This window comes from Thalassophryne amazonica, chromosome 19 (assembly GCF_902500255.1).
Source record: "Thalassophryne amazonica chromosome 19, fThaAma1.1, whole genome shotgun sequence".
NCBI classification, from domain to species: domain Eukaryota; kingdom Metazoa; phylum Chordata; class Actinopteri; order Batrachoidiformes; family Batrachoididae; genus Thalassophryne; species Thalassophryne amazonica.
The window spans coordinates 41938531-42004653 of NC_047121.1; the positions used below are offsets into that span (position 1 = coordinate 41938531).

A 66123-nucleotide genomic window follows, 5' to 3' on the forward strand; every position below is an offset into this window, starting at 1 on the left:
ACTGCCATAATGGGGACCAGTGCCAAATCTAAGTCACCATAGACTATAACATTCTGTGCACTACCTGTTGCATTAAAATGATCAAATTTAACTTGCCTTCTGAGTCCTTCTGGTGGAAATAATGGACAGATCTTTATGGAAAAATGAGGCATATGTTGACTGCTAATATCGACATTCTTGCTTGAGAAATTTGTGAAAATTATGAAATATTCCTTATCTGACAATGTTATTGAAAGTGAAAAAACCCATTCCTGGTTCTACCCCCTCAGTTGGATCCCCTCCAAAATTTAATGCCTTTTTTCTTTGGCTTGTACTTCAAGAAAATTCGTTTTGTAGGCTTTGCTTAATCCTGCTAAAATTGATGTTTAATGGTTAAAGAGACATATGCGATGTGTTGGCAGAGGTATGTGCTCTCACAGCAGACTCTACTTTGTTTTTGTTGAATGTGGGTGATGCAATTAGTTGCAGCCACGCATAACGGTGGTGCGTAATGATGAGTGCACTGGCGTTGTTGGAGATCGTTTTTTATTTTCTTCCTTAAATCGAGTTGGCTCATTTGCTGCATTATGCTTCCAAGGTCTCTTTGAAGAAACGGGTCCATCTTTGGAGCTCCAGACCCACAGAGTTTATATATGCAAATGATTATCTGAAGGTGCGCCTACAGCTATTCATGGCTGAAGATGGGAGCAGAAAGCCGGCCCTGCATGTGCACACAATTTTACAATGAGTGAGATTCATAAAATAAGATTGTGCACATGCAAAGATTTATAACTCTGGCACAAAGATTGCACGTACATGGAGGCAGATTGTCTCATGGTTGTTTTGTCTGCCGCCCCCATAATTCATCAAAAAAGAGGGGCAAGGCATCAAATATCAAATACTACAATATTCAGATTTTGTATATTCTTAATTGTATGAGTTAGCTATGACTTATATTGTAGAGAAGGTGGTGGGGGAGGAGGCATGGCTGCATATGCAAATTCTTCCTTTTTTCACAGTCTTAGACGTGATTCATAGAGATTTAAAAGTGAAGCCTTAGATGTCTTAAATCTTAGGTCTTTGTCCTCCTGCAACAGTAGCAAGAAAACACAGAGACACTGACGGATGGAGGGCAGAGAGGTTATTAGCTCAGTGGGGTCAGTTTCTAGGTCAGGTCATATCTGGGAGCGTGCACAGGGGCGGTGCATTGACACTCACATTCCCACCTCAACTATTTTGGTAGAGTCATTTTGAGTCTTTCATTAATGTCCAAATTCTGTGATTTCAGCTTCTTAAATGTGAATATTATCTGGTTTCTTTCCTCTGCTCTGACAGTAAACTGAAAATCTTTGGGTTGTGGACAAAACAAGACATTTAAGGATGTCATCTTGGACTTTGACAAACACTTATTGATATCTTTCACCATTTTCTGACATTTTAATCTATAGTTTTCACTGCTGTATGATATTTTTTGGACAAAATAATGAATGGATTAATCCAGAAAATAATTAACAGATTAACTGAAATATCACTATGAAATAGTTAGAGTTTTATTTTCTGTTTTTTTTCCCCCTTTTCTTACTTTTTTCTCCTTTTTTGTAAAATAAATACTGTCTATGATAAAACATTTGAATGCAAGATTGAAAGTTATTAGTTGAATTTATGGTTATGATTTACTGGTAAATGGATCAAAGAATAATTTACACATCAGAAAATAATTAACAGACTAACAAAAAAGTAAGACGAATTGATTAGAAGAATAATAATCATTAGTTGCAGCCCTACCTTGGAAATTTAATCCCAACCAACGTTGTGTATTTAATTACATCCTTCCTGTTCGAGTTCCTGCAGAAGTTGCCAGATACTGACTGACGTTTGACACCCTGTTATTCTCTGTAATCCAGCGATTAAGTATTAAGAGAATTCTCCAACAAATGCAGAAGAAAGCAACTTTTCCACAGATTCCTCCGGCCTGTAATTATATTCAGAAGAGCACAACTGTCACCCGTTAAATTACTCTCATCAACATTCCTCCTGTTGATCACAATTTTACATTTCAGTTTGTTTATATTTTACACCCCTAAAACCCGCTGTAGAGACAATGTTGAAGATAAATGTTGCTTTTCAGGTCCTGCTTTTCATTATTAGCTCAGATTTTGCAGCTGCGTGCCAAATGACGGTCACGTAGAGGAGGACCGAGAAGTTGAACATGGACAAAAAAGAACACAACAGATGTTTACCCGACGAAGCAGACAGCATGAAAACATTTAAGTAAGATGAATTGTATAAAGTGAGCGAGCGAGCGGGAGCGTCAACACTTTGTTAGACCACTGCAAATCTGCGCCCGGGGCCACATCCGTTCACTATCTGCTGACAGATATTGTACGGTCCTTTTCAGCAAGATCCGCCTTTGAAGAAGTTCATTTTACGCCAACGCCTGCACACAAACACACGCACAGAGGCCGCTTACCTTTGTCACCAGATAGGGCCAACGAAAGACGGCGTAATTAGCCAATAATACGCCGCTCCAGCTGAATAACAATCAGTGTTTACCTATTCCAGGCATGACGACGGGGTATTCACCCCGAACACTTCTGTGCGCGGCTCAAACCCAAGAATGATCAGAGAAAATTACTGCAGTTTATTGTTTCTACTCGTCCCGCTCACAGGACAAAATGGATTATAAAGTGTTATTTATTTGGAGAGGTGAAGGCTGCTTAAGCACGGATCGGTGAGATCAGTTTAATCTGGATGTTAAAGCTCGGAACATCCGCTGTGCAAACTTTGTAAACTAATAAATAAAGTAAGCTCGTGACGAGTGATGAATTTTTGGGTCAGGGAACAAAAGTGCAGAACTCGATCTTCAAAAGTACATGAAATCCCTTTTTGGTATTAAAAAGAAAAGTCCTGTGTTTGTTGTATTAAAGGCACGCATGTGGACGATTTTAATGAGACCGTGTGCACGGTCGAAGAGGAAGGAGTCACGCGACGTTTAGCAACTGTGAGCCGCGCAAAGCATCTGAGAAAAGATTGAGAAGACAACAAGGATTTCATTTTGTCACTGATTTCAGCACAACTGTTGCTCTTATCAACACAGTGCAGATATGTCATGTACAATCAGGTGCATAAGTATTTGGACGGTGGCACTGTTTTTGTCATTTGACCTCTGGACTCCACTACAGTGAAGCTGAACTGAAACAATCAAGAAGTGCTTGTAGTGTAAATGTTCAGCTTTAATTCAAGGGGATTTAACAAAAATATATTAACCATTAAGGAATTACAGCCATTTTTATGCACACTCCTTGTATTTTTTTCAGTACATAATAAATTGAACAAACTGACGTAATTAGTTTTTGGGTTTTTTTTTAGACTAATTAGGGGATGGATACATCAACATTTCCAAGTCAGTGAACATGTCTTGAACTTCATTTATGTCAATTATTAAGACAAACAAACAGTCTGTTACTGTGTGGTTAATCTACCTGAAGTAGGCAAAAAGGAACCGCAGTCTCATTTGAACCCCTGTGTGATATCGCGGGATTTGACCACTTCCAGGGACAGCCTGCACAAACACAGCATCACTTCTAACAGAAAGATGGTGTTCTCTTTTATTTTCGGCTGCAATCACCAAAGCAGCCACGAAAAGTGCGTTTTTTTTTCAGTTCCCAGTGGTAAGTTTTAGCCTACACACTTTGACTCTCACGCCTGCACAACCGCCTGAACATGTCTGAGCTCTGGGTCATAAACAAACCACAACACACATCCCCTTTCCATTGCATCTTCACTTTTTGTTTGCATTTTCACTTTGTTTGCCGTGTAATTTGCCCAAAACCTCAGAGAAAGTGCCATGTTTCTAATGGGAACAGACGAGGGATGTCCCTGGATGTACAATTATGCTCTTTCATTTAACCCCTTTAGCGCCCACCCTCAAACAAGACTACAGTACCCAGTGATTGTGCAAGAAGGAGACCAGTGAGGGAAGCCACCAAGACACCCATTACAACTCTAAAGGCGTTACAGGCTTCTGTGGATGCGATTGGAGAAACTGGGAACAGTGCAATATTTACCTGTTGCATCGTAAATCACAGCTTGATGGTAGAGCGAGAACAAAAGAGGACTTTAAAACAGGAAAACAGATCAAACCTAGGCTCAATTCTCCCACATGACTTCTGGCAAAGTGTAGCTGAAATTTCACATCTTGTTCGTTCTCAGTGAAACAGTCACAGGAGCCTGTAACTCCTTCTGAGGTGTCTTGATGGCTTCCCTCACCAGGTCTTGCGTAATTCTTATATTTAGATTTATGTTAATTTGTCCAGTTACTTTATGTATGTATTGTGTATTATAACCCCACCTCACTTCAAGCTGAAACTGTGCACTGCAGCACAATATGACCCATTTGGTCTTTATTGCAAAAGAACGTGTCACTGTCCAAATACTTATGGACCAGGCGGTACGGTAGTTATGGCATGCACAGGTGGGAGAAATAGAAAATTTGGCCAGATTAAAATCCCTTTCCTGAAATTTATATATTTTGGAATCATGTTGTTTTGGATGTATACCAGGTCTTAAATGATAATGTCCCACATAAATATTTGTTTTCAAGATGAGAAGACATACAAACTAAAAAAAATCTTTGAAGGATTATGTGTTGCACTAAAAACTAATTATGGCCAGTCAGAAAGTTCCACATGTAAAACTTTTGATTCTGAAGGCATGCAAAAACCGCACTCTTCTAAATGGGGAAGCACCCTTCATTATTACAGTGAATAAAACAGTAACAACCAATTATACCCTATAAAAAACAGCAGGGCAGCTTATGATCAAGGCCCGTTGTCTTCTTTAAGCCCCCAAACTATACTTGCTTTTATGATCGTCTTTCAAACAGGATGAATAGCAGCAGAGCCACACTATAAGCTGCTACTCTTTGCCAGTGAGCTCTCCATAAAATCTAATCCAGCCACTTACAGGGAGCGGACATAACTTTGATTTATTTACTTTAGTGTGCATTAAGCTGCCGGTTAACATTCTCCAAAACCCGACCAAATGATGTCACTGTTTGGTTGCGGTTCGCAAAGGCCCGTGCTCCATGTGTTAAACGAATTATGGCCTGACTTGTTGAAATTCAACCTCCTGGAGGGTTTCCTCTGCAGGGACACTGGGCCGTACAGCCAATGGGCTTATACCTCACCGCCAGCACATCAGCCATCGCACCTGTCAAATTTATCCTTTAAACATGTCAAAATCACACCCAGAATGGAGCCGTGCTTCCTGTGTAAAATGAATCTGTGTTGTATCTCTGAATTTGGGAAACTGTTGAATCAAGTATTTCATTATATACGAGAGCCAACTGGTGCCTCAAGGGCCACATATAGCCTTGACATTGAATCCATCTGGCCCAGTGGTGTCCAGACTATTCCAGAAAGGGCTGAGAGCGTGCAGGTTTTCTTTGCAGCCACTGACTCCAGCAGGTGATTTCACTAATTAACAACACTTTGAGCAGGTGGGATGAGTTCATCAATGAAATCACCTGCTGGACTCAGTGGCTGCAAAGAAAACCTGCACCCTCTCGGCCCTTTCTGGAATAGTTTGGGACACCACTGAATTCTGGCCCTTAGATACGTTTCTAATGAATAAATATAATGCAATGCTAAAATACCTTCGGCTGTATTAGGATTGTTTAATTGGTATCCCACTGCAAAGTGTGTGTGTGTTGTGTGTGTGGTGTGTGTGTGTGTGTGTGTGTGTATGTATGTGTGTATGTATGTGTGTATATATATATATATATATATATATATATATATATATATATAGTCATTTACATTAACTATAAGATCCAATTGTCTTATGTACAATTTCTACATGTTCGATAAAGCCCCTCTACCAATCAATCAATCATAAACAATATTTACAATTTAATGGCGTCTGCAGGAGGGCATGTGTGTGTGCAAACATGACTTTCTGACAAGAGCTGAAGTTAGCTTTGAGTTAGCAGAAGTTAGTGTGCATGTTGACGTCCGTGAAATGTCTTGTAAATCACTCCAGAGGTGTTATCAGGTTACAAAAACAGCATTTTCAGTTTTAGAAGTGTTTATTTCTCGCTAGCTTTTACATAATATATGAAAAAGAGGTTTACCCAAAAATTAAATGGAGTTTGCCGCTAGCTAGACCAGCCACTGTCGTCACATGCCACTCTACTTAATTGGCTGTCACCCCTGCCCTTCAAAAAAAAAAAAAAAAAAAAAAACAGACAAACAAACTGAATGAAACAGAATGTGACTTTTTAACCTCTTAAAATAGGTCAAGGTTAGCCATCTTTGAACTTGTCCAAAGTCTGTGTCCCAAGAATGTTCCCTGTGAATTTGAAGACTCTGGCAGTAACAGGACTGGATTTATGCTGAGCACAGACAGACGGACAGACGGATGGATGGATGGACGCAAAGTCTCCGCAATACCCGATGACCGTATTTGATGGCCTCGGGTAAAAATTTAAGTTGTACAGCTGCTTTATTTAATTTGAAATTTAGTGAATTGGTAACTAATATCCATCAGCAAAGAATGGTCACTGATTACTAGAGTTGGGAAAACTAGTTGGGTACCATAGTCATCAACTAGTCTGTAAGTGAATTTGACTTTGAATGAATTAAGCCAATTTCGAATCTTCATGGTGAAATTCAAATGTGACATTTTATTTTAACAAATATAAGCACAAAATCACAAATACAAAAAACGGCATTCGCATGAAAACAATACCTGCATTCATTTACTAGGTATAGACGACCTGTTTGAGCAACTAATCCACCTGCCGAGGTTCACACACTGTCTTCACTGAGTGAAGGGAGTGCAAGCAGCTCCAGCAGGTCTGTTCATTTAAGGGTTAAATGAACTTAATAAATGGTTTTTGACTAGTCGACTAATAAAAAATAGTCGACTAGTCGGATATTAGCTTGTCGTAGTCGACTATTCCAACTAGTTGTCCTATTCCTACTGATTAATTACTGATGCTCTCTTTGGGTGCATGTTGTCTCCTGTGCTTGTCATTTAAACATGTTAAGTAGATTACTTTTTCACATTTACTAACTTAAAGAAGTGTACTAAGTAGTTTAAAATACATTTATTATTAGAAATATCATTTACTTTCAAGGGCCACATTATACACCTTTTCAAAAATCTAATATTTGGAATATGCTAAAGTGCACGATTTGCAGAGATATTAAAGTTTGTAGCCAAAAATACTTGATAAACAACACAATGGAAGCCAGTTTCCAAAAATGACACATATCTGCATGTGTTGCTTTAAATGCAAAGGAGCTGCTGCTTGACAGCAGCTCCACTGCTGGGGGGCATGTCAAGCAGCAGATCCTTGGTATGACCATATACGTGTCAAATAGAATCAGAGGGCTCCGTGGGCGTGTCTCAGAGAAATTACGAGTCTGGTTATGGAAATCCTTGCAATCGCCACAGGAGCCTAAAACAAGATGTTCAGGGTCTAAATGTTGCTTTTCGCTGAAGAGTCTGAACTTCTTGACGTTTTTTTTCCAATAATCAAAAAACACCTGAAGGCCCTTTTCAACTGTTGCCATTTTGCATGCTTAGGGGGTGGGTTAGGTTTAAACTTTACTCCTATTAAGCTCCTTGACACAACTGATGCTGTGATTTGGTGGTTTAAATTAAATGAATCAGTGAATATATTTTATAGATATTTTGTGGGATTTCGGGTTTTTTTTAATATAAAAACCCAGTCACATTAAAAGGCAGATAAAGAGTAATCTTATAAATAATGACCCCTTTAAAACATTTTATGGCATGTTGAGGTGTGTAATAGGTCTGAAAACAACATCAACTCAGCTAATGCAATGAAATAGTGGAAGCTTAATTAGCCAATTAATTGGGCTGATTAAATGCATTTTAAGATAAAGGCGCCTTAATGAATGCACTCTGACCTACAGTCACAGCTGACAAGTGGGCTTGTCCATGTGCTTCTTTGGAACAATGTTCAGACTCCCTTTTGTGTCAGTTTATAATATATATGCAATTGTGCTTTAAAACAATCCAGACAGTAGCAGTGTTAAAAAATGCTAATTTAAATACAGCTATTTTGTCTCTCATTTGTTATCATATTGTATCCTTAAAAACAATTAACAAAAAATTTCAGTTATTTGTTATCCATTTGACCACTAATCAGAAAGCAAATTTAAAAAGTGATTTTTTTGCAACAATGTTTTTTGATTGTTTAATTAAAAAAATAATTTTGACAAAATTATTCCTATTCTTTTTCATTCCCATCACTGCAGTGTACAGTTATGGTCACAGCTTTGTAAAAATGTGTTCTACTATTATGACGATCAACTTTTCCCACAGTTTAATGTTTTAAAAAAATCATACTAGCGAAGTAGGGTGTCACAAATCTGAGTGGACCAAAAAGGCAGTGTGCCCAAACCAAAGCCTTGGCCAATAAAGAGTCCGTCCGTGCGTAACGATGGTCAACTTACGTGTGGAGAAGGACAGCGCGCCAGGAACGTGCAGAGTGAGGAAAATCAAGCAGATATCCCAAACGGCTTTCATTTTCCCCCTCAGTGCCTTTTTGGATTTGGAGCTCGAAGTCCTCGTCCCCGTGTTGTTGTGATCTCGCTTCTGCCGATCCTGGAGAGAAATTACGCACGGTGGGGGGGAAAGGAAAAACAAACCAACTGCCAGGACCGAAGGAGCGCACTAGAAAAAGTGTGACCCGCCGGAAAAAGTCACTCTGTGACTACCCATAAGGCCACTTGTCTTCGGCAAAAGCTTCAGCATGGGCTATATGGCGTCCTGATTGCAGTCTTTTCTCCGGGTTAATGCTTCCTGCAGCTAAATCATACACAAGTTCATACTATTTAAGCCCCTCCTCTCTTTCTCTCTCTCTCTCTTCTCGCTCTCTCTCTCTTCCCACACAGTCGCCAGTCATTCCCCCTCTTTCCGTCCTTTCCTTGCTCTCTTTCTTCCGTCACTCCTCCTTCACTCATTCACTTTCACTGAATCACTGTGATACTTTCCATGCCTCAGGTTTTGGCTTCAGTCTTTCACTCATTGTTGAGTCACAGCAGGAAAGTTGAACATGGACTCACATGAGTGATGCTGATAGTTTGTCTTTAAAGAGGTCATATTATACATGATTTTTAGGAAGGATGTCTTGATCCAATTAAAGTGATCTGAATTGCCAGATCAAGGAATTTTTTATTGCTGGGTATTGGATAAGTTATATCCAAGTCACTAAATAAGTGCACATTTCCTCTGGATTTGTTTTAAATGTGCAGGCAGTCAGCTGCTACACATCAGAACAGCACATTAATGCCCTCCTTCACTTTCAATGTACAGCATAAGCATGGTGCCAACGGCGGCGCTTCAACTGCAGCGGAATGCGTTTTAAAAATATATTTCACTCTCTTTCACTTCAAATACAGAGCAAGACTGTTTTTGACCAATGGTGCATGTGATACAACCTGCTAACAGAGACAGTGCAGGTGCGTAGCCAGATGGACTAGGGGTTGGAAGCTCCCCCCCCCCCCAGTACAGGTTCACATTTCAAGAGTTTTTATTTTTTGTATATAATAATAATAATAATAATAATAATGATAATAATGAGGATTTTAACAACTAAGAAGGGTTTTCAATTGTTGTTACTCTGAAATGCCCTTGTTTTACTACTTGAATTCTGCACTAAGTGAAATTGAAATTGATTAGTCAAAAATCTGTTTGCTTAATTTTAGAATGAAAGAAAGAATGAAAGAAAGAAAGGAACATCTTGGATTGAAGAGATGTGTGTGTGTGTGTGTGTGTGTGTGTGTGTGTGTGTGTGTGTGTGTGTGTGTGTGTGTGTGTGTGTGTGTGTGTGTGTGTGTGTGTGTGTGTGTGTGTGTGTGTGTGTTAGTTCATGGCAGAGCTGTTAAAAGCATATACACTGGATTGTCTTTACTGTGCTTGCAATGTATCTGTGAAAATGTACATAATATCTCAAAAAATACACATATCAGGTCAGGATTCTATACTGGCAGATACAAGACCACAAAACACTGGACTGATTCTGCACTGTGGACACAGTGTCGTTAGTTGACACATTGTTTCTGATGGTATTGATTACCATAAAGTTTTGTTTTCTTCCCTTGCTTCTGTAAAAAAAAAAAAAAAAAAACTTAAATTGTTGTGGATTTTAAGAATTTTAATCAAACCAGTTGCAGCTCCAGAGGATTTTTCAAGGTGGGGCCTTGTAGGGGATGATTGTTTAATGGTGCAGCAACAGGATTTGTAATAAAAATGCAATTATGTATTTTAAAAGGAACATTTGATCAAAGAGTTGATTAAATTGCAAATATGTAGATTGTAAAGTACATTAATTGTGCTTACTATATTTTGCTATTACACACATAGACAACAACGACACAGTCAGGATAGATCATACTCTCGTTGATGTGCCGCTATTCTCCTTCACTCTCTCTGGACATTGACTTGTCTTCCTCCTGTTTCTCAGTTTTATCTTCCTGTTTTTAAAAATGTATATAATTTAATAAATTCTAAAATGTATAAAATTTTAAATAAACTGTTGAATATTTCTTTATTTTAAATACATTTAAAGTAAATCTATTAATAAATGTGCCAAAACATCTGCACAGCACTTTAAATGAAAAAAGCATTTAAAATGTTATAAAGAATGAAACAGTTATTAGTAAACATTTGGCAAATTCATATTGACAAATACAAACATGAAACAGCTGGGAATCATAGTTCAAATTCAAACTGTTCAAAAAAAAGTAAATGATTCTGAACTGAATGTCATTATTTATTGAATTAATTAATAAACTGTGTTATAACTGAATACATCACACTAACAATTCATGCCTCTATGACAGACTGCTGGAAAGCATTTGAGAAAAATGTTCACTCAGAATATAATCTTGGATAAAAATTGGTTACTTTTTTTTTTTTAGCACCGGCCTTGTCAGCACATACAAATATCTGACATGATTAAACTTTACATTGAACTTCCTATTTATTTCTTTAGCAAATAGTTCTAACATTTTAATATCTTTTCAAAACTTCTTTGTCAAAATATATGCACAATAAACACCATAATAGACAAAATAACAATGATCACACTAAAGACAAAGTGAAATCAATAGCACATGGTAGCAGACAAAAACATCTAGATAGGTGATCAAAAGAGGGAAACCCTTAAAATAATTACTTTAACTATAATAAGAGTAATAATATTTATTTATATAACACTGTCAATTATATACACAAAGTGCTGCACAAATTTAAAAAGATTTTTTAAAAAATCAATAAATACCACCATACTCTTTTATACTCACAAAATGTTTTATAAAATTACACAGAAATACATAAAATACACATCTAAAACCTCAAAAATCCATCAACCATTTCTGATTATAGGCTGTCAAGAACAAAAATGCCAGGTGGTAAAAGAATTACATCTGATTTGAACAGTCAGTGGAACTTGACTGTTGAACTTGATTTGATAAATCACTCCACAACGCAACATATACAATATCACATATGACAAAACTATGAATAGACCCAAAATTTTCAAATGTGAACAACAGATTTACCTTTCACAGTGTATATTTATATTGTAAAAAATTGTAATTCTTTGCATTTTCAGCAAAATGCCTGATATCACACAGTCTCACTCACTTACAACCTACTTTGGTAATTGACATCTTATTGTTTGAATGAAAAAGGGAAAACACATAGTCTTCCAAAACATGAAGGAAAGAAAGAAATATCATGAAATATTTAAAAAAAAAAATCTCTTTTGCTCTAAAAAAAATCTGTACAATAGAGGGAATTTAACCATGTTTAATAACATGGTTTTAGAGGATCATTTAGACTTTTATGAACTTTTTGGGCACTTATCTGTTTTTGCAAATGAAATGAACACATATCAGAGCAGGAAAATTGTTGAATAAAATACTGATTTAAAATTGTACAAGTTTAAAAGGATGTATAAAAAATATCTTACACATTAAAACAAAAATAGTAACTGTAACAAAATCTTAAAATTCATGGTGCTTTGAAAAAAAATTGGTGATGACATAAGTATTAGCAACCACTGATTCTTTAAGATATCTCTTTTTTCACAAAAATGTTATTAATCCATGGTCTGCTGAGTTTGTGCTTGTCAATTTATTAACTGTCATTTTAATTTTTTTTAAAGTTTTATTTATTGTGTTTTTATTGTATGTTTTTATTTATGTATTTTATTTTGTGATTGCATGGATGTTTATTTTTCCCCAATTTGGGGGGTTTTAATAAAGAAATATAAAATATATATATATAAAAATTATAGCAAACACAAATTGGAGTTTTAAACTGAGGTTAGTGTTTTCTGCAGTAACCTTGGAGACCCGTTGCGGCTCAGCAGGTGTCTGAAAGACTGTTTTCCACAGAACAAGAGGAGCCCTCAGGCACGCATTAGTACCAGCTGAGTGGAAGTCAGGATCTCTGTGGGAGTCCTCTGACGCAGGAATCCACCAAATCTGTCATCGCTGGCTTCAACAGGCCTGCCAGACATGCAACGAGCAGAGGAAATTACATCACACTAACAATTAAAAAAATCACATTTGGGCTGTGGGATCTGTGAACAGAAGAGCCGTTAATGTTTCTCACTTGAACGAGCGCTTGTGACTAACGTTTGACTAATGGTGGTTGGAGACATACACAAGTTAGTCCAGGACGTGTTGGGGGCCAGTGTTGAGTCAGCAAGAGTCCAGGCAGAGCCCAACACTCGCCATGACCTTGGGTGCCATCAATGGGGCCCTTTCTCTTCATTCAGACAAGACTCTTGTTCGAGGGCCAGTTCCCGCTTGTACCCTGTAGTTACTGTCCAGGAAATCTGAAAAGAATTTCATGAGTCGGTGTGGCCATTGAGTCACTTTCCGGTCACTTTTTGCTCCATCACCCTTGTCATGGTGTCAGGAATGATTTACAGTACATCTGGAAAGTATTCACAGCGCTTCACTTTTTCCACATTTTGTTATGGTACAACCTTATTCCAAAATGGATGAAATATTTTTCTTTCCTCAAAAATTCTACACACAACACCCAATAATGACAATGTGAAAAAGGTTTTTTTTTTTTTTTTTTGGCAAATTTATTTAAAAAATTATATATAAATAACCCTAAGAAATCACAGGTACATAACTATTCAAAGCCTTTGACATGAACATTAAAATTAAACTCAGGTGCATCCTGTTTCCACTGATCATTCTTGAAATGTTTCTACAGCTTAATTGGAGTGTGTGTATATATATATATATATATATATATATATATATATGTCTATGTACATAAGGTCCCACAGTTGAGAGTACATGTCAGAGTACAAACCAAGCATGAAGTCAAAGGAATTGTCAACAGACCTCCGAGCCAAGATATCAAAGGAGTGGCTTCAGGACAACTCTGTGAATGTCTTTGAGTGGCCCAGACAGAGCCCAGACCTGAATCCGACTGAACATCTCTGAAGAGATCTGAAAGTGACTGTGCACCAATGCTCCCTATCCAACCCAATGGAGCTTGAGAGGTGCTGCAAAGAGGAATGGGCAAAACTGCCCAAAGATAGATGCACCAAGCTTGTGACATCATATTCATGAAGACTGCCAAAAGGTGCATCAACAAAGTATTAAGCAAAGGGTGTGAATACTTATGTACATGTAATTTCTTCTTTTTTTTTAATAAATTTTCAAAAAAACAAACAAACAAAAAAAACAAAACTTTTTTCGTGTTATCATTTACTCCATTCTGGAATAAGGCTGTAACATAACAAAATGTGGATAAAGTGAAGCACTGTAAATACTTTCTGGATGCTCCGTACATGAAATTGGTCACCATCTTTGCCCTGTCAAAAATAAAATAAAATAGATGTAGGTCAGTCTTTGTTTCTGTTAGTTCTTGTTTATGTTGTGTTCCAACACATGCAGCATTGTGCAAAAGTCTTAAGACACCTTAAGAATTTTATAAAAATAGACTGTTTTATTCACAGTTTTAAGGTTAGACTTGATGGGGCTGGAGCCTTAACAGAACATCAACAGAAATTAATATTTGTCATTCAACATCCTGTTTTAAGTATCATTCTCCTTCATACTCCCAGTTTCAACAGTTTCTACAAATTCCAATATGTTTTTGTGCTGTCAGGCCACTCGCTTAATGCAAAATGTTTTTATGCTTTTCATTGTTCTGTTTGCGTTAGTAACCTTAGCCTGGTTAAACATTGTCTGTTTCCTGCCTTGGGTCCTGGATTACAACTATTCAGTTCAATTTGTTTGCACAGTGCCAAACACTACCCAGACCAACAACTGGTGCACTCCCAAAATCTATCTGTCACAGCCAGGTGGCATCGCTTTGGCCTTTTCCAGTTGCCGGAGTCGTCAACACTGAGGCACCTGCAATGCTGGACTATACCCAAAGAAGCTTGCCACATGTCCAAAATGTAGCTGGCATTCCCTTACATTGCAGACATCATCTGTGTCTCTGTAATTAACTTTTTGTTTGATACAAGTCATTTCAGTGATACTCAAGGTTCCTCTGGAGAGACCTTGTACAAAAGGCATCCAGTCATCGTATTAGGTCACTGATTACGACCAACCATCTCTCTATAAGTTGGACACTGTCATTCCATACAGATACACGTTTATTGTCTGAGTTCAGGAAGCCACTGGCAACCTAGATCTTACTCTTGATCCAGGACAGTTGCAAACCCACTCCCCTCACTCAGCTTCTCTGCAACTAAGACTTAATTCTGCAAAGACCACAGCATTGGCTGCAGTGTGTTGACCTTGATCTAGGTAGAAGGTGGGGGGCGTGGTAGTGCTTGTGGGCATTGCCAGCTCTTACTTCAAAGAGTGCCCCCAATTGTGGCCACAGTCAGAGTGGATTTCAAGGTTCTACTGATTGCTTACACTGTTTTGAGTGACTGTGGGACTTCTTATCTTTTGGATCTAATTGAGCCTTATGTGCCTCCTCAGAGATCGAGGTCTCAGGATGCAAGATGTATTTCTAGGGTGAAAAATGAACAGCTATTGTTTGCCATGGTGCTACTCTGTGAAGTAATTTGCCAATAGACATTAGTATACCTCACAACACAGCTGTTATCTGCTGTTTATACGTAGCATTTGGTTTTAATAATATTTTTAATTGAATTGTTTTATTAAATATTGCTAGATTGTATTGCACATACACACACATTGTGTGCACATATTTGGTGTTTGGATTTTTTTTGGAGTGTTTTGAAATTTATGTTCAACATTTTGAAATTGTCTGAGGGGAAGTACTGTATAAATATATTATATTATTATGTTATTATTATTATAAATACTACAAAGACACTTGCTGATAATCATTCACTAAAACATTATTACAAAAACCACAAAGACCACTCACAAGAAATTATGTATATTATTACCTTAATAATAAATACATACATAAAACTAAATCAATAAAGATATATAAATAATCTGTTTTAAATGTGAAAAGTAGTCACACTGTTAATTAACATTTGAGCAAAATATTATTTGATATCTTTATTTTCAAAAGTTTAAAATATATTTGCATTTACAAGTCAAAATTGTGTGTGTGTGTGTGTGTGTGTGTGTGTGTGTGTGTGTGTGTGTGTGTGTGTGTGTGTGTGTGTGTGTGTGTGTGTGTGTGTGTGTGTGTGTGTGTGTGTGTGTGTGTGCAGACATGGGGCCAAATACAAAAGTATTTGTATTTGAAAATACTTAAATACATTTTTTGGAGTATTTGTATTTGTATTTTCTGATTTTGAATTCAAAGTATTTGTATTTGTATTTCAAATACATCGCCGATCCCAAGTATTTCCAAATACTTTTACAAATGCTTTTTCAAATACTTTTTAAACTTGGGAATCTCTGTGACACCATGTTGAATATAGACTGTGATAGTTTGATTATTGCCTGTGATATTATAATAGTGAATTTGTGATAAAACATTCAATCCTTTACTTATCAATAGTATTTGGTCATGCTATTTTCACAATAAATTGTCACCGGTTATCAGTTTTGTGTTGATTTGTTGTTTATAATTCATAGAAAGTATTGTATTTGTATTTGAAATACTCAAAATATAAAGAATTTGTATTAGTATTTGTATTTGAAAATCTAAAGTATTTGTATTTAAATACAATGCAAAGTATTTGATCCCATGTCTGTGTGCGTGTGTGTGTGTGTGTGTGTGTGTGAGTGTGTGTTGCACACAAATACATTTTAAAATCAGATCTTCTCAGCAGCATGTGATTAATCCAAAATACAAGAGATTAGACTGTGTTGAGATTCAAATAAACACAACAATACATAAATACACAAGCAAAGTGTGTGTGAGAGAGAGAAAGAGAGGTAGAGAAAGAGAGAGAGAGGAGAGAGGAGAGAGAGAGAGAGAACAGCAGCAATGATGATGCTGAAGATCATATCTGTAATAACATCCGTTTGCGCTTCAGCCTCTTAGCTGGATCCACAGTGTGTGAGTGTTGACTAAACCAGCAGCACGTCTGACAGGCTGCTTCTCTGTGTGAGACTTTTCATCTCACATTAATGATGCAACCTTCTGTGCTCCTGCACGATTTTCAAAACCATCGCTCAGGATTCACTGACTAAAGGCCTCATTCTCAGTGAGTGTGGATTTTTATGCTACACATCAAAATCAGAGAAAAAAACAAACACAAAACTCATGCCACTGAAAATCTAACACACAGAAATGAATTTGTTTGCATTGATGTAGTTAAAGTTAATATCAAAGTAAAAGTAGTACTTTTATTTATTTGTATTTATGATATATTTATTGTGCCTAAAACTAGAAGCACTCGGAGAGCACAAACCTCCGCCAAGGTCATAGGGTCACTGACGTCACACGGAATACCCTTTGGCAAAGAGACTTATTCCACATCGTTTCACGCATCTACCGTCATGTTTCAGATTCAGTGTTTAAAACCCTTAGATCTTCAGCAAATGTATTTATAAAGAGAAACTGCATGAACTACATGGTTTTTTTTTATAATGTTTATTCAATGAGGAGAAACAAATGCTAATTATTGTTGTGTCATAACTTAACTTTTGTTCAGCCTTTGTGACCCGTCTTCATGAAGTTAGATGCAAAAATGTTGAAATTGGCCCTATCCTGCAATGATAAAGGAATCCTTAAAAATTACTGGATCCGGATCGTGTTCTAGATCATACCAAATTAATGACTTCTAAGTTTAGGCCAGATACACCGCTGGTAAAATTGTATTGAAATCCGTTGAGGATTTTTTGAGTAATCCTGCTAACAACCAACCAACCAACAAACAAACGGACGTGACCGAAAATATAACCTCCTTGGCGGAGGTAATAATGAAAACCAACTAAATAGTAAATATTTGTTTATATATATATTATATATATATATTATATATATATATATATATATATATATATATATATATATATGTATATATATAAGTAAAATGTGTGATCACTTTTCGCTTTTAAAAATTTCTTGACCGTGATAAAATGAGTTTATTTTAGAAAGGCTTGTCACAAGCAAACAAAACAAGCTGTGCTTAATCAGATTTTTACAGTGATTTTATTTTGGTGTGATATCATATTACACACTTGCACGCACGCACACACACACACACACACCACACATACATATATATATATATATATATATATATATTATAATATATATATATATATATATATACATATATATATATACATATATAATATATATATATATATATATATATATATATGTAGTAAAATGTACGAAGTAAAATGTGTGATCACTTTTCGCTTTTAAAAATTTCTTGACCGTGATAAAATGAGTTTATTTTAGAAAGCCTTGTCACAAGCAACGCTTATATAATATATACAGTAGTGTTCAGAATAATAGTAGTGCTATGTGACTAAAAAGGTTAATCCAGGTTTTGAGTATATTTCTTATTGTTACATGGGAAACAAGGTACCAGTAGATTCAGTAGATTCTCACAAATCCAACAAGACCAAGCATTCATGATATGCACACTCTTAAGGCTATGAAATTGGGCTATTAGTAAAAAAAAAAAAGTAGAAAAGGCGGTGTTCACAATAATAGTAGTGTGGCATTCAGTCAGTGAGTTCGTCAATTTGTGGAACAAACAGGTGTGAATCAGGTGTCCCCTATTTAAGGATGAAGCCAGCACCTGTTGAACATGCTTTTCTCTTTGAAAGCCTGAGGAAAATGGGATGTTCAAGAAATTGTTCAGAAGAACAGCGTAGTTTGATTAAAAAGTTGATTGGAGAGGGGAAAACCTATACGCAGGTGCAAAAAATTATAGGCTGTTCATCTACAATGATCTCCAATGCTTTAAAATGGACAAAAAAACAGAGACACATGGAAGAAAACAGAAAACAACCATCAAAATGGATAGAAGAATAACCAGAATGGCAAAGGCTCACCCACTGATCAGCTCCAGGATGATCAAAGACAGTCTGGAGTTACCTGTAAGTGCTGTGACAGTTAGAAGACGCCTGTGTGAAGCTAATTTATTTGCAAGAATCCCCCGCAAAGTCCCTCTGTTAAATAAAAGACATGTGCAGAAGAGGTTACAATTTGCCAAAGAACACATCAAGTGGCCTAAAGAGAAATGGAGGAATATTTTGTAGACTGATGAGATGAAAACTGTTCTTTCTGGGTCCAAGGGCTGCAGACAGCCTATATATCGCATACCGGTATCATGGATCAGTTTGGATATGTCAAAATACTTGAAGAGGTCATGTTGCCTTATGCTGAAGAGGACATGCCCTTGAAATGGGTGTTTCAACAAGACAATGACCCCAAGCACACTAGTAAACAGGCAAAATCTTGGTTCCAAATCAACAAAATTAATCCCTCGCAGATGTGAAGAAATCATGAAAAACTGTGGTTATACAACTATGAGTAAATACTAGTTTACTGATTCACAGGATTGCTAAAACAGTAGTTTGAACATAATAGTTTTGAGTTTGTAGCATCAACAGCAGATGCTACTATTATTGTGAACTCCCCCTTTTCTTTCTTTTTTTTACTAATAGCCCAATTTCATAGCCTTAAGAGTGTGCATATCATGAATGCTTGGTCTTGTTGGATTTGTGAGAATCTACTGAATCTACTGGTACCTTGTTTCCCATGTAACAATAAGAAATGTATATATACTAATTCCAGTTTTGAGCACATTTAAAATTTTGGAGGGCTAATCTGAATAATTCCTCGTTGCTGCGCCTCGACTCGTGCTGGATTAATTTGGCATCCAGTTTTTACCAGGTCTGGGCAAAGTTAATTTGAGATACCAAGAGTTCAGAATGAGTTTTCCTGCAGTGTACACCAAGTCCTGGAGTTACACTGTGTTGCTTTGGGTCTGCCCCAGACATCCATATCTGAGCACAGGCCCAAACAAGGTGTGTTGGGTCTGGCAGTGCTCCAGCAACAAACACACAAAAAACATCTTTCCTGACATTTACAAGTAGTGTGCCGGCTCATGAGGGACTCTGTGCCAAATACAACCAGGTGAAAGCTGCTTTGGAAACAATATTTCTGTGACTATTGGTTTAAATGGCAGATAGCTGCCGTGAGCCACGCCCCCTCACCCTTTAATGCGAGCACCCCATGTCCCAGACTGGAAAGTTTCCCCACAAAATCTGCATCTGTGCAAACATATGCTTCTAGACAACTGGAAATCTGCATCTGCGTAAAATAGGAGCTAGAAAAAAATGTAAAATCTGCATCTGACCACATGATTTGACCTCAAAAATCTGCAGTCTGGTCCTGTATATCAAAGGTTACGCTGAAAATCCATAAGTCCATTTCGATTCTTCTTACAAATGATTGACATTTAAAAAATCTCAACTTTCTGGAACTTATTCATAATTTCGTCTCAGATTGAACCTGTTGCATCTCACTTGTTTGTTGTTCTTTGCAGCCTGTGTCAGTTAATCTGCACACATGTAAGAATGTTCGCTTTTAAGGATCCATGCAAAATATTACCTATATGCTACTTACTACAATCCATCAGCGAAATAGTAAAGTTGATCAAAACATCTTCCCTGCACGCTTATTAAACTTTCCAGCTCTGTCTTTATCACAGCGGTCTCTACGATCCAAAATTTTGGTTATAGTGACGTAATTTCCATATGCATACATAGTCATACAAATGTGTGACTTTGAGGATGTTTAACATGAAACACCAACCATATCAAACTCCAAAATGAAGACAAAAATGATTTTACCACACATGACCCCTTTAAAGTGCAGATAAAACAGGTTTGCACAAGTGAACAGACACTGTGTGTCACTTACACCAGAAGAGCTCATCGCCAGCAGAAACACTGGGAAAACAAAGCAAGGGAATAGTCAGAGCGAGAGATGCAGACGAGCAGAGAGCATGACAAAAGGAGAGCGAGACAGGAAAGGAGCATTTGCTGGACTTGGACAAGTTTATCACAGAGTTTGTTCATGTTGTCATGCGAGGGTTAACTGTTCACGAGTTTGGGGAGCGGGAGGGGGGAAGCCACTCAGGGTGTGAGACGGTAGAAAACAGACTTCAGCGTGAGTTGTGGCTAAACAGCAACTCTTCCTTTTGTTGGTGTTAAATAAAAGTCCTGGATTGCAGCAGCTACGTCTTTGTGGATTTACACAGCCGGATCGGAACTGACTGGCAGGTATGTCGCTTTCTGCCACATAGTACTTTGAGTTTACGTGACGTGTTTGTTATGCATTCACAGATTGTCCGCAAATCAGCTGCAAAGCAGATGTAATAAAAAAAACTTTATTCGTGGCCAATCTGTATGCATTCGCTACAACTTATTTTAGTTTGTAATGTGGACATGATAGGCATGCAATATATCTGTTTTACACACTGTCCCAGTCCGCTGCCAAGCCGCAAATCCCCGTCAGTTGCGGATATCAGCGGTTAACGGCAGATATACAGTGCATAGAGTGAGTATGTATTGTGTATGAATTGAGTATGTATGGACTATGTAAGGAGGATGTTATCCATATCCAGATTTTTGAGCTACTCAAAAATCCTGGCTGCGGACATGCATGCCTCTGCGGATGATCACGGGCGTGTTCGGATGACGACCGACTCATACAGGCATGTTACACGGATATTGTGGATGTTTGGCGAATATGGGCCAATTTTGTGCGCAATCCATACGCAAATCCTTCTAAACGCCAGTGGGACAGGGCCCTTAGGTGAACTGGAAACTTTAAATTGTCTGTAGGTGTGTGTGTGAGTGTGTTTATATGTCTATAGTGGCCTTGTGGCAAACTGGTGTCCTGCCCAGGGTGTACCCCACCTTACACCCTATGACTGCTGGGATAGACTCTTAATTCCACAGCATTCACTGCAGGTCCAGGTTACACATGAAATCTGTTCATATGTATGAAAAAAGACAAGAAAATTGGTAAATGTGGGAACTTTTCTTCACTCAAACAAATCTTTTCGTAACATGAGGCCGATGTTTGTTTTATTATGACTCCGGTTGTAAAAGAAGTCAACTTGTCCTTTTAGATGTGTTTCTATGCCTCAGATTATTCTTAAAATAAAAATAAAAGGACGTGTGAGCAGCACCGTGTATCATCGAGGGTCCTCACAAGTATAACTGTGCAATAGTGTTTGCATCTGTGTGAAATGTCAGAATCAACTCCCGTGAGTGATAGTGCGAGTAACGGACCACACAGACGCTTACAGCATCACACAGCGACTCTGGTAGAGGCCTTTAGAAGGATTACAACACATTAAATACAACCGCAAGTGTGTAGGAACGTTTAAAATCTGCCCACAACATCCGCGCTGTCTCCCTTTTATTTCCCCTGAGAATTAGGCCTGTTTTAAGGTCACTATGAGATCGCACAGTTCAGACAGACAACTTGTGGAGTATATTTATTTATGTAGGTGCAGAAGATGAGGTCTAGTGTCAAGGCTGTGACCTCGTCACTCACCGCTGCACACATTTAGAACCTGCACACAGGGGGGTTTGGGGAGTGACTTCTCCTTAAGAACACAGCCTACTGGATGTCAAGGTGTGGGACGGGCACATTAAAATGGATATGACACCTAAAAAATTAGGTAAAACTTATATAAATACCACAAATATACATACAGTATAGTAAGTTGAAAGTGGTTTTAATCATTATCACTGAGAAATAAAGTTTGTACAGCTTCTCAAAAGTGTGTTTCTTGGAAAGCGCGCTGGCAGCGTTCCATCAGCGGTCACGTGATGTTGTGAGTCCCGTCTTTGTCTGTTCGATCGACAACAGGAACAGATGGACCTCAGCATGAACAGTGACGAGATCGAGAACTTTTCTGACTCCTCTTCAAGTGTGGATTGTTTCTGTGAGGAAATCGAGACTGACTCGGATCCTGAGGATGTCGCAGCAGTGATTAGACCGTACAGATTTGAGCCGTATCTTTTGGATGAACATTCAAACCAGGAGCATTCTGACAGCGAAAATAATGCCGACGGTGTTTATGGCGTAGCCGAAGCAAAGGCAAGAGATGTGCAAATTCCGATGGATTTTGAAAGGCTGCAGAATATGGAATGGTAAGGGGGGCTTTGATGTTTGTTGCTGCTGTTTATAACACTCTATTTATAGCATTTTTGATTCTAGCGTCTGTTTACTGCCTTTGTTACTGTTCAGGAGCAGCGATAGTGTAGCTACTACTTGTGGACCACCATCATTACCTTCGGGTTTTTGCCGTTTTCGAGTGCCTGGCATTGCATTCATCCATGTTTAGTTACGTATTTTCATGAAAGAATAGGAAATAAACGGCGAAAGTTTCAAAAAAGATCGCTGAAAACAACAGTGAACATGGCACCGCTGTGTTTACTACGTATTGCAGTGATATTTTTACAAGTTCCTTGACCATTTCAAGATTACTGTGAACATATTATTTGGGGTTGACATTTTATGTGTTCCTGTGAGCGGTGAGAACATGGAGACGGTAGAGGAAAGTGTCTGCTGTCGGGAGCAAATGCGGGTGTGTGAGCGGCACCCTGACATTTTGTGCATCGCAACACAGCGGCTTTTGATCAATCTGCCTGGACTTAAAAAGGTTAAAACCTTTTGCCCTTGTGTTTGTGCAATATGCTGCGACACACTGGTCAGGCATATCGACAAACAAGTCCCTGAGAGCTGTGTTTAATCAAAGTTTCTGCCGCAAAAAAAGTGTAAACAACGGCCGCCAGGCGCGCAAGCCGATACGGTCTACATGCAATGACGTATTTCAGGCTTGGTGCTCAGGGGGAAGCTGGTCACGGGGCATGCAGATTTTTCAGTGGCGGGACGTTCAAATGTTTATATAACGGGAGAACCGCGTCCATCTTGACCAAAATGCTTAGGTTGACCAAAGTATATAACCTTTGTTACATGTAATAAGACTATGTTGTCTTTAAGTTCTACAGCTAGCCAGGCCCCTGTAGTCGGTGCAGACCAAGGTAGCCTAGCCGCCATTAGTTCCCTTCCAGCAGATCTCGAGCAGCCGGGAAAGCAGGCCGACTGGGTGACTGTGAGGAGGAAGCGTAGTAAACAGAAGCCTCGTGTACACCGCCAACCCGTTCACATTTCTAACCATTTTTCCCCACTCGGTGACACACCCGCGAGGATCAAACTCTGGTTATTGGCAACTCTGTTTTGAGAAATGTGAAGTTAGCGACACCAGCAACCATAGTCAATTGTCTTCCGGGGGCCAGAGCAGGCGACATTGAAGGAAATTTGAAACTGCTGGCTAAGGCTAAGTGTAAATTTGGTAAGGTTGTAATTCACGTCGGCAGTAATGACACCCGGTTACGCCAATCGGAGGTCACTAAAATTAACATTGAATCGGTGTGTAACTTTGCAAAAACAATGTCGGACTCTGTAGTTTTCTCTGGGCCTCTCCCCAATCGGACCGGGAGTGACATGTTTAGCCGCATGTTCTCCTTGAATTGCTGGCTGTCTGTGTGTTGTCCAAAAAATGAGGTGGGCTTCATAGATAATTGGCAAAGCTTCTGGGGAAAACCTGGTCTTGTTAGGAGAGACGACATCCATCCCACTTTGGATGGAGCAGTTCTCATTTCTAGAAATCTGGCCAATTTTCTTAAATCCTCCAAACCGTGACTATCCAGGGTTGGGACCAGGAAGCAGAGTTGTAGTCTTACACACCTCTCTGCAGCTTCTCTCCCCCTGCCATCCTCTCATTACCCCATCCCCGTAGAGACAGTGCCTGCTCCCAGACCACCATAACCAGCAAAATCTATTTAAGCATAAAAATTCAAAAAGAAAAATAATATGCACCTTCAACTGCACCACAGACTAAACAGTTAAATGTGGTCTATTAAACATTAGGTCTCTGTCTTCTAAGTCCCTGTTAGTAAATGATATATAATTGATCAACATATTGATTTATTCTGCCTTACAGAAACCTGGTTACAGTAGGATGAATATGTTAGTTTAAATGAGTCAACACCCCGAGTCACACTAACTGTCAGAATGCTCGTAGCACGGGCCGAGGCCCAGACAGAGCTTTAATTCATTTGAAAGCTTGACTCCAAATTGGAAGTCCCAAAAACCAGTTTTATTTGTTATTATCTATTGTCCACCTGGTCGTTACTGTGAGTTTCTCTGTGAATTTTCGGACCTTTTGTCTGACTTAGTACTTAGCTCAGATAAGATAATTATAGTGGGCGATTTTAACATCCACACAGATGCTGAGAATGACAGCCTCAACACTGCATTTAATCTATTATTAGACTCAATTGGCTTTGCTCAAAATGTAAATGAGTCCACCCACCACTTTAATCATATCTTAGATCTTGTTCTGACTTATGGTATGGAAATTGAAGACTTAACAGTATTCCCTGAAAACTCCCTTCTGTCTGATCATTTCTTAATAACATTTACATTTACTCCGATGGACTACCCAGCAGTGGGGAATAAGTTTCATTACACTAGAAGTCTTTCAGAAAGCGCTGTAACTAGGTTTAAGGATATGATTCCTTCTTTATGTTCTCTAATGCCATATAACAACACAGTGCAGAGTAGCTACCTAAACTCTGTGAGTGAGATAGAGTATCTCGTCAATAGTTTACATCCTCATTGAAGACAACTTTGGATGCTGTAGCTCCTCTGAAAAAGAGAGCCTTAAATCAGAATTGCCTGACTCCGTGGTATAACTCACAAACTCGCAGGTTAAAGCAGATAACCCGTAAGTTGGAGAGGAAATGGCGTCTCATAATTTAGAAGATCTTCACTTAGCCTGGAAAAAGAGTCTGTTGCTCTATAAAAAAAAGCCCTCCGTAAAGCTAGGACATCTTACTACTCATCACTAATTGAAGAAAATAAGAACAACCCCAGGTTTCTTTTCAGCACTGTAGCCAGGCTGACAAAGAGTCAGAGCTCTATTGAGCTGAGTATTCCTTTAACTTTAACTAGTAATGACTTCATGATTTTCTTTGCTAATAAAATTCTAACTATTAGAGAAAAAATTACTCATAACCATCCCAAAGACATATCATTATCTTGGCTGCTTTCAGTGATGCCGGTATTTGGTTAGACTCTTTCTCTCCGATTTTGTGGATTTTTCATGTAGTTACTTCCTCCAAACCATCAACATGTCTATTAGACCCCATTCCTATCAGGCTGCTCAAGGAAGCACTACCATTAATTAATGCTTCGATCTTAAATATGATCAATCTATCTTATTAGTTGGCTATGTACCACAGGCTTTTAAGGTGGCAGTAATTAAACCATTACTTAAAAAGCCATCACTTGACCCAGCTATCTTAGCTAATTATAGGCCAATCTCCAACCTTCCTTTTCTCTCAAAAATTCTTGAAAGGGTAGTTGTAAAACAGCTAACTGATCATCTGCAGAGGAATGGTCTATTTGAAGAATTTCAGTCAGGTTTTAGAATCCATCATAGTACAGAAACAGCATTAGTGAAGGTTACAAATGATCTTCTTATGGCCTCAGACAATGGACTCATTTCTGTGCTTGTTCTGTTAGACCTCAGTGCTGCTTTTGATACTGTTGACTATAAAATTTTATTACAGAGATTACAGCATGCCATAGGTATTAAAGGCACTGCGCTGTGGTGGTTTGAATCATATTTATCTAATAGATTACACTTTGTTCATGTAAATGGGGAATCTTCTTCACAGACTAAGGTTTATTATGGAGTTCCACAAGGTTCTGTGCTAGGACCAATTTTATTCACTTTATACATGTTTCCCTTAGGCAGTATTTTAGACAGCATTGCTTAAATTTTCATTGTTACACAGATGATACCCAGCTTTATCTATCCATGAAGCCAGAGGACACACACCAATTAGCTAAACTGCAGGATTGTCTTACAGACATAAAGACATGGATGACCTCTAATTTCCTGCTTTTAAACTCAGATAAAACTGAAGTTATTGTACTTGGCCCCACAAATCTTAGAAACATGGTGTCTAACCAGATCCTTACTCTGGATGGCATTACCCTGACCTCTAGTAATACTGTGAGAAAACTTGGAGTCATTTTTGATCAGGATATGTCATTCAATGCGCATATTAAACAAATATGTAGGACTGCTTTTTTGCATTTGCGCAATATCTCTAAAATTAGAAAGGTCTTGTCTCAGAGTGATGCTGAAAAACTAATTCATGCATTTATTTCCTCTAGGCTGGACTATTGTAATTCATTATTATCAGGTTGTCCTAAAAGTTCCCTGAAAAGCCTTCAGTTTTCAAAATGCTGCAGCTAGAGTACTGACAGGGACTAGCAGGAGAGAGCATATCTCACCCATATTGGCCTCTTCATTGGCTTCCTGTTAATTCTAGAATAGAATTTAAAATTCTTCTTCTTACTTATAAGGTTTTGAATAATCAGGTCCCATCTTATCTTAGGGACTTCATAGTACCATATCACCCCAATAGAGCGCTTCGCTCTCAGACCGCAGGCTTACTTGTAGTTCCTAGGGTTTGTAAGAGTAGAATGGGAGTCAGAGCCTTCAGCTTTCAGGCTCCTCTCCTCTGGAACCAGCTCCCAATTCAGATCAGGGAGACAGACACCCTCTCTACTTTTAAGTTTAGGCTTAAAACTTTCCTTTTTGCTAAAGCTTATAGTTAGGGCTGGATCAGGTGACCCTGAACCATCCCTTAGTTATGCTGCTATAGACTTAGACTGCTGGGGGGTTCCCATGATGTTTCCTTCTCTTTTTGCTCTGTATGCACCACTCTGCATTTAATCATTAGTGATTGATCTCTGCTCTCTTCCACAGCATGTCTTTTTCCTGGTTCTCTCCCTCAGCCCCAACCAGTCCCAGCAGAAGACTGCCCCTCCCTGAGCCTGGTTCTGCTGGAGGTTTCTTCCTGTTAAAAGGAAGTTTTTCCTTCCCACTGTCGCCAAGTGCTTGCTCACAGGGGGTCGTTTTGACTGTTGGGGTTTTTCCCATAATTATTGTATGGCCTTGCCTTACAATATAAAGGCGCCTTGGGGCAGTTGTTTGTTGTGATTTGGCGCTATATAAATAAAATTGATTTGATTTGATTTTGAAGTGTCATATCCACTTTAAATGCACACATGCAGCAGTGTGAGCGCAGAGTTGCAGCAGGCAGTGGATTAGCAGTTTTTAGGCTCCGTGCATTATGTTTTGTTGCACACGCAGCTGTTTATGCAGACGGGCTGTATAGGAGGACTGAAACTAATGATTATTTTTAGTAATTGATTAATCCAGTGGTTCCCAAGGTGGTGGCCACACCCCCTATAAATAGCAGGGTAAGTAGAGAGCATTGCCTCCTGTAATGTATTAGTCAGCTGCATTACTTTTTATGTTACACTAAGCAAAAAGGGCAATTCAAATATTTATTTTTAATATATTAGTCAGATGCATTAATTTTTATGTTACACTAAGCACAAAGGGCAATTCAAATATTTATTTTTAATGTATTAGTCAGCTGCATTAATTTTTATGCTACACTAAGCACAAAGGGCAATTAAAATATTTATTTATATTTCATTAAAATATTAAACAAACAGACTAAAACATGGACAAGTTCATGAGAAATATACGTATAACCTGAAGATTCATGATGCATGTCACTTCTAATAATTCCACTGTAAAGATGATTTGTCACATTACTTGATTTGCTTGGTTCAATAAGAAGTTGTAGCTTTGTATAAATTACAATGAATAAAATAAATTCAAGGGGAGGTGTGTGTGGGGGGGGGGGGTCCCTGCAGAAAATGTTTGGGAACCATTGGATTAATCTATCAATTATCAATTAATTAATTTATTATTTATTTTTGATGAATCAATTAAGGTTACAATGTTGTTGTTTTTAAACAAGTCTATTAAATGTTTTGGATAAGTTGCTATCCTTTGGTTAATTTACTGGTAAATCATGCCCATAAATTAGAACAATAACTTTCAAACTTGCGTTCACATATTTTGTCATAAAAAGTACTTACTTTTCAAATTTTTAAGAAATCGTAACAATAAAGTGACAAAAATTACAAAGGGAAAAAATATGGAAGAAAATCTTGGTCACAGCTTGCCTCTCCCCCTCTCTCTCTCTCTCTCTCTCTCTCCTCTCTCTCTCTCTCTCTCAGTCTCTCTCACACACACACACACACACACACACACACACACACACACACACACACACACACACACACACACACCACCACCACCAGAGGCACTGAAAATAAATCCAAACATATTTCATAGGGATGAAACTAACCAATATTTACACAGAATTTAATCTGTTGATTAGTTTCTGGATTAGTTGTTTGGTTCATAAAATGTCACAAAATTGTAAAACATGTCAAACAGTGTTTCTCAAAACCCGAAATAATGTCCTAAATGCCACGTTTCAGTTTACTGTCAAGAAGAGAAAAGAATCCAGAAAACATTCACATTTCAGATGCTACAACCAGAGAATTTGGGCTGTTTTTTAAATTGTCCAGACTCTCTGATTTTCAGATTTTTAAAAACCGATATACCAAAATAGCTGTCACTTATTTAATAATTGATATAATGGATTAATTGTTGCAGTGCTGGTGTGTAGATAATTTTGCATGCTACCAAGATGTTTCAAAGAAAACATCCTTGATTTCCACAGGAAGTGTCGCTGTACTGCCGCCTGCTCACCAGCAAAGAGATAGGTTCAACATTTTACAACCATGATGGTAAGTAACCACTATTATTAACTATAACCTAACATTATTTTAGCTTGTACCCAATATATTTACCTGCAACATGACAAGGACCATTTTTTTGTCATCAGCCAGTATCAAACAAAATAACACAGTCAGCTCTGCCAGTATGCCGGAGCCAGATCACCTCTAAAATTCAGTGGAGTCTTCCATGCCCTAATATCTATCTGTAGTGCACATTTCATGAGATCTATGAAGTGGTTTTGACGTAACCCTTCAAGCCTATATAAAGTGAAATCATGATCCAGAATCCAGATCACCTCCAAACTTTAATGGAGTCTTCCATGGCCTAATATCTATCTGTGGTGAAAATTTTGTCAAAATTTGTGCAGTAGTTTTGACATAATCTCGCTAAAGGACAGACAAATAAATAAACACAGATGATTTTAGAGATAGGGTGAGAAGCCTCGGTTATCTGTGGGAAGCTCGGAGTAGAGCCGAGGTGGTTCGGGCATCTGGTAAGGATGCCTCCTGGGCGCCTCCCGAGGGAGGTGTTCCAGGCACGTCCATCTGGGAGAAGACCCCGGTGAAGACCCGTGAAATAGATTATGTCTCCAAACTGGCCCGGGAATGCCTCGGGATCCCCCAGTCAGCGTGGGTCAATGTGGCACAGGAAAGGGAAGTCTGGGGTCCCCTGCTAGAGCTGTTACCTCCCGCGACCCGATCCCGGATAAGCAGTTGAAGATGCGTGATGAGTGAGTGAGATGATTTTATTAGGTCCTTGGTGGACGTATAACCATCTATCTGTCACAGCCAGGTGAAACGTGGCTGACCCATTGGCCTTCTCCCATTGCTGGGGTCCTCAACACTGAGGCACCTGCACACTGGTTCGTGCAAAAGAAAAGTGCCGTATGACCAAAATGTTGTGATCGCTCATGGCTACAGATTGTCTGTTGTGCTTGTGTTGAATCCAGGGATAAACAATCATACCAGAGGTCATCAGTGCCAACATGTTCTTAGCAAGTATTAATGAGCGGAGGTTTGGAAAGCAATGGACGCTCATTTCAGGGAGGCTGAATTTAGAAGGAAGTGGTGTAAAATTATGGTCACAGGCTACTTTTGTAAATTCAGCGTAGTGCTGTTCCTGTGGATGCCTTTGCAACCCAGTGAGCACATTTTTCTTGAGGCAGTGAGAGCGTCAGTAACTGTTATGATGGACAACATAAGTTGTGTAAATATGTCATGTGTCTAGTCTCAAATTAGCTGGCTGAACTGTCGAACACTCACAATCTCACATATTCGCTCCATTAATGAGACCACCAATAAACGTAACATTTTTAACTGATATATGCGATGATATCATAAAAGCTGACAAAATGGGTTAACTTACGGCCAACATAGAGGCAGGAACCAGCCAAGACATGTCCCCCAGGGTTATGACACACCAGGTTGTCGCCAGAGCGTTGCCGGGAAGCGGGGAGCCTGGCCAATGTCACACTGAGGGCCGTTGGGCTCAGAACTCTGTACGAGGAGCTGGGCAGTCGGCGACCGTTCAGTGTCCAGAACAGAGAGCTGGCGTGGACACCAAGGTCAGGGTTCACACAACAAGTGGCAGTCAGACTGGACCCAATGGTCAGGGCGGGGTCCTGGGGGTAGATGGTTGCTACCTCTGAGGAGAACAGGAGGGGATGGATCATAGAAGAAGTTGATGACCACGTAATCACTGCGATGTCAACAAGTTTAGATAAACAGACCTGAGAAGGTAACATTAGCTGTCGGCGTCCTCTTCCTTAACATTCAATATTTGACTTCAAAACTAAGGTGTTGCATTCATGAGGTGTGCTATTTAGAACAAAAGTATGTATTTGACTGATAAGAGCTTCTATGTTACAAAGGACATCTCAGTGGTACCTCATTGGTTTTCAGCTAAATCTGCGACTTATTTTTCTGTATCTCTCTACAGTAGTTCGGTCACACAACGCCACGTGTTCTGCTCCAAAACGCAGCCTACAGGCAAATTGCTCTGCAGTTTGTCAGTTCAGAACAAGCAAGGGCAAGGTGAGGACAACTGTCTTCAAGACCTCCAAGAAAATAACTCAAGAGCATTGGATCTTTCACTGATCAGTATCTCGTCCAACATGCCTTTGTTTAAATACCCCAACATTACCTACGGGTTGTGTTATACACAGATGCAGCAGCAACCTTTGATATGTGTTGCACCAACATCAAGAAGAGCAGTTGAGCAATACAGCCTACAAATCAAGACTTTGTGTCGTGCAGAAAGGACCAACCACATGCAAGAAATGTCAAGATTATTTACTTTATGCAATCCACTTTGCAATGCAAACCACCGTGATAGTCCAAAGCAATGAAGACTGTAAAACACAATTCTAAAGGTTACACACACATGCAAAAAATGGTGACATCAGGGACAAACTCAGTAAGGAAAACTTAGACACTCAGAAGGAAGAGCCATTAATTGTTTTGGTCATTGAACTAAAGGAAACAAACATAACACGTCAGCTCAAAAATGAAGTCAGGGCAGGTCTGGAAGCACTCGTGCAGTGCATTGCAGCATTCACCACTCCATGGAACCATCCTGGGTCCAGGGTGGCACTGTAGATCCATATCTTCTGAAGAAAAGATTCTGCAGCAGCCAAGTGATATGTTGGCATCTTCTTGGTCTTCACAAGTTGCTGGTGTCCTCAACAATGAGGCACCTGCATGGTGCCTCATGGCATGGTGGAACATGGAAGACCACCACGTGGTCATATTGTTGTAACTCATGTTATTCCACAATACAATACTATGGGTCTCCCGAAATCACTACTCATTTAACAAGAAGCCATTCCAGTGGTACCCAAGGATTAGAGTACTGGTTAACATTCAGGTCTCAAAGCTATATTGCAAAACCAGAAGCACCTGGGACCATATTTACAAAGGAATATTGTGCGATGAAAATTCCCTACCACATGCGTACTTCAGACCATGTGTACTCATGTTTTTCAGAGGAAGTCATGTCAAGCTTAATATGTGTAGAAACAAAAAAATGAGGCGAGACAGTTTTAATCATAAAGACAGCACATTTCTTATTTCTGTTCATGTACTCACCCTGATATTAATATGTACAATTTACCTCCGAAAAGGACGTAAGATTTCAGTGCTGTTTGCATGTTAACAGGGTACAAAAAAAAAAAAAAAAAAAAAAAAAATTTTCTTGAAACTTGGTTAATGTGTGGGTATGGACCAGGGAAGAAACATTAACATCTGGAGTGGATCCAACTAAGGAAGCAGATCAAGGACTTTTTTTTTTTCTTTTTTCTTTTTTACACTGCGAGATTTACATGAATTTCCTCAACAAAAAAAAAAAAATGCAGCGCAGCGTAAGTTCTACCAGAGGACTCAGATTTTTAAGTAGTCACTCAGAGTTGGTTATATAACATCAGCTTTAATTTCTTAAAAAAAAGCAGGTGTTTCCATAAATCATTAGCTCTCAACAAATAGGAACCACACACATTCTCACCTCTCACTGTTTACAGATCACTGTCAAGACATTCCCTCCTCCACCCCACAGTCAACAGTGAGTCTCTGTCCTCTGTCTGGGGACAGACTCCGTCCCTGCCATTTCGATTTCCAGGATTTGTGAGCATCTCAAGTCTACTCACTGCCATAATGGGGACCAGTGCCAAATCTAAGTCACCATAGACTATAACATTCTGTGCACTACCTGTTGCATTAAAATGATCAAATTTAACTTGCCTTCTGAGTCCTTCTGGTGGAAATAATGGACAGATCTTTATGGAAAAAATGAGGCATATGTTGACTGCTAATATCGACATTCTTGCTTGAGAAATTTGTGAAAATTATGAAATATTCCTTATCTGACAATGTTATTGAAAGTGAAAAAACCCATTCCTGGTTCTACCCCCTCAGTTGGATCCCCTCCAAAATTTAATGCCTTTTTTCTTTGGCTTGTACTTCAAGAAAATTCGTTTTGTAGGCTTTGCTTAATCCTGCTAAAATTGATGTTTAATGGTTAAAGAGACATATGCGATGTGTTGGCAGAGGTATGTGCTCTCACAGCAGACTCTACTTTGTTTTTGTTGAATGTGGGTGATGCAATTAGTTGCAGCCACGCATAACGGTGGTGCGTAATGATGAGTGCACTGGCGTTGTTGGAGATCGTTTTTTATTTCTTCCTTAAATCGAGTTGGCTCATTTGCTGCATTATGCTTCCAAGGTCTCTTTGAAGAAACGGGTCCATCTTTGGAGCTCCAGACCCACAGAGTTTATATATGCAAATGATTATCTGAAGGTGCGCCTACAGCTATTCATGGCTGAAGATGGGAGCAGAAAGCCGGCCCTGCATGTGCACACAATTTTACAATGAGTGAGATTCATAAAATAAGATTGTGCCACATGCAAAGATTTATAACTCTGGCACAAAGATTGCACGTACATGGAGGCAGATTGTCTCATGGTTGTTTTGTCTGCCGCCCCCATAATTCATCAAAAAGAGGGGCAAAGGCATCAAATATCAAATACTACAATATTCAGATTTTGTATATTCTTAATTGTATGAGTTAGCTATGACTTATATTGTAGAGAAGGTGGTGGGGGAGGAGGCATGGCTGCATATGCAAATTCTTCCTTTTTTCACAGTCTTAGACGTGATTCATAGAGATTTAAAGTGAAGCCTTAGATGTCTTAAATCTTAGGTCTTTGTCCTCCTGCAACAGTAGCAAGAAAACACAGAGACACTGACGGATGGAGGGCAGAGAGGTTATTAGCTCAGTGGGGTCAGTTTCTAGGTCAGGTCATATCTGGGAGCGTGCACAGGGGCGGTGCATTGACACTCACATTCCCACCTCAACTATTTTGGTAGAGTCATTTGAGTCTTTCATTAATGTCCAAATTCTGTGATTTCAGCTTCTTAAATGTGAATATTATCTGGTTTCTTTCCTCTGCTCTGACAGTAAACTGAAAATCTTTGGGTTGTGGACAAAACAAGACATTTAAGGATGTCATCTTGGACTTTGACAAACACTTATTGATATCTTTCACCATTTTCTGACATTTTAATCTATAGTTTTCACTGCTGTATGATATTTTTTGGACAAAATAATGAATGGATTAATCCAGAAAATAATTAACAGATTAACTGAAATATCACTATGAAATAGTTAGAGTTTTATTTTCTGTTTTTTTCCCCCTTTTCTTACTTTTTTCTCCTTTTTTGTAAAATAAATACTGTCTATGATAAAACATTTGAATGCAAGATTGAAAGTTATTAGTTGAATTTATGGTTATGATTTACTGGTAAATGGATCAAAGAATAATTTACACATCAGAAAATAATTAACAGACTAACAAAAAAGTAAGACGAATTGATTAGAAGAATAATAATCATTAGTTGCAGCCCTACCTTGGAAATTTAATCCCACCAACGTTGTGTATTTAATTACATCCTTCCTGTTCGAGTTCCTGCAGAAGTTGCCAGATACTGACTGACGTTGACACCCTGTTATTCTCTGTAATCCAGCGATTAAGTATTAGAGAATTCTCCAACAAATGCAGAAGAAAGCACTTTTCCACAGATTCCTCCGGCCTGTAATTATATTCAGAAGAGCACAACTGTCACCCGTTAAATTACTCTCATCAACATTCCTCCTGTTGATCACAATTTTACATTTCAGTTTGTTTATATTTTACACCCCTAAAACCCGCTGTAGAGACAATGTTGAAGATAAATGTTGCTTTTCAGGTCCTGCTTTTCATTATTAGCTCAGATTTTGCAGCTGCGTGCCAAATGACGGTCACGTAGAGGAGGACCGAGAAGTTGAACATGGACAAAAAAGAACACAACAGATGTTTACCCGACGAAGCAGACAGCATGAAAACATTTAAGTAAGATGAATTGTATAAAGTGAGCGAGCGAGCGGGAGCGTCAACACTTGTTAGACCACTGCAAATCTGCGCCCGGGGCCACATCCGTTCACTATCTGCTGACAGATATTGTACGTCCTTTTCAGCAGAGATCCGCCTTTGAAGAAGTTCATTTTAACGCCAACGCCTGCACACAAACACACGCACAGAGTGCCGCTTACCTTGTCACCAGATAGGGCCAACGAAAGACGGCGTAATTAGCCAATAATACGCCGCTCCAGCTGAATAACAATCAGTGTTTACCTATTCCAGGCATGACGACGGGGTATTCACCCCGAACACTTCTGTGCGCGGCTCAAACCCAAGAATGATCAGAGAAAATTACTGCAGTTTATTGTTTCTACTCGTCCCGCTCACAGGACAAAATGGATTATAAAGTGTTATTTATTTGGAGAGGTGAAGGCTGCTTAAGCACGGATCGGTGAGATCAGTTTAATCTGGATGTTAAAGCTCGGAACATCCGCTGTGCAAACTTTGTAAACTAATAAATAAAGTAAGCTCGTGACGAGTGATGAATTTTTGGGTCAGGGAACAAAGTGCAGAACTCGATCTTCAAAAGTACATGAAATCCCTTTTTGGTATTAAAAGAAAAGTCCTGTGTTGTTGTATTAAAGGCACGCATGTGGACGATTTTAATGAGACCGTGTGCACGGTCGAGAGGAAGGAGTCACGCGACTTTAGCAACTGTGAGCCGCGCAAAGCATCTGAGAAAAGATTGAGAAGACAACAAGGATTTCATTTTGTCACTGATTTCAGCACAACTGTTGCTCTTATCAACACAGTGCAGATATGTCATGTACAATCAGGTGCATAAGTATTTGGACGGTGGCACTGTTTTTGTCATTTGACCTCTGGACTCCACTACAGTGAAGCTGAACTGAAACAATCAAGAAGTGCTTGTAGTGTAATGTTCAGCTTTAATTCAAGGGGATTTAACAAAAAATATATTAACCATTAAGGAATTACAGCCATTTTTATGCACACCTCCTTGTATTTTTTTCAGTACATATAAATTGAACAAACTGACGTAAGTTAGTTTTTGGGGTTTTTTTTAGACTAATTAGGGGATGGATACATCAACATTTCCAAGTCAGTGACATGTCTTGAACTTCATTTATTGTCAATTATTAAGACAAACAAACAGTCTGTTACTGTGTGGTTAATCTACCTGAAGTAGGCAAAAAGGAACCGCAGTCTCATTTGAACCCCTGTGTGATATCGCGGGATTTGACCACTTCCAGGGACAGCCTGCACAACACAGCATCACTTCTAACAGAAAGATGGTGTTTCTCTTTTATTTCGGCTGCAATCACCAAAGCAGCCACGAAAAGTGCGTTTTTTTTTCAGTTCCCAGTGGTAAGTTTTAGCCTACACACTTTGACTCTCACGCCTGCACAACCGCCTGAACATGTCTGAGCTCTGGGTCATAAACAAACCACAACACACATCCCCTTTCCATTGCATCTTCACTTTTTGTTTGCATTTCACTTTGTTTGCCGTGTAATTTGCCCAAAACCTCAGAGAAAGTGCCATGTTTCTAATGGGAACAGACAGAGGGATGTCCCTGGATGTACAATTATGCTCTTTCATTTAACCCCTTTAGCGCCCACCCTCAAACAAGACTACAGTACCCAGTGATTGTGCAAGAGGAGACCAGTGAGGGAAGCCACCAAGACACCCATTACAACTCTAAAGGCGTACAGGCTTCTGTGGATGCGATTGGAGAAACGGGAACAGTGCAATATTTACCTGTTGCAATCGTAAATCACAGCTTGATGGTAGAGCGAGAACAAAAGAGGACTTTAAAACAGGAAAAACAGATCAACCTAGGCTCAATTCTCCCACATGACTTCTGCAAAGTGTAGCTGAATTTCACATCTTGTTCGTTCTCAGTGGAAACAGTCACAGGAGCCTGTAACTCCTTCTGAGGTGTCTTGATGGCTTCCCTCACCAGGTCTTGCGTAATTCTTATATTTAGAATTATGTTAATTTGTCCAGTTACTTTATGTATGTATTGTGTATTATAACCCCACCTCACTTCAAGCTGAAACTGTGCACTGCAGCACAATATGACCCATTTGGTCTTTATTGCAAAAGAACGTGTCACTGTCCAAATACTTATGGACCAGGCGGTACGGTAGTTATGGCATGCACAGGTGGGAGAAATAGAAAATTTGGCCAGATTAAAATCCCTTTCCTGAAATTTATATATTTTGGAATCATGTTGTTTTGGATGTATACCAGGTCTTAAATGATAATGTCCCACATAAATATTTGTTTTCAAGATGAGAAGACATACAACTAAAAAAAATCTTTGAAGGATTATGTGTTGCACTAAAAACTAATTATGGCCAGTCAGAAAGTTCCACATGTAAAACTTTTGATTCTGAAGGCATGCAAAAAACCGCACTCTTCTAAATGGGGAAGCACCCTTCATTATTACAGTGAATAAACAGTAACAACCAATTATACCCTATAAAAAACAGCAGGGCAGCTTATGATCAAGGCCCGTTGTCTTCTTTAAGCCCCCAAACTATACTTGCTTTTATGATCGTCTTTCAAACAGGATGAATAGCAGCAGAGCCACACTATAAGCTGCTACTCTTTGCCAGTGAGCTCTCCATAAAAATCTAATCCAGCCACTTACAGGGAGCGGACATAACTTTGATTTATTTACTTTAGTGTGCATTAAGCTGCCGGTTAACATTCTCCAAAACCCGACCAAATGATGTCACTGTTTGGTTGCGGTTCGCAAAGGCCCGTGCTCCATGTGTTAAACGAATTATGGCCTGACTTGTTGAAATTCAACCTCCTGGAGGGTTTCCTCTGCAGGGACACTGGGCCGTACAGCCAATGGGCTTATACCTCACCGCCAGCACATCAGCCATCGCACCTGTCAAATTTATCCTTTAAACATGTCAAAATCACACCCAGAATGGAGCCGTGCTTCCTGTGTAAAATGAATCTGTGTTGTATCTCTGAATTGGGAAACTGTTGAATCAAGTATTTCATTATATACGAGAGCCAACTGGTGCCTCAAGGGCCACATATAGCCTTGACATTGAATCCATCTGGCCCAGTGGTGTCCAGACTATTCCAGAAAGGGCTGAGAGCGTGCAGGTTTTCTTTGCAGCCACTGACTCCAGCAGGTGATTTCACTAATTAACAACACTTTGAGCAGGTGGGATGAGTTCATCAATGAAATCACCTGCTGGACTCAGTGGCTGCAAAGAAAACCTGCACCCTCTCGGCCCTTTCTGGAATAGTTTGGACACCACTGAATTCTGGCCCTTAGATACGTTTCTAATGAATAAATATAATGCAATGCTAAAATACCTTCGGCTGTATTAGGATTGTTTAATTGGTATCCCACTGCAAAGTGTGTGTGTGTGTGTGTGTGTGTGTGTGTGTGTGTGTGTGTGTGTGTGTGTGTATATATATATATATATATATATATATATATATATATATAGTCATTTACATTAACTATAAGATCCAATTGTCTTATGTACAATTTCTACATGTTCGATAAAGCCCCTCTACCAATCAATCAATCATAAACAATATTTACAATTTAATGGCGTCTGCAGGAGGGCATGTGTGTGTGCAAACATGACTTTCTGACAAGAGCTGAAGTTAGCTTTGAGTTAGCAGAAGTTAGTGTGCATGTTGACGTCCGTGAAATGTCTTGTAAATCACTCCAGAGGTGTTATCAGGTTACAAAAACAGCATTTTCAGTTTTAGAAGTGTTTATTTCTCGCTAGCTTTTACATAATATATGAAAAAGAGGTTTACCCAAAAATTAAATGGAGTTTGCCGCTAGCTAGACCAGCCACTGTCGTCACATGCCACTCTACTTAATTGGCTGTCACCCCTGCCCTTCAAAAAAAAAAAAAAAAAAAAAACAAACAAACAAACTGAATGAAACAGATGTGACTTTTTAACCTCTTAAAATAGGTCAAGGTAGCCATCTTTGAACTTGTCCAAAGTCTGTGTCCCAAGAATGTTCCCTGTGAATTTGAAGACTCTGGCAGTAACAGGACTGGATTTATGCTGAGCACAGACAGACGGACAGACGGATGGATGGATGGACGCAAAGTCTCCGCAATACCCGATGACCGTATTTGATGGCCTCGGGTAAAAATTTAAGTTGTACAGCTGCTTTATTTAATTTGAAATTTAGTGAATTGGTAACTAATATCCATCAGCAAAGAATGGTCACTGATTACTAGAGTTGGGAAACTAGTTGGGTACCATTAGTCATCAACTAGTCTGTAAGTGAATTTGACTTTGAATGAATTAAGCCAATTTCGAATCTTCATGGTGAAATTCAAATGTGACATTTATTTTAACAAATATAAGCACAAAATCACAAATACAAAAAACGGCATTCGCATGAAAACAATACCTGCATTCATTTACTAGGTATAGACGACCTGTTTGAGCAACTAATCCACCTGCCGAGGTTCACACACTGTCTTCACTGAGTGAAGGGAGTGCAAGCAGCTCCAGCAGGTCTGTTCATTTAAGGGTTAAATGAACTTAATAAATGGTTTTTGACTAGTCGACTAATAAAAAATAGTCGACTAGTCGGATATTAGCTTGTCGTAGTCGACTATTCCAACTAGTTGTCCTATTCCTACTGATTAATTACTGATGCTCTCTTTGGGTGCATGTTGTCTCCTGTGCTTGTCATTTAAACATGTTAAGTAGATTACTTTTTCACATTTACTAACTTAAAGAAGTGTACTAAGTAGTTTAAAATACATTTATTATTAGAAATATCATTTACTTTCAAGGGCCACATTATACACCTTTTCAAAAATCTAATATTTGGAATATGCTAAAGTGCACGATTTGCAGAGATATTAAAGTTTGTAGCCAAAAATACTTGATAAACAACACAATGGAAGCCAGTTTCCAAAAATGACACATATCTGCATGTGTTGCTTTAAATGCAAAGGAGCTGCTGCTTGACAGCAGCTCCACTGCTGGGGGGCATGTCAAGCAGCAGATCCTTGGTATGACCATATACGTGTCAAATAGAAATCAGAGGGCTCCGTGGGCGTGTCTCAGAGAAATTACGAGTCTGGTTATGGAAATCCTTGCAATCGCCACAGGAGCCTAAAACAAGATGTTCAGGGTCTAAATGTTGCTTTTCGCTGAAGAGTCTGAACTTCTTGACGTTTTTTTCCAATAATCAAAAAACACCTGAAGGCCCTTTTCAACTGTTGCCATTTTGCATGCTTAGGGGGTGGGTTAGGTTTAAACTTTACTCCTATTAAGCTCCTTGACACAACTGATGCTGTGATTTGGTGGTTTAAATTAAATGAATCAGTGAATATATTTTATAGATATTTTGTGGGATTTCGGGTTTTTTTAATATAAAAACCCCAGTCACATTAAAAGGCAGATAAAGAGTAATCTTATAAATAATGACCCCTTTAAAAACATTTTATGGCATGTTGAGGTGTGTAATAGGTCTGAAAACAACATCAACTCAGCTAATGCAATGAAATAGTGGAAGCTTAATTAGCCAATTAATTGGGCTGATTAAATGCATTTTAAGATAAAGGCGCCTTAATGAATGCACTCTGACCTACAGTCACAGCTGACAAGTGGGCTTGTCCATGTGGCTTCTTTGGAACAATGTTCAGACTCCCTTTTGTGTCAGTTTATAATATATATGCAATTGTGCTTTAAAACAATCCAGACAGTAGCAGTGTTAAAAAATGCTAATTTAAATACAGCTATTTTGTCTCTCATTTGTTATCATATTGTATCCTTAAAAACAATTAACAAAAAATTTCAGTTATTTGTTATCCATTTGACCACTAATCAGAAAGCAAATTTAAAAAGTGATTTTTTTGCAACAATGTTTTTTGATTGTTTAATTAAAAAAATAATTTTGACAAAATTATTCCTATTCTTTTTCATTCCCATCACTGCAGTGTACAGTTATGGTCACAGCTTTGTAAAAATGTGTTCTACTATTATGACGATCAACTTTTCCCACAGTTTAATGTTTTAAAAAATCATACTAGCGAAGTAGGGTGTCACAAATCTGAGTGGACCAAAAAGGCAGTGTGCCCAAACCAAAGCCTTGGCCAATAAAGAGTCCGTCCGTGCGTAACGATGGTCAACTTACGTGTGGAGAAGGACAGCGCGCCAGGAACGTGCAGAGTGAGGAAAATCAAGCAGATATCCCAAACGGCTTTCATTTTCCCCCTCAGTGCCTTTTTGGATTTGGAGCTCGAAGTCCTCGTCCCCGTGTTGTTGTGATCTCGCTTCTGCCGATCCTGGAGAGAAATTACGCACGGTGGGGGGGGAAAGGAAAAACAAACCAACTGCCAGGACCGAAGGAGCGCACTAGAAAAAGTGTGACCCGCCGGAAAAAGTCACTCTGTGACTACCCATAAGGCCACTTGTCTTCGGCAAAAGCTTCAGCATGGGCTATATGGCGTCCTGATTGCAGTCTTTTCTCCGGGTTAATGCTTCCTGCAGCTAAAATCATACACAAGTTCATACTATTTAAGCCCCTCCTCTCTTTCTCTCTCTCTCTCTTCTCGCTCTCTCTCTCTTCCCACACAGTCGCCAGTCATTCCCCCTCTTTCCGTCCTTTCCTTGCTCTCTTTCTTCCGTCACTCCTCCTTCACTCATTCACTTTCACTGAATCACTGTGATACTTTCCATGCCTCAGGTTTTGGCTTCAGTCTTTCACTCATTGTTGAGTCACAGCAGGAAAGTTGAACATGGACTCACATGAGTGATGCTGATAGTTTGTCTTTAAAGAGGTCATATTATACATGATTTTTAGGAAGGATGTCTTGATCCAATTAAAGTGATCTGAATTGCCAGATCAAGGAATTTTTTATTGCTGGGTATTGGATAAGTTATATCCAAGTCACTAAATAAGTGCACATTTCCTCTGGATTTGTTTTAAATGTGCAGGCAGTCAGCTGCTACACATCAGAACAGCACATTAATGCCCTCCTTCACTTTCAATGTACAGCATAAGCATGGTGCCAACGGCGGCGCTTCAACTGCAGCGGAATGCGTTTTAAAAATATATTTCACTCTCTTTCACTTCAAATACAGAGCAAGACTGTTTTTGACCAATGGTGCATGTGATACAACCTGCTAACAGAGACAGTGCAGGTGCGTAGCCAGATGGACTAGGGGTTGGAAGCTCCCCCCCCCCCAGTACAGGTTCACATTTCAAGAGTTTTTATTTTTTGTATATAATAATAATAATAATAATAATAATGATAATAATGAGGATTTTAACAACTAAGAAGGGTTTTCAATTGTTGTTACTCTGAAATGCCCTTGTTTTACTACTTGAATTCTGCACTAAGTGAAATTGAAATTGATTAGTCAAAAATCTGTTTGCTTAATTTTAGAATGAAAGAAAGAATGAAAGAAAGAAAGGAACATCTTGGATTGAAGAGATGTGTGTGTGTGTGTGTGTGTGTGTGTGTGTGTGTGTGTGTGTGTGTGTGTGTGTGTGTGTGTGTGTGTGTGTGTGTGTGTGTGTGTGTGTGTGGTGTGTGTGTGTGTTAGTTCATGGCAGAGCTGTTAAAAGCATATACACTGGATTGTCTTTACTGTGCTTGCAATGTATCTGTGAAAATGTACATAATATCTCAAAAAATACACATATCAGGTCAGGATTCTATACTGGCAGATACAAGACCACAAAACACTGGACTGATTCTGCACTGTGGACACAGTGTCGTTAGTTGACACATTGTTTCTGATGGTATTGATTACCATAAAGTTTTGTTTTCTTCCCTTGCTTCTGTAAAAAAAAAAAAAAAAAAACTTAAATTGTTGTGGATTTTAAGAATTTTAATCAAAACCAGTTGCAGCTCCAGAGGATTTTTCAAGGTGGGGCCTTGTAGGGGATGATTGTTTAATGGTGCAGCAACAGGATTTGTAATAAAAATGCAATTATGTATTTTTAAAGGAACATTTGATCAAAGAGTTGATTAAATTGCAAATATGTAGATTGTAAAGTACATTAATTGTGCTTACTATATGTTGCTATTACACACATAGACAACAAACGACACAGTCAGGATAGATCATACTCTCGTTGATGTGCCGCTATTCTCCTTCACTCTCTCTGGACATTGACTTGTCTTCCTCCTGTTTCTCAGTTTTATCTTCCTGTTTTTAAAAATGTATATAATTTAATAAATTCTAAAATGTATAAAATTTTAAATAAACTGTTGAATATTTCTTTATTTTAAATACATTTAAAATAAATCTATTAATAAATGTGCCAAAACATCTGCACAGCACTTTAAATGAAAAAAGCATTTAAAATGTTATAAAGAATGAAACAGTTATTAGTAAACATTTGGCAAATTCATATTGACAAATACAAACATGAAACAGCTGGGAATCATAGTTCAAATTCAAACTGTTCAAAAAAAAGTAAATGATTCTGAACTGAATGTCATTATTTATTGAATTAATTAATAAACTGTGTTATAACTGAATACATCACACTAACAATTCATGCCTCTATGACAGACTGCTGGAAAGCATTTGAGAAAAATGTTCACTCAGAATATAATCTTGGATAAAAATTGGTTACTTTTTTTTTTTAGCACCGGCCTTGTCAGCACATACAAATATCTGACATGATTAAACTTTACATTGAACTTCCTATTTATTTCTTTAGCAAATAGTTCTAACATTTTAATATCTTTTCAAAACTTCTTTGTCAAAATATAATGCACAATAAACACCATAATAGACAAAATAACAATGATCACACTAAAGACAAAGTGAAATCAATAGCACATGGTAGCAGACAAAAACATCTAGATAGGTGATCAAAAGAGGGAAACCCTTAAAATAATTACTTTAACTATAATAAGAGTAATAATATTTATTTATATAACACTGTCAATTATATACACAAAGTGCTGCACAAATTTAAAAAGATTTTTTAAAAAATCAATAAATACCACCATACTCTTTTATACTCACAAAATGTTTTATAAAATTACACAGAAATACATAAAATACACATCTAAAACCTCAAAAATCCATCAACCATTTCTGATTATAGGCTGTCAAGAACAAAAATGCCAGGTGGTAAAAGAATTACATCTGATTTGACAGTCAGTGGAACTTGACTGTTGAACTTGATTTGATAAATCACTCCACAACGCAACATATACAATATCACATATGACAAAACTATGAATAGACCCAAAATTTTCAAATGTGAACAACAGATTTACCTTTCACAGTGTATATTTATATTGTAAAAAATTGTAATTCTTTGCATTTTCAGCAAAATGCCTGATATCACACAGTCTCACTCACTTACAACCTACTTTGGTAATTGACATCTTATTGTTTGAATGAAAAAGGGAAAACACATAGTCTTCCAAAACATGAAGGAAAGAAAGAAATATCATGAAATATTTAAAAAAAAAAATCTCTTTTGCTCTAAAAAAAATCTGTACAATAGAGGGAATTTAACCATGTTTAATAACATGGTTTTAGAGGATCATTTAGACTTTTATGAACTTTTTGGGCACTTATCTGTTTTTGCAAATGAAATGAACACATATCAGAGCAGGAAAATTGTTGAATAAAATACTGATTTAAAATTGTACAAGTTTAAAAGGATGTATAAAAAATATCTTACACATTAAAACAAAAATAGTAACTGTAACAAAATCTTAAAATTCATGGTGCTTTGAAAAAAATTGGTGATGACATAAGTATTAGCAACCACTGATTCTTTAAGATATCTCTTTTTTCACAAAAATGTTATTAATCCATGGTCTGCTGAGTTTGTGCTTGTCAATTTATTAACTGTCATTTTAATTTTTTTAAAGTTTTATTTATTGTGTTTTTATTGTATGTTTTTATTTATGTATTTTATTTTGTGATTGCATGGATGTTTATTTTTCCCCAATTTGGGGGGTTTTAATAAAGAAATATAAAATATATATATATAAAAATTATAGCAAACACAAATTGGAGTTTTAAACTGAGGTTAGTGTTTTCTGCAGTAACCTTGGAGACCCGTTGCGGCTCAGCAGGTGTCTGAAAGACTGTTTTCCACAGAACAAGAGGAGCCCTCAGGCACGCATTAGTACCAGCTGAGTGGAAGTCAGGATCTCTGTGGGAGTCCTCTGACGCAGGAATCCACCAAATCTGTCATCGCTGGCTTCAACAGGCCTGCCAGACATGCAACGAGCAGAGGAAATTACATCACACTAACAATTAAAAAAATCACATTTGGGCTGTGGGATCTGTGAACAGAAGAGCCGTTAATGTTTCTCACTTGAACGAGCGCTTGTGACTAACGTTTGACTAATGGTGGTTGGAGACATACACAAGTTAGTCCAGGACGTGTTGGGGGCCAGTGTTGAGTCAGCAAGAGTCCAGGCAGAGCCCAACACTCGCCATGACCTTTGGGTGCCATCAATGGGGCCCTTTCTCTTCATTCAGACAAGACTCTTGTTCGAGGGCCAGTTCCCGCTTGTACCCTGTAGTTACTGTCCAGGAAATCTGAAAAGAATTTCATGAGTCGGTGTGGCCATTGAGTCACTTTCCGGTCACTTTTGCTCCATCACCCTTGTCATGGTGTCAGGAATGATTTACAGTACATCTGGAAAGTATTCACAGCGCTTCACTTTTTCCACATTTTGTTATGGTACAACCTTATTCCAAAATGGATGAAATATTTTTCTTTCCTCAAAAATTCTACACACAACACCCAATAATGACAATGTGAAAAAAGGTTTTTTTTTTTTTTTTTGGCAAATTTATTTAAAAAATTATATAAATAACCCTAAGAAATCACAGGTACATAACTATTCAAAGCCTTTGACATGAACATTAAAATTAAACTCAGGTGCATCCTGTTTCCACTGATCATTCTTGAAATGTTTCTACAGCTTAATTGGAGTGTGTGTATATATATATATATATATATATATATATATGTCTATGTACATAAGGTCCCACAGTTGAGAGTACATGTCAGAGTACAAACCAAGCATGAAGTCAAAGGAATTGTCAACAGACCTCCGAGCCAAGATATCAAAGGAGTGGCTTCAGGACAACTCTGTGATGTCTTTGAGTGGCCCAGACAGAGCCCAGACCTGAATCCGACTGAACATCTCTGAAGAGATCTGAAAGTGACTGTGCACCAATGCTCCCTATCCAACCCAATGGAGCTTGAGAGGTGCTGCAAAGAGGAATGGGCAAAACTGCCCAAAGATAGATGCACCAAGCTTGTGACATCATATTCATGAAGACTGCCAAAAGGTGCATCAACAAAGTATTAAGCAAAGGGTGTGAATACTTATGTACATGTAATTTCTTCTTTTTTTTTAATAAATTTTCAAAAAAACAAACAAACAAAAAAAACAAAACTTTTTTCGTGTTATCATTTACTCCATTCTGGAATAAGGCTGTAACATAACAAAATGTGGATAAAGTGAAGCACTGTAAATACTTTCTGGATGCTCCGTACATGAAATTGGTCACCATCTTTGCCCTGTCAAAAATAAAATAAAATAGATGTAGGTCAGTCTTTGTTTCTGTTAGTTCTTGTTTATGTTGTGTTCCAACACATGCAGCATTGTGCAAAAGTCTTAAGACACCTTAAGAATTTTATAAAAATAGACTGTTTTATTCACAGTTTTAAGGTTAGACTTGATGGGGCTGGAGCCTTAACAGAACATCAACAGAAAATTAATATTTGTCATTCAACATCCTGTTTTAAGTATCATTCTCCTTCATACTCCCAGTTTCAACAGTTTCTACAAATTCCAATATGTTTTTTGTGCTGTCAGGCCACTCGCTTAATGCAAAATGTTTTTATGCTTTTCATTGTTCTGTTTGCGTTAGTAACCTTAGCCTGGTTAAACATTGTCTGTTTCCTGCCTTGGGTCCTGGATTACAACTATTCAGTTCAATTTGTTTGCACAGTGCCAAACACTACCCAGACCAACAACTGGTGCACCTCCCAAAATCTATCTGTCACAGCCAGGTGGGCATCGCTTTGGCCTTTTCCAGTTGCCGGAGTCGTCAACACTGAGGCACCTGCATGCTGGACTATACCCAAAGAAGCTTGCCACATGTCCAAAATGTAGCTGGCATTCCCTTACATTGCAGACATCATCTGTGTCTCTGTAATTAACTTTTTGTTTGATACAAGTCATTTCAGTGATACTCAAGGTTCCTCTGGAGAGACCTTGTACAAAAGGCATCCAGTCATCGTATTAGGTCACTGATTACGACCAACCATCTCTCTATAAGTTGGACACTGTCATTCCATACAGATACACGTTTATTGTCTGAGTTCAGGAAGCCACTGGCAACCTAGATCTTACTCTTGATCCAGGACAGTTGCAAACCCACTCCCCTCACTCAGCTTCTCTGCAACTAAGACTTTAATTCTGCAAAGACCACAGCATTGGCTGCAGTGTGTTGACCTTGATCTAGGTAGAAGGTGGGGGGCGTGGTAGTGCTTGTGGGCATTGCCAGCTCTTACTTCAAAGAGTGCCCCCAATTGTGGCCACAGTCAGAGTGGATTTCAAGGTTCTACTGATTGCTTACACTGTTTGAGTGACTGTGGGACTTCTTATCTTTTGGATCTAATTGAGCCTTATGTGCCTCCTCAGAGATCGAGGTCTCAGGATGCAAGATGTATTTCTAGGGTGAAAAATGAACAGCTATTGTTTGCCATGGTGCTACTCTGTGAAGTAATTTGCCAATAGACATTAGTATACCTCACAACACAGCTGTTATCTGCTGTTTATACGTAGCATTTGGTTTTAATAATTATTTTTAATTGAATTGTTTTATTAAATATTTGCTAGATTGTATTGCACATACACACACATTGTGTGCACATATTTGGTGTTTGGATTTTTTTTGGAGTGTTTTGAAATTTATGTTCAACATTTTGAAATTGTCTGAGGGGAAGTACTGTATAAATATAATTATTATTATTATTGTTATTATTATTATAAATACTACAAAGACACTTGCTGATAATCATTCACTAAAACATTATTACAAAAACCACAAAGACCACTCACAAGAAATTATGTATATTATTACCTTAATAAATAAATACATACATAAAACTAAATCAATAAAGATATATAAATAATCTGTTTTAAATGTGAAAAGTAGTCACACTGTTAATTAACATTTGAGCAAAATATTATTTGATATCTTTATTTTCAAAAGTTTAAAATATATTTGCATTTACAAGTCAAAATTGTGTGTGTGTGTGTGTGTGTGTGTGTGTGTGTGTGTGTGTGTGTGTGTGGTGTGTGTGTGTGTGTGTGTGTGTGTGTGTGTGTGTGTGTGTGTGTGTGTGTGTGTGTGCAGACATGGGGCCAAATACAAAAGTATTTGTATTTGAAAATACTTAAATACATTTTTTGGAGTATTTGTATTTGTATTTTCTGATTTTGAATTCAAAGTATTTGTATTTGTATTTCAAATACATCGCCGATCCCAAGTATTTCCAAATACTTTTACAAATGCTTTTTCAAATACTTTTTAAACTTGGGAATCTCTGTGACACCATGTTGAATATAGACTGTGATAGTTTGATTATTGCCTGTGATATTATAATAGTGAATTTGTGATAAAACATTCAATCCTTTACTTATCAATAGTATTTGGTCATGCTATTTTCACAATAAATTGTCACCGGTTTATCAGTTTTTGTGTTGATTTGTTGTTTATAATTCATAGAAAGTATTTGTATTTGTATTTGAAATACTCAAAATATAAAGAATTTGTATTAGTATTTGTATTTGAAAATCTAAAGTATTTGTATTTAAATACAATGCAAAGTATTTGATCCCATGTCTGTGTGCGTGTGTGTGTGTGTGTGTGTGTGTGTGAGTGTGTGTTGCACACAAATACATTTTAAAATCAGATCTTCTCAGCAGCATGTGATTAATCCAAAATACAAGAGATTAGACTGTGTTGAGATTCAAATAAACACAACAAATACATAAATACACAAGCAAAGTGTGTGTGAGAGAGAGAAAGAGAGTGAGAGAAAGAGAGAGAGAGAGAGAGAGAGAGAGAGAACAGCAGCAATGATGATGCTGAAGATCATATCTGTAATAACATCCGTTGCGCTTCAGCCTCTTAGCTGGATCCACAGTGTGTGAGTGTTGACTAAACCAGCAGCACGTCTGACAGGCTGCTTCTCTGTGTGAGACTTTTCATCTCACATTAATGATGCAACCTTCTGTGCTCCTGCACGATTTTCAAAACCATCGCTCAGGATTCACTGACTAAAAGGCCTCATTCTCAGTGAGTGTGGATTTTTATGCTACACATCAAAATCAGAGAAAAAAAACAAACACAAACTCATGCCACTGAAAATCTAACACACAGAAATGAATTTGTTTGCATTGATGTAGTTAAAGTTAATATCAAAGTAAAAGTAGTACTTTTATTTATTTGTATTTATGATATATTTATTGTGCCTAAAACTAGAAGCACTCGGAGAGCACAAACCTCCGCCAAGGTCATAGGGTCACTGACGTCACACGGAATACCCTTTGGCAAAGAGACTTATTCCACATCGTTTCACGCATCTACCGTCATGTTTCAGATTCAGTGTTTAAACCCTTAGATCTTCAGCAAATGTATTTATAAAGAGAAACTGCATGAACTACATGGTTTTTTTTTATAATGTTTATTCAATGAGGAGAAACAAATGCTAAATTATTGTTGTGTCATAACTTAACTTTTGTTCAGCCTTTGTGACCCGTCTTCATGAAGTTAGATGCAAAAATGTTGAAATTGGCCCTATCCTGCAATGATAAAGAATCCTTAAAAAATTACTGGATCCGGATCGTGTTCTAGATCATTACCAAAATTTAATGACTTCTAAGTTAGGCCAAGATACACCGCTGGTAAAAATTGTATTGAAATCCGTTGAGGATTTTTTGAGTAATCCTGCTAACAACCAACCAACCAACAAACAAACGGACGTGACCGAAAATATAACCTCCTTGGCGGAGGTAATAATGAAAACCAACTAAATAGTAAATATTTGTTTATATATATATATATATATATATATATATATATATATATATATATATATATATATATATATATATATATATATATATATATATATATATATATATATATATATATATATGTATATATATAAGTAAAATGTGTGATCACTTTTCGCTTTTAAAAATTTCTTGACCGTGATAAAATGAGTTTATTTTAGAAAGCCTTGTCACAAGCAAACAAAAACAAGCTGTGCTTAATCAGATTTTTACAGTGATTTTATTTTGGTGTGATATCATATTACACACTTGCACGCACGCACACACACACACACACACACACACACACATACATATATATATACATATATATATATATATATATATGTATATATATATATATATATATATATATACATATATATATATACATATATATATATATATATATATATATATATATATATATATATGTAGTAAAATGTACGAAGTAAAATGTGTGATCACTTTTCGCTTTTAAAAATTTCTTGACCGTGATAAAATGAGTTTATTTTAGAAAGCCTTGTCACAAGCAACGCTTATATATATATATATACAGTAGTGTTCAGAATAATAGTAGTGCTATGTGACTAAAAAGGTTAATCCAGGTTTTGAGTATATTTCTTATTGTTACATGGGAAACAAGGTACCAGTAGATTCAGTAGATTCTCACAAATCCAACAAGACCAAGCATTCATGATATGCACACTCTTAAGGCTATGAAATTGGGCTATTAGTAAAAAAAAAAAAGTAGAAAAGGCGGTGTTCACAATAATAGTAGTGTGGCATTCAGTCAGTGAGTTCGTCAATTTTGTGGAACAAACAGGTGTGAATCAGGTGTCCCCTATTTAAGGATGAAGCCAGCACCTGTTGAACATGCTTTTCTCTTTGAAAGCCTGAGGAAAATGGGATGTTCAAGAAATTGTTCAGAAGAACAGCGTAGTTTGATTAAAAAGTTGATTGGAGAGGGGAAAACCTATACGCAGGTGCAAAAATTATAGGCTGTTCATCTACAATGATCTCCAATGCTTTAAAATGGACAAAAAAACAGAGACACATGGAAGAAAACAGAAAACAACCATCAAAATGGATAGAAGAATAACCAGAATGGCAAAGGCTCACCCACTGATCAGCTCCAGGATGATCAAAGACAGTCTGGAGTTACCTGTAAGTGCTGTGACAGTTAGAAGACGCCTGTGTGAAGCTAATTTATTTGCAAGAATCCCCCGCAAAGTCCCTCTGTTAAATAAAAGACATGTGCAGAAGAGGTTACAATTTGCCAAAGAACACATCAAGTGGCCTAAAGAGAAATGGAGGAATATTTTGTAGACTGATGAGATGAAAACTGTTCTTTCTGGGTCCAAGGGCTGCAGACAGCCTATATATCGCATACCAGGTATCATGGATCAGTTTGGATATGTCAAAATACTTGAAGAGGTCATGTTGCCTTATGCTGAAGAGGACATGCCCTTGAAATGGGTGTTTCAACAAGACAATGACCCCAAGCACACTAGTAAACAGGCAAAATCTTGGTTCCAAATCAACAAAATTAATCCCTCGCAGATGTGAAGAAATCATGAAAAACTGTGGTTATACAACTATGAGTAAATACTAGTTTACTGATTCACAGGATTGCTAAAACAGTAGTTTGAACATAATAGTTTTGAGTTTGTAGCATCAACAGCAGATGCTACTATTATTGTGAACTCCCCCTTTTCTTTTCTTTTTTTTTACTAATAGCCCAATTTCATAGCCTTAAGAGTGTGCATATCATGAATGCTTGGTCTTGTTGGATTTGTGAGAATCTACTGAATCTACTGGTACCTTGTTTCCCATGTAACAATAAGAAATGTATATATATACTAATTCCAGTTTTGAGCACATTTAAAATTTTGGAGGGCTAATCTGAATAATTCCTCGTTGCTGCGCCTCGACTCGTGCTGGATTAATTTGGCATCCAGTTTTTACCAGGTCTGGGCAAAATTAATTTGAGATACCAAGAGTTCAGAATGAGTTTTCCTGCAGTGTACACCAAGTCCTGGAGTTACACTGTGTTGCTTTGGGTCTGCCCCAGACATCCATATCTGAGCACAGGCCCAAACAAGGTGTGTTGGGTCTGGCAGTGCTCCAGCAACAAACACACAAAAAACATCTTTCCTGACATTTACAAGTAGTGTGCCGGCTCATGAGGGACTCTGTGCCAAATACAACCAGGTGAAAGCTGCTTTGGAAACAATATTTCTGTGACTATTGGTTTAAATGGCAGATAGCTGCCGTGAGCCACGCCCCCTCACCCTTTAATGCGAGCACCCCATGTCCCAGACTGGAAAGTTTCCCCACAAAATCTGCATCTGTGCAAACATATGCTTCTAGACAACTGGAAAATCTGCATCTGCGTAAAATAGGAGCTAGAAAAAAAATGTAAAATCTGCATCTGACCACATGATTTGACCTCAAAAATCTGCAGTCTGGTCCTGTATATCAAAGGTTACGCTGAAAATCCATAAGTCCATTTCGATTCTTCTTACAAATGATTGACATTTAAAAAATCTCAACTTTCTGGAACTTATTCATAATTTCGTCTCAGATTGAACCTGTTGCATCTCACTTGTTTGTTGTTCTTTGCAGCCTGTGTCAGTTAATCTGCACACATGTAAGAATGTTCGCTTTTAAGGATCCATGCAAAATATTACCTATATGCTACTTACTACAATCCATCAGCGAAATAGTAAAGTTGATCAAAACATCTTCCCTGCACGCTTATTAAACTTTCCAGCTCTGTCTTTATCACAGCGGTCTCTACGATCCAAAATTTTGGTTATAGTGACGTAATTTCCATATGCATACATAGTCATACAAATGTGTGACTTTGAGGATGTTTAACATGAAACACCAACCATATCAAACTCCAAAATGAAGACAAAAATGATTTTACCACATATGACCCCTTTAAAGTGCAGATAAAACAGGTTTGCACAAGTGAACAGACACTGTGTGTCACTTACAGGACCAGAAGAGCTCATCGCCAGCAGAAACACTGGGAAAAACAAAGCAAGGGAATAGTCAGAGCGAGAGATGCAGACGAGCAGAGAGCATGACAAAAGAGGAGCGAGACAGGAAAGAAAGTTCAGGATCGAGTTCAACAGGAGATCCAGCAGCCGCTGAGACGCACAGAGAGGGAGAGAGCAATCAAGGAGAATCACAACATTTCCTCTGCAATACCCACAGGCCTCGGCTGAGCCCCAGACCCACAATCCGTGCTGATTGGAAGGAAGGGTTTGTTTGAAGAAGAGGTCAAGACCATCAGTACCTTGTTAAGGCAAAGTTGTGTCCAGAGGAATGAAAGCGGCTGACTTCTGCCCGAGGAATTCACAAGGGATAGTCGCGTGTATGTGTGTGTGTGTTTGTGTTGATATAGTCACTAAAAAGGAGCGGCAGCGAGGAGGAGGAGGAATCAGATTGTGATTTAAGGAGGATCCATCAACCCCCTCCTCACATAGTTTCTAAAGCCAGGATAGCAGTGCTGGCATTTGCCGCAATAATGCATGACAGATGTACATCAACCATGCTCTCTCTGTCTCTCTCTGTCTCTCTGTGTGTCTCTTTCTCTCTCTGTCTATCTCTCTTTGTGCCTCCTCTCATCTGGCACCAGTGTGTTGTTGGTGATGGGCATTAAGCATCATAAACTGCTGTAAAACCCATAAAGAGACTATCACAGTCTGCGGACTCTTCGACTTTCGGTCGATGAAATGTGCAGACAGTGCACGATTATTAAAAGTGGCACGGCGTTGGCTTTCATCTCTCTCTCTTTTCTTGAAGTAGAAAATCATCAGATACATTGCGCTCTCTAACTATGTGAAACTGTTTGTTTTTAATTATGGAGGAAAAACATTTAAAAAAAAATTGAGGCCAGATTATTTTATTTATTTTCTGTGCGTGCAGATTTGTTAAATTGCAGAATCATTCTATAATTAAGCCCCTGTCTGTTTGTTGTCCTCTGCCTTCCAGGTCCTTTGGCCATTCTCCATCAATCTTACTATGTGGATGTTGGTCAACCCCAGAATTGCCCTCAAAGGATTTGATTTGGTAAAGGTCAAGGTCAAAGTGATTAAAGGTCAAAATTTTGAATTTTCACTCCAATTTGCATCAAACTTGGAAAACAGGTGGAGTTGGGTTCTGGAATCTCCCAGGTGAGGTCAAATTTGCCAAAGTTCAATCATTGGGGCTAAAGTTATATCTGCCTGTCTGTTTGTTGACCTACTTCTCCCAGGTCTTTTTGCTGGGTTCTACCAAACTTGGTATGTCAGTGTCGGTTGACCCCAAAGTTGTTCTTTGACAAAGGTCAGTATCAAGAAATTTGATTTTTAACCTGATTTGGACAACTTAGGTGGAGTCTCGAATTACCCTGGCAAGGTCAGCCAAAGGTCAGTCATTTGCATGAAGGTTATAGCACTCCACTTGGGTCCAGGATTTTTGCCTCCTCTCCATTGATTGGCATTTGTAATGCTGACCATTAGAATTAACATGTGCTTGGATGCTTTGTTGGACATTTCTCTGTTGCACTTCATTGATTTTTGTCATTGGTAGTATGGCCAAGCAGATGGCCACCAGCCTGCATGAGATTTCATCTGACAACCAAAAAATCACAGAGGGAGGTTTTCCTTACCACTTTTCCTTATGTGTTTGCTGTGTGGGGTTGATCAACTTAGTCCTTACACTCATGAAGCACCTTGGGGTGACTTATGTTGTGATATGGTGCTATATCAATAACCTGAATTGAACTGAAATTGAACTGAATGAAGGTCAAGTTCACTGGGGTTAATTATCAGGTTGCTGTAGACCTGATGATCTTCATCCCCATGGGTTTTGTTACTTGGTATCTAAAACAAAACAAAAACTACTCAAACAAACAAGCAAAAATCCCAATAACAGAATTCCCTGAAAGTTTGTGGTGAGATGATTTTTGGGTGATGTTAGAGTCTATTAAGTTCCAGTGTTGGTCTGGATTTGCATCAGATTTTTTGTTTTCTGTTTGTGAGACAGGCTTGTCTTTGACCTCTTCATCCACATTATGACATCACAAAGACCTGAATGGAGTTTCAGGTTTCCTACTGCCCCCCTCTGTTATTTAGTGGAAGTACAGCAGTAATTGTGTGCCTTTATTATCCCATCATACTGTACATTTTCTGAGCAGAATGTCATTTTTAAATAATAACAATAACAATATGACAATAATAATAGAAATTATTTGATTTGTAGGTGTCCTGCCTGAAAATACAAGTTAAGTTGCTTTTCTTATCAAATGCAAAATACGACCTAAAATAAATGATGTATTTTTAGATGTCAAAAGTGATCAACTGTACATTTCACAAACTTAGAAGTGCTGAAAAATATTACAGTCATGTCTATAAGTATGTGGGCAGTGATAGTGGAGTTGAAATGAAACAATCAAGTTGTTCTTGTACTGTAGTGTAGATTTTCAGCATTAAGAGTTGAGCAAAAAATACCATATTAATCATTTAGGAATTGTAGTACCTCATAGTACCTCAGTTTTCAGAGCCCATAAATAATTAGCCAAACTAATATATGTTTGTTTTTGTTTTGTTTTTTTGTAAATCATCACTTTTACAGCCACTTTTCTTGAAACAATCAGTGGCTGGATCAGTGACTTCAACATCACTGGACATGTCTTGGCTACATTTCAATCAATCATTAAGAAAAGCACACAGTATTGTTACAGGGGAGGATTTTCCTAAAAAGAAGACCTGAAAGTTCAGCTACAATTTGCCAGAAGGTACATCTGAGATGCAAGCCTAGATTTGATGTTTTGGTGAAAGAAAATCCTCCTCTATACCACTTCATCAGGAAGCTGTATAACTGGGGATACAAAATGCAGAAGGTGCACTGTGCACAATTTCTCCAATCACAGCCACAGAAGCCTATAACTTCTTCTGGATTGTCTGGGTGTCTTGGTGGCTTTCCTCACTCTTTTCTTTCTTACATAGTTACTCAGTCACTCACAAATAGTCACTCACAAATCACTCACACAGATTTACCATAGAGTGCCATGCTGTTTGTATTTCTTCCTTACTGTTGTAAATAAAGTCCAAGACATATTCAGTAACTTGGAAATGTTCATGTATCCATCCCCTGACCTGCCTAAAGAATACTGGCAACAAAACTGAATATCTACAGCTATTATACCAAAGGGACCCATTACTTATGCAACCCATCATCTTGGCTTTTATATTTTTAATGAATTTATTTCAAGTTGTACAGATTTGCTTTTAGTTTGAGTTTAAGGAAGATAAATTTGGAAATTTTTATGTTGAGAAGCCTGACTTACTTTTTGCATTTGAAATGGCATAAATAAATTCAAATACTGGAAATACCAAGGGGCAGAATACTTCTGCAAGCCACTGTATGTGAGAGTGTTGCGGGAAATGTGCAAGGACAGTGTCACGACAGCGAGATGCACAGCATAGGAACTTCTGACAGGTTAAAGGTGGTGGCGGGATTACATCAAAGATCGGCTCTGAGCCCTTTCTTGTTTGCAGTGGTGATGGACAGATTCATGGCCAAAATCAAACAGGCGTTTGCATGGTCTATCATCATGGTTGCAGATGACATTGTGATCTGTAGTGAAAGTAGGGAGCTGGTTGAGACAAGCCTGGAGATGTGGAGATACATTCTGGAGAGAAGAGGAATGAAGGTCAGTAGGAACAAAACAGTATATATGTGAATGAGAGGGCCCTCAGTGAAAAGATGAGGTTGGAAGGAGTAGACATGGTGAAGGTAGGCAAACTTTTATACTTTGGGTCAACTATGTAAAGTAATGGAGAATGTGGTAGGGAGTGCAGCCATTCCACTCCTGTCAGATGTCAGAAATTAAGCAGAGTAGGTTCTGATTAGTACTTGGCTGGGAAACTATTTGGGAAGGGGCCATGACCCCTGTTACTCATAAGTCCTTATCCAATCAGGAGCTGTACAATGTTTCCCAAGTGGAGTTCTGTCAGGAAGGGCATCCAAAGTAAAAACTGTTTCCAAATCCACATACAGATCTCTACCGGATCTGCTGTGGTGACCTTGAGCAAATGAGGACCCCCCCCCCAAAAAAAGAGGTGATAAAGAGAGTCTAGGCAGGGTGAAGTGGTTGGAGAAGAGTGGCAGGAATGACAAGTGGTAGAGGTGTATCTCCCAGAGTGAAAAGGAACATTTACGGTCATACTATTGGCCATAGTGCATGGATTAGAGGCGGTGCATAGAAAAACAGGACATGGAGCTAGAAGGGGTAGATCTGAAAATACTGTAGTTTGCCTTGACTTGGGAGGAATGAACATGAACAGGATCAGGAATGGGCACATCTGTGCCGGTAGGAGGATTTGGAGACAAGGTCAGAGAGGTAAAAGATTGAGATGGCTAGAACATGGACAGAAGAGGGAGACGGGTTATCTAGGGAGAAGGATGATGAGGATGAAGCCACAGGCAGGAGGAGAAGAGGATGAGAAGAAGGAAACCAAACAGGAGACAGGTGGATGTGGTGAGGGATGATATGCAGGTGGTTGGTGTGACAGAAGAAGGTGTAGAGGACAGGAAGAGAAGGACATTGACTGCCTAATGTGGGAACTACCACATTAGATAATCAAATGTCCTATAAGATCAGTGCAAATTAAAGTATTTTGCGTTCTGACACAGGCATGCTGATTTGAAATGTAATGGAATTCTGTAAATTGGAACCTTTAGTCTGCATCAAATTTCATTTTAATTACGTGTCTAAATTAAGTGTGCTATGTCTGTGATCAAACAGCAGAGGGCAGCACATGGATATGCATGATGACTCCTTTCACTACAACAAACATTCATTCATTCATTTTTCTGTACCTGGTTACTCCAATCAAGGGTCATGGGAGGCTGGAGCCTATTCCAGCAGTCATAGGGCATGAGGGAGGGTACATCCTGGAGAGGACACCAGTCTATCGCAGGGCCACACAAACTCATTCACACCACTGAAAAAAATTTGGAGTGATATTTACATGAAAAAAAACCTAGGAAAGTTTTTTCACTCAGAAATTCCAAGTAAATTTTCCAAGAAGAATTCTTTAGTAAATTTTACTTATACGTGGCACGTGCAGTTCATACCGGCATGCTTTGCCGTGCCAGACCCATCTCGAGTTTCACACTTGGGGCAGCCAGCTGATTTTGACCAACTGTGTGGACTTCTGCAGATGGCTGTCAGAACATTTTGGAATTGAAATCCAGTCCATAATTCTGACGCCATTCTGCGTGATTCCGGCTATGTGTGACGGGGGTATAATGCTGACCCTTCTCTCTGTCAGAATTTGAGACCAATTTCAAAACTGCCTTTATCTCCAAAATTTTAGAAAAAGTGGTGGCCAAACATCTTAACGAGGTTTTAGCTGAACACAAAATTCTTGACTATTTCAATTTGGGTTCCATCACTTGCACTCAACTGAAACAGCTCTTCTTGGAGTTTCAAATGATATTTTAATGCACAGAGATGCGGGTGAATATTTGATAATTGTACTTTTGGATCTGTCTGCAGATTTTGACATTGTTGATCATGGTGTTTTGATTGAGATGATTAAAGACATGGGTGGGCATCTCTGGGTGAGCCCTAGATTGGTTTCATCCAGCCCAGTCTCACGTTTTTTTTTTTTGTTTGGTTTTTTTTGTGCTCCTGTGACAAAATTAGTCAAATTTACGTGATGAGGTTTTTTTTAACTCACTATTTCTAACCCTACTCCTACCCCCCGACCCTAACCTTAACCATAGCCTAATCTTACTCTTTCCCCCCACTCTAACCATAACTACCCTGACCCCCCCCCCCCCCCCCCCACTTCACTTTTAATTTCATGCAGCCATCACGGAATTAATTAGAATGAATTCGTGCTGCTGTGACAAAAATGAGGCGCTTTTCGACACAATATCATGAACCGGTAGATTAATGTATATTTCGTGCTGCTGAATCACGACTTGCCGTGAGACTGGGTTGTTTCATCCTATCTCTCAAACAGGATTTTCTCAGTTGCTGCAACTAAATATAAGTCCTCTTCTGCCATTCTGTCCTGTGGTGTGCCCCAAGGTTCCGTTCTGGGACCTGTTATTTGCATTGTATTTACTCCCACTTGGACACATCTTGAGTTCTTTTGATGATGTCTCATACACAGTAAATTTTGTGGAGTAAAATTTATCCTGCTGGGACAACATTTGCTTCCAGTCCAAACAGAGCTAAATACTCTATCACAATGCAAAATCAACTCTATCACAGTGTAAAATCAACTCTTACTGGAGTATAAACACTTGATTTGACAAGAGGGTAGAGCTAATTTCACTCTATAATGAGTGTATTTTACTCTATTTAGACTGGGACCAAATGTTATGCAGGCAGAGTAGATTTTACTCTGCAAAATCTATTGTGTATTATTGTTATGCAGATGACATATAGCTGTACATCTCCTTTACTCCACAAAATATTACTAAGGTATCTGTCCTTCAATACTATATTAATGTCATAAAAAACTGGATGGCTGTTAACCATCTGTCACTAGCAAAAACTGAAGTTCTTATTTGTGCCGCTGTGGAGTTTGTTCCCTCAGTGATTAAGAACCTTCACTCTCTGTCCTCTTCTGTTCACTCAGCAATCATAAATCTAGGTGTTACATTTGACCAGGCTCTCAATTTTGACACGTTATTCATCTTGTGCAGTCTTGCTTCTTGCATTTAGGGAACATTGGCCGCCTTAGCAACATTATTTCTCAAGCTGAGCTGGAAAAGATCATTCATGTTTTTATTTCTACCAGGGTTCTAGCTAGAACCATTTTAGTGCCGGGTAAATTATGTGATCGCGGCTCACAGCTTCAGGCGGCCCGCTATAGGGTTTTATACCAATCAGAGTAGAACTGCACCATGATGTCAGTGGTTGGTCTTCTCCAAAACCACTTCATTTTGTGTGTTTATATGCATGTTTCTCATATATTATGTTAACGCTAGCAAGAAATAAACACTTCTAACACTGAAACGCCGTCTTTGGAACCTAATAACACCTCTGAACGTATTTACAAGACATTTTGTGGATGTTAGCATGGTGACGTCACAGACTAGTAGCTTGCTGAAAAACTCTGTTTTGTTTGTGTGTAAATATATTCTCTGTGTCATATATTATGTAAAAGCAAGTGAGAAATAAGCACTTCTAAAACTGAAAATGCTGTTTTTGTAACCTGATAACCTTTGCAGTCATTAAGACAGTAGCGTGCATGCTAACTCCGCTAACTCAAACCTAACTTCCTATAGAGTTAAATTTGTCTTATTAATGCCTGCAAATGCACAGAAGGTGATCTACAAATATTTGATTAGATTTGCACAACATGAACAAATGATGATTTTATTTGAGCATGTACAAATTGTACGTAAGACAATGGGATATTAATAATTAAACAACTACAAATTATAAAGAACACAATGCTCATAGGTCCGAGGGTATTTTAGCATTGCATTATATTTTTATGTTACCACTGTTTTTAATTTCTATGTTTCTATTTCTGTAAAGCACTTTGTGATTTTATCTTGAAAGGTACTATACAACCTTTACTTAATTGATGTTGTTCCTATACCCAACCCATGGAATAAAGGGATCATTGTGAGAACAATGCAAGTTGGTGATACGAGGTTGGGAAACCGCAGGAAGCATGAATGAAAAAAAGACAAGTCACTCTGACTTAGCATATGTTTATGTCACTATGCTGTGGTACTTCTCTTATTGCTTTCTCCAAGCAGAAAACTTTAAGTCTGCACAATAGACAAATTTCTTGGGTCTACATAAATGAAAATTTGAAAATGTGAAGTCATTACAATAACTTCAGATTTCATGAACTATAAAGAAAAAACATGAAAGCATCAACGTTAGGATTGTTGTTGCAGAATTGCTCTTATTCCAAAATCTGAACCTTTTTCTTAATCTTCTGGAGTCCAGGGTATAATTGGCCATAATATACCTTTAAAAAGTGTTTACCTGGCCTTGTTTGCTGTATTTTTTTTTTTCAGCACAACCTCACCTGTGTGACTTTACAGTTTCTCATTCATTCTGACCTACTGTATTAACACAGTGAACCTAAAATCACACAAAAACATAACATCCAAGTAGAAAAAAGTTTGGTTTTGTTTTTACTGTGAAAACCACAAACGTGTTTAACGAACCATTTTCATAACTTAAAATGTAAATATAAATTGTAAATTTCAAAAACATATGTACAAATGTAGCCAAATACAAAATTAAATACAACTATTTACATAAATGCAGGAAATGCTTTAGACTTTTTATTTTTTGTACAATTATTTACAAAACTCAGATTTCACAATAAGATTTAGAAGATAAATAGAAATTGTACATTTCAAAAACATAGTGCACGAAATGCTAATGCTAAACTATTTACAAAACAATCAGATGTCAAAATAAGATACAACACAAATTATTTGTGCCACTCAAAAAACAATTCCTGTCCAACACAACACAGAGGGGCACATCACAGGCCTGACACTTCCACGGTGTGTCACTCCTCATGTGTTACCCACATGAAAGCATCGTTGGCACCTCAGTCTGCCTTTTGTGGCTTTTTGGCGAGGATCTGTGCCTGTCACAATTGGCACAGGAACGTGGTTCTGGCTCCTGTTCTGTGGGACACCTGTTGTGTCTGTGCCACGCAGTTGACACACCAGCTCCACCATAAAGTCCTTGTGTGTTATGGGCTGCACTTGCTTGACACTGCAGATCATGATGCAAGATGAATGCATTTATGGTTGCAGTGTCAAGGAAGTGCAGCAACACTGTCCTGTACCAGCGTGCAGTTTTCCGATGGGTGGAGTCGCACTGGATGAGCAGGTCAGATAGGTTGACTCCACCCATGTTTTTATTATAAGCCAACACTGGGGTAGGACAGGGAATGTCTTTCACCATCCACCATCCATCTTTCCCATCCTTCACCCTTCTCCAGACTGTCTCGCTCAAAATGCATGATGGATGGTGGAAAACACAAACACCGCCTGTGTGTCTATCCACTTTACAAACACCAGAGGCCCCTCTCTTATCCATCTTATAGATCCTCTTTCAGACTTTTTTGTGAGAGCATTTGCCCTCCCTGTGGGGCATTCTCATCTGTTCTCCCTGTATGTGCCACATGCCCCAAACTTCATGTTAGTCAGGTCCATGAACGGTTTGGGACTCGTGTAAAAATTGTCCATGTAAATGTGGTACCCAGTACCAAGTGAGGATGGCTGGATCAGGTTCATGACCACAATGTATGACAGCCCGTGCTCACTTGTGGTCACAGTTTTGCCAGTGTAAATGGTGAACTTGAGTGTGTAGCCATTACTTGAAACAGCTGACACAAAAAGTTTCATGCCCCATTTTTTTTGGCTTGTCCTTCAAATATTGAGTCATTCCAGTTTTTGCCTTCATTGCCACCATCCTTTCATCCACTGCCAGCTTCCTCCTCAGATGATAATAAGCCTGGCAGGCACTGAGGATGTCATCATAAAGAGGCCTGACTCGAAAGAGTTTGTCATGACCTGCTGTTCCCTTTTTGGATCATTTCAACCACTGGAAAGTTGACGATTTAAAGCGTTTTGATAAGCTCCACAGACTGCCTGTTACAACCAGGACTACGTACGGCAGTGGACAGAAACGGAAAGAAGAGCTGGCTGTGCTTGCGGGTGCTGCATTGTTACAGAAACTACTGTTAGTGCCGACAAAGGAGGAAGAGAAAGCCGCTTTCGAGAATGACGACCAGTCCTTGTTGATAGTTGGAGACAAACAAATTTCTGACCCCTTGAAGGCAACAGACGGATGGTTAGATGAAGTCCAGAGACTGAAACTGTGGATACTGCAGAATATTTGCTAAGCAGGGATGAGAAATTGCTACTCCGCCGGCTTCATAGTGACTACAATGACGGTGAGTCTCACATATAACCTCTGTGGTGTCACATTTGTTTTGATAAGTTGACAGACATACGATATGTGCGTGCATGCAGTTTGTTTATAGAACATGTCAGTATTACAATATTACGCGCCACATCATTCATGGCGCGACAATACAGTCATAAGCCGATGCACGAAAACGGCGTCATCAACCACATTAGAATTTGGCACGGTCTCAGGATATTGACAAAATAAACGTGTGCAAGAAACTTACAATTTTAGTCCGTCTTTTACGTCTGTCTGGATATTTCTTTTCTGTGGGGAAATTGTGTAGAATGAACGGAGGTTTACGAACACATTTCTTCTTCTTTCCGTCTTTGTGTGGACTCGGCGGAGCTTTGCAATTGTGTGTTTTCACCCAACTTTCAAGCCTATAAATTCCGTTCGAACATTTGAAAACAGCACAGTGCGCACCTGTCATTACTGTATGCGTCGCTTAAGGCTTAAAGCCTTTGAAACAATCCCTGTGAGCCTTAACTTTTACAGTCTGCTAACGCTACCGTATACAAAATTCAGTGGGAGCGGTGTGAGTTTGGTAGTTGATATTTTTGCCCCCGTTTGACCCACGCATGTGCAGATGCGTTGCGCACTTTGCTTATTGGGCAGCACAGTCTCGTTTGAAGGCGGGCGCTAAAGGGGTAAAATGTGACGCATATGTTGGAATTTCTCTACTTCTGGGGACAGAAACACAGTACTTTCTCTGAGATTTTGGGTAAATAACACTAAAACAAAGTGAAAATGCACAGAAAAAGTGACGATGCGGTGGGAAGTGGACATGTGTTGCAGTTTGTTTATGACCCGGAGCTCCAACATGCCGAGGCGGTTTTGCAGGCGAGAGACTGCGGCTACTCTGGTTAGCTGTGTAGGCTAACGACGCGACCTCTCACATTTGTCTTGTCTTCCCTTCTCCGCTGGGAACCGAAAAAAACCTGCACTTTCGTGACTCCTTCGGTGATTGCGGCCGAAAACAAAACAGTATGCCATTTGTCCATGTGAAGTTATGCTGTGTATATATTGTGCAACGGGACCGACTGTCCCCATAAGTGGTCAAATCCCACGATATCACACAGGGTTCAAACAAGACTGTGCTGCCCTGTTACGCAATAAAAGAACAAATGTTAAATTAATAATTGAAGGTATTGTAAGCATTCATTTACAGTGAGGTGTGTGTGTGTGGGGGGGGGGGGGGGGGAGGGGGAGGGGGTTCTCAGTATGAAGTGATCACACTCAGTGTGGCTTTTTGCCAAAAGGGTGTGACACTTGCTTGTTTTTGTTTTTTTATTAAGGAGTGGATTCGGAGGAACAGCTGAGGTTGAGACCTTTTGTCTTATTTCGTGGAAGTTATGTTTGATCTGGATCACAGCCAGAACGTACAAACCTGAAGCTTCAGTCCTCTCTTGGAAAAAGGTATAAAATGAGATCAGCTGATTTCTTGTACTGCTCATTTACAGCTAAAGGTCTCAGTCAGATATGGCCCAGTGCCTCACAGAGATAGGCCCGTGCCTGTGTGACTAACCCAGAGGGGACCCACAACGAGGTCCCCTCTCCCTATTTTTGTTAACAAAATAAAGATAGGACATTTTTCAGCAATTTTTTCTCAGTTTTATTAAACTACATGGGCACTCAAAGCTGTAACAGAGATAAAAAAGAGTTATCCGGGCCTTCATAATCAACAAGGCCAGGATCTATCATGGCATTGAGTTGTGTCAGTGAACTTTTCAAAGGTAATTTACACTGTGATGGCTGCATTAATGCAGAAAAGCACATCCAGATTTTACAGCAACATATACTGCCTTCAAGATGACATCTTTTCCAGGGTTCTACATGCATTTTTCTACAAATCAATGCAAAACCACATTCTGCACACATTACATTGCATGGTTGCATAAGTAGGGTCCAGACCTGTCCCCAGTAGACTGACTAGTCTCCCAGTTCCTGCCGCTGAAAAATATCCCCACAGCATGATGCTACCACCACCAAGCTTCACTGTAGAGATGGTGCCTGGTTTTCTCCAAACATGATGCCTTGCATTCATGCCAAAGAGTTCAATCTTTTTCTCATCAGACCAGAGACTTTTGTTTCTTATGGTCTGAGAGTCCTCCGGGTGCCTTTTGGCAAACTCCAGGTGGGCTGCCATGTGCCTTATACTAAGGAGTGACTTCTGTCTGGCCGATCTACGATACAGGCCTGATTGGTGGATTGCTGCAGAGATGGTTGTCCTTCTGGAAGGTTCTCCTCTCTCCACAGAAGAATGCTGGAACTCTAACAGCGTGACCATTGGGTTCTTGGTCACCTCCCTGACTAAACTCCTCTGACTCAGTTTAGCTGGGCAGCCAGCTAGGAAGAGTCCTGGTGGATCTGAACTTCTTCCATTTATGGATGATTGAGGCCACTGTGCTCATTGGGACCTTCAAAGCAGCAGAAATGTTGTCCAATCAACTGAATTTACCCTAGGTGGACTCCAGTTAAGCTGTAGAAACATCTCAAGGATGATCATTGGAAACAGGAGGCACCTGAGCTCAATTTTGAGCATCATGGCAAAGGCTGTTAATACTTATGTACATGTGATTTCTTAGATTTTTATTATTATTATTTTTAATACATTTCCAAAAATCTCCCAAAAACTTTTTTCACATTGTCATTATGGGGTATTGTGTGTCAGATTTTGAGGAAGAAAATTAATTTCATTCATTTTGGAATAAAGCTGTAACATAACAAAATGTGAAAAAAGTGAAGCGTTGTGAATACTTTCCGGATGCCCTATAGTTGGATGTGACTTGTTTAACACAAGTTTTGTAGATATTGCTTTTTGAAGGGGGTGGGGTGGTGTTCTAGTCAAAATACTTACTGCACATTAGTTTTATGAAACCTCCAGTTTTGGTATGGGTCAGTTTAACCCTCAAGACTGCACAACAATGAAGTAAGTGGAAAGAA

General features: G+C 38.6%; 2 protein-coding genes across 2 annotated transcripts in view; both read right to left on the reverse strand.

Moving 5' to 3' along the window:
* The window catches only part of LOC117500998 (cytokine receptor-like factor 1), a 42950-nt gene extending 34141 nt beyond the window's left edge, over window positions 1-8809 (reverse strand). Inside the window, 1 exon segment of the mRNA XM_034159797.1 lies at window positions 8469-8809. Coding sequence (XP_034015688.1) covers window positions 8469-8541 — 73 coding nt within the window. The 5' untranslated portion in view covers window positions 8542-8809.
* A 12918-nt stretch (window positions 8810-21727) lies between these two features.
* LOC117531903 (cytokine receptor-like factor 1) lies at window positions 21728-41421 on the reverse strand. The gene is made up of 3 exons (XM_034195092.1): window positions 41258-41421; window positions 30554-30832; window positions 21728-21759 (listed from the first exon to the last, which is right to left on the reverse strand). The coding sequence occupies exons 1-3, from the start codon at window positions 41328-41330 to the stop codon at window positions 21728-21730; spliced, it is 384 nt and encodes a 127-aa protein (XP_034050983.1). The 5' UTR covers window positions 41331-41421.
* Between the last annotated feature and the right edge of the window lie 24702 nt (window positions 41422-66123).

Excerpts from the sequence above, each read along its gene's own strand:
- LOC117531903 (XM_034195092.1), bottom strand. The coding sequence starts at position 41,330 with ATGAAAGCCGTTTGGGATATCTGCTTGATTTTCCTCACTCTGCACGTT. Across the intron at positions 30,833-41,257 it reads CGCGCTGTCCTTCTCCACAC|AGGTAGCAACCATCTACCCC; the intron begins GTAAGTTGACCA and ends TGTTCTCCTCAG. Across the intron at positions 21,760-30,553 it reads TTCCTGCCTCTATGTTGGCC|GCCTCTACCAGAGTCGCTGT; the intron begins GTAAGTTAACCC and ends ATCCTTCTAAAG.